This window comes from Panthera pardus, unplaced genomic scaffold (assembly GCF_024362965.1).
Source record: "Panthera pardus isolate Hobbes unplaced genomic scaffold, ASM2436296v1 HiC_scaffold_27, whole genome shotgun sequence".
Lineage (NCBI taxonomy): Eukaryota > Metazoa > Chordata > Mammalia > Carnivora > Felidae > Panthera > Panthera pardus.
Window position 1 is genome coordinate 43,634,788 of NW_026526843.1, and position 72,089 is coordinate 43,706,876.

Sequence of the window (72,089 nt, forward strand, 5' to 3'; positions counted from 1 at the left end):
AACTTCCCTCCCCTTTCACTTACTGACAATGCTTTTCTGACTGATCACAGTCTTATCAGTCCTCAATTTAGCATGAATCCTTACCTACTTCAGGCAGTGAGTATCATTGTTATAAAGATAGCCCTGACCATCAGAAGGGCTAGAATGCTTGGGACTATGGTCACAGCAGCACATTTGCTATATTGACTGTATTTACCACTATTCCCACACAGAGAAACAAACAATTGGCTCTTTTAGAAAACGAATCTCTCATGGGATTTCCCATAAGGCATCTGGGTCAATGGATCACAATGTCTTGGAATTCTAGAACCTGGCACAACAGAGCTGGAAGGGCCTTCCCAGATCATTTAGTCTGGTCTGCTCATTAGACAACATGGGATACTGAGGCCTGATTGGGCAAAGCCCAGGCCCAGGTGTAATTCCCCTTTTTTTCAACTTAGTTGAAGCTATGAAGGGAAAGAATGGAAAAGAAAGTGAAAGACCAAAGGCTGTCATAATATGTTAACTTCAGAGGCTCATTTCTGAGACTGCTGTGACAGACTGAAGAAGATTAAAGGCCAAAGGTAATCTGCAGCTGAGGAAACTGTCTTTGTGATGACCATTCAGTCCCCAATCTCTGCCATGTTAAACATTGGCTGATATCCATATTAGACATCCACAGTCCTCATAAAAAGAGGATAGCACAAATCTTGGCACCAGTTAGAAAATTACAGGTATAAAGTGGTCATGCCAAGGAGCACCTGGCTAGTTCAGTTGGTGAAGCAGGCAACTCTTGATCTTAAGGTTGTAAGTGTGAGCCCCATGTTATGTTGGGTATAGAGATTACTTAAAAATCTTTTTAAAAAATGGTCATGCCAAGCTCCAAATTCTACAAACTCAGGTGTTCTCCAGGTTTCTCTTGTGAATTTATTTGTGAATCCCTTAGGCTTAAGCTTCAAGTTGATCCTTTAAGGATCCTTAAAGGATCCTTTAAGGAAGGATACAATATGGTTTCTCAGTACATTGTTATCCTTCTACGAAATATACTCCACTGGTTTCTTCCTGCTTGTCTCTTAGGATTTCAAATTCCAACTGTATGAACCCTCTGCACTCAAGGCCACCTAACAGAGTAGAGCAATGAATTATGGACATTTATCTAATTAATGTCTATCTGCTAATTATATATATTCTCTCTCCTGATATCCTGGTGGTGGATTTTTGTTCAGGGTGAAGGATTTGAGAGAGAGAGAGGGTCAAAACTAATAAATGTATCTTCAAAATATCACTGATACCATGTTTGATGTTATCCCTCAACCAAGAGATAACCAGTTAGGAAAGACTACAACTGCAAAACAGTATGAATTTCTTCCCCTTAATTTTCCTGGGAGCAGGGCAGAGGCACACTGCCTTTCTGACATCCCCATTTACTATCTTACTAACCACTTGGGGACTGAACCTAAGATGAAAATAAACCATCCCCTGGCATTAACGTCTACCCTAGGGTGAGGGTGAGTACTTTCTGATTATTTTTGGAAGATTTCTTAGAGCCACACTTTTGTTTCAGCTCCCCTCAGGGTACAGGACAACCTTCAATTTTTATTGGAAAATCTAATTCTTTTTCCTGTCTTTCCTTGAGTTCCTCCATTCAAGGGATATACCCTAGAGACCTGTTTGCCTTATTATGCCCAGACTCATATGGTTAAGGAATGGATATTCCCTGAATGCCCTTGCAGACATTCTCCACTGTGCCATTTAGCCTCCTCATGGAAGGATAAAAGTCTAGTGTGGGTTAGCATAAGCATCCATTCTCTGAGTTTGACTCCCCAGTTTTACAGAGGACCTAACCCTGAGATTCAGGCTCTTGGTGCCCTGAAAAGTCCCTAAATGAATCCAGGTAAGGCAAAATCCTTTACTAGAAATTTGGAGCTATCAAGTGAGTGATCACTCAAGTGAGTGATCATCCTGAAGAGTGCACTCAGTTGTGAACTGCATTAAGGTAAGAATATCTTCTTCATCTGTAGCTAAGATCACAAGTGCTTAAAACAGTGGACGTGGGCAATAAATACCAGCTGAATGAACAAATACAAGTGTTAAAGTAAGTGCTTTTGGCTCTAGTGCCAAATCTCTCTGGTTGGAAAAATCAATGAGTAAGTTTTCTTTTGTTTTTGGAGGAGCAAGTGGTGGCAGGAACAGGTATGAGAGAATATGAATCCACAAGATAATTGGAAGGCTAGGGTTTGGGGTAAGCTGAGGTTTGAGCTCTTTGAGTTTAGTTTGTTTCAATAGATTTTTGTTTGTTTGTTTTTTCAATAGTCAGTGTTGTCTAATGATTTCCTCATTCTAGAGCCAAACACTTTTAAAGCTTTCCCTTTGCCCCTAGATGTAAGAACAGTCTCCTCAGGCTGGCTTTCACCTACCAATATTGCCTCATCTCCCTCGGGTTCATTCAAATTTTGGTGGAGCACCTACCACAATATGACAGGCGCTGTACTAAATATATGGGCAATACAGTGAAGAAGAAACATAGTCCCTGCCCTCAGAGGGTTTATATTCTGGTGGGGGAGACAAACTTGTACTAAGTTATTAGAGAATAGTAAAATGGAGAATATGTGGAAGTATCATGGAAATATTTAAGAGGGGGACTTGACCTAGTTGAGGTTAAAATTGGGGGAAGGGATGTCCTGAAGTCTTCCCCAAGACAGAGCCATTTAAGATATAACCTGAAGGAAAAATAAGGGGGAAGGAAGCAGGAAGGACATAAAGGGAAGCAAAAGAGAATGAAGGGGTTGGGGTAGGAGAGTTGTAAAGAAGGAAGTGATGTAACAGATCTGCATTTTGCAAAGAACATTCTGAATGTAGCATGGAGAAAAAATTCTAGGGAGACAAGAGTAGGTTATTAGTTGAAAATAGTCCTAGCTTAAAAAGGGGAAAGTAGTGCATGCTAGGGGAATATAAAGCAAGGGTATTTAACCTGGAGATCAAGGAAGTCTTCTCTGAAGATGTGACATTTCAAGTGAGACCTGAAGTCTGGGTTAGCTATGATGAGGATTTTGGTGGGGGTGAGCAGTTGAAGGAAGTCTCTGACACAATAACCTTCTGCTTTAGCTAAAGCAGTCTTCGTTTTTGTAATGCTTTGGTCCCAACCTGGAATCCCAACTACCTTTTCCTTCTAGCTAAATCATGTCTATCTTTCTAAGGCCTTCTCAAATCCCACCTTCTCTGATCATGCCCAGATATGGCTTCTCTTGCTTCTAAACTCCAATGTTTGTCACTTAGAACTTAAAGATACACTATTTAGTATTGTTACTTAGCTGTACACATACCCCCAAACTCCCTGCAAGCTCTTTGAATTTATGAACTGTCTTCTATTACTTTGGCATCATCCAGGATACCTAGCCCAGTGATGGGCACATTAAATTACTCTCATGAAATAAATGAATGAGTGAATGAGGCACTATATAGTCCCTGCAGGCCTCCTTTAGTAACTCACTATTATCTGTGAAGCTGACAAGAAAAGGGGTCTGCTTTCTCTAAAAGATTTGTTACTTGCATCCAAAGACCTAAGATTTGAAATCGACAGCTCTTTCCCACTAGACACTGCTTCTCACCCCCTTCCAATCCTGCCTCCACCCCTCACCACCACCACCACCTTCTATTGTTTCTTCTGTCTTCTGGTTGTCAGCCAGGATGAGAAAATGGTCTAGCTGTCCTCAGAGACTTACGCCAGCCTGGACAGCTCTGCAGTGCCATGAAGGGCCAGGACTTTTGTTTACAGCTGGGACCATGGTGCGGTGGTGAGCACAGCTGACAGCCCCACTCTGGAGCAAACATCAATCTTCCTCTGTCCTCCTGGCCAAGTTTCACAGACCAGCTCTATTGAAAGCTGGCGGCACCCGCCTGGGTCTCGCTGATGTCCCACACACAACTCTGGCCTAGGAGCAGCTGGGTGAATCTCAGCTTTGTACCTTTTTAATAACTGCCCTTGCTATCTTCTCTGTCCCCAGTTTCTAATCGTGTTACCTCAAACTTCAAGGCCTTGAAAGAACATATCCTCCTATGTCCCCACACTCTAAACAATGCCCTACCTCTCCAACCATATCTCACTTCCAGCAATGTACCAATACCCTTCTTTGCTCCGTGGCACAGTAAAAATACAACAAAAAGAACCAAACCACATAGTTTTTAATGTGTACTTTATGGAGACTACCTTTACAAACTGAGAAGACAGGTTCCAGGTTCTCAGGCATGAGTGCATGTATGTTTGTGTGTGCATATGTTGTCTGTGTGAACTCTTTGCCTTCAGATGGCTTTCCCAACTGTTTTAAAAAGTACAAATCAGATAGGACCTGGAGTCTTCGAAGAATATCCTTTGAGATTCCAAGTGAGGGCCTCTTTGCCACATATTCTGCTCCCTGGTCCCCTCCTTCCTTTTTAAACATTTTTTTATGTTTATTCATTTTTGAAAGAGACAGAGCACAAGCAGGGGTGGGGTGGAGAGAGAGGGGTACACAGAATCTGAAGCAGGTTCCAGGCTCTGAGCTGTCAGCACAGAGCCCGACACGGGGCTCGAACTCACGAACTGTGAGATCATGACCTGAGCCGAAGTAGGATGCTCAACCAACTGAGCCACCCAGGCGCTCCTGGTCCCCTCCTTCCTTAATAGCTTTGCTCTCTCCAGCACTCACCTGGGATGGGAATGAAGCCTTTTTATACTACTAGCAGTCTCTTGTCCCCAGGTTCACTTTGTGATTCTCTTCCTGCTGGCTAACACAGCTTTAATTAATTAGTTGACACCCATTTCTGTGGTTTTCAAACTCCCTCCTCCCAATCCCAAATGTCCAATGGATATGATACACTTCTTTCACTAATAGTGGCTCATTACAGCGGTTTCTTCAGGGGTCTGGTGGAGGGGAACTGCAGGCCAGAGGAGATTCTCCTTATAGAAGACCTTATCAGAATTTCTAATGCAGAGGCCTTATCAATCTAAAATATCCCCTCCCTGGATTTTTACATGGTACATCACTACCAAAGAGGTGTACATTCCACCCCACCCCTAAGTTAATTAGAACTCTTCTAAAGAGAAACTTTATGAGTGTTCTCTTCCTCACGACTAATGAAGCACCTTTTTTGGTCATTTTAAATTGTTTTATTATGGAAGGCTTTTAAAAATACACAAACGTAGAAAGAATAGTATAATGAACTGCCATGTACCCATGGGGTTCATAAAGCTTCAACAATTTAAAGATGTAGCACTTTAAATACTACTGGTTTGTCCTCTTTAATAATATGACAGCTGAAGTTTATGAAAGACATAGCTTTTTTCATTCCCAGTAAAATGGGGACTGTGGGTGCAGCTTATAAGCATCAACAAATTATCTCTGGAAAAATGGCTCAAGGCAACCTCTTTGAGACGATGATCAGATTGTAGGAGTCAGAATACACTGGTGAAAACCAGTCCTTACCTCTGTTGGTTGATGTGTAACATGGATAACTTGACATGGTGATTCCAAGTAAATCCTGTGGTTCACAAAACCACAAACTTCGGTATATTGCATCCTAAACTACTGACTCAGGAAGTGGGAACCAAAGCATTATGTGCAAGTTTGGCATTCCAAGGTCACCAAAGACCACGTTGATTAGATTTATGTTTCAGTCATTTGAAGTAACCTCTTTCTGCTAAATGGATGGGCCAGTTGAAGCAGAGGAGGGTTGATTACAGGACAAAGGAGCTAAAAGAGAACAAACACCATAAAAGGATAAAACTTCCATGACTATTTCCATCCTTTGCCCTGTCATAGGCTAGCAAACTAGACTGATGCAGACTAATTTGCTGAACTGTTTTTGTAAAGTCCCTATGGAATGAGGCAGGTATAAATAGATAGAAAACATTATTTTTTTTTAATTTTATTTTTTATTTTTTAAAATTTACATCCAAATTAGTTAGCATATAGTGAAACAATGATTTCAGGAGTAGATTCCTTAATGCCCCTTACCCATTTAGCCCATCCCTCCTCCCACAACCCCTCCAATAACCCTCAGTTTGTTCTCCATATTTATGAGTCTCTTCTGTTTTGTCCCCCTCCCTGTTTTTATATTATTTTTGTTTCCCTTCCCTTATATTCATCTGTTGTGTTTCTTAAAGTCATCATATGAGTGAAGTCATATGATTTTTGTCTTTCTCTGACTAATTTCACTTAGCATAATACCCTCCAGTTCCATCCATGTAGTTGCAAATGGCAAGATTTCATTCTTTTTGATTGCCGAGTAATACTCCATCCACATTTTCTTCATCCATTCATCCATAGATGGACATTTAGGCTCTTTCCATACTCTGGCTATTGTTGATAGTGCTGCTATAAACACGGGGGTGCATGTGGTCCTTCGAAACAGCACACCTGTATCCTGTGGATAAATGCCCAGTAGTGCAATTGCTGGGTCATAGGGTATTTCTATTTTTTAGTTTTTTGAGGAATATCCATACTGTTTTCCAGAGTGGCTGCACCAATTTGCATTCCCAGAAAACATTATTATTTTTAAAAATGCTATTTTGCTTAGCCTTGAAATATTAAGTTTTTTTTCACTTTTAAATTAACCATTCTTTTAAATATCATCCAATAAGCTGGTCAGAACCAAATGAAAAAAAATCCAAAATAACCTTAGAATGCAACAATTTCACCTACTATCCAGAAGCCATGAGAGGACACTGGTGTCCCTCTCCACTCTCCAGAAAAGACTGACCACTACCTTCCAGACTTAGGAAGGCTCTTAGTCACAAGGCAAGGGCAACCGATACAGTTACTATTAGGCAGAGCAGATTGTGCCTGCACAAGTGTACCCAACTAGAGGGAATTCATTCTTCGACTGCCCTGGTGGAGCTCCAACAGCCGTGAGAAAGAAAAATATTTTTCTCATTGTTTCACTGGAGTGGACACTTCTCTACAATTTGTCTGCTCTCAGGTGGCTCGTGTTCCTAATTAGCACAAAGGCATTTTATGAGGAAATGATGGCCTTGAAAATAACAGAGATCTTGGAGCCACCTGGTGTTCTCTCTGAAGGCCGGTACCATAAACACTGTCTGGACTTGGGTCTTGAAGCCAATCAAAAAGTGACCTAAGCTATCTTTCCCTTCCAGTTGAAACAGATTGTGAAGACAATGACTCAGCTATAAATGTAAGAAGGAAGAAGAGTAACTCACATTTTCTGAGGACCCACTAAGTCAGGAATCTACGGAAGGTTTATCCTACTTAGTAAGTGGAAGGGGCAGGAGGGTATTTACATTGAAGAGGATAGCATGGCATAATGAAGAAAAAAACTTGGGCTTTGGAGTCAGAAAGAAATCTAAATATTTGCTCTGCCATTTGTTAGTTGGCAACTTTAAGTGAGTACTTAGCTTCTCTGGGCTTCAGTGGAAGATTCACTAAGATAACGTATGTAAAGAACTGAGCACAGTGCTGCCTGGCACATAGAAGGCATTCAGTTCCTATGACTTTTTCTGCTACTACCCTGACTTGAAATCTAATTCACATTATTCACATCCTTGGCCTTGAGATCTCACTCAACAGAGTAGAACAGGATGGGTTCTACTAGAAAGAATATTGGAGTGAAAGTCAGGAGATGTAGGTCCCAATGCCAGACATATCCTCCATTATAGTGCATTGGGTAAATTACTCCCCTCTCCTGACTCTGTGAATAAAACAGGAGAACATACCTAGCTCTGATACTGAAAGGAAAGAACAGATGGAATCACTTTGGCACCTGCCATGAATTATATACTATACTGGGTTCTTTTTCATGCTTTATAACTCTAAATCAGCACTGTACATACAGCTTTCTGGGATGGTAGAAATATCATGTATCTGTTGATGTTCAGTTTGATACTAATACTAGCCATAAGTAGCTACTGAGCCCTTGAAATGTGGTTAGTACAACTGAGGATCTGAATTTTTAATTTTACTTAACTTTAATTCAAAGTTAAATACCCGCATGTCTAGTGGCTACTGCTTTAGATACTGCAGCTCTAACATTATGAAGCAGGAATATTTGTTCCCATTTAATGTATGGTAAAACTGAGGCTCAGAAAATTTAAAGAACTTGTTAAAAGTTACATAAACAGTAAGTACCTAAACCGGATTCAAAACTGAGCAGTAGAAAGTTTAGCAGGCTGGTACTGTGAGATATACCAGGAATTACCCACTCCACTACTTACAAGTCATATGAGCAAAGAAAAATAAATATAGTCTCTAGAACCACTTTCACCACCTATAAAATGATAATTACCACCTAATTAACAGACCTATTTTTGGGATTAATGTGTACAGAGCTATATAGTGTGGCCCACAATAGGCTTTCAACAACCATGTTTCCTCACTATCCTGGTTCCTCCCCCACACAGAGAAGAGGTTCAGACATAAACTAAAACAGATTAAGTGTAGGATAGAGAGAACATTTGCGGAATAGAAAAGCAAGAAGGGAAACACTTATGAGCTTTTATGTGATATCTTATTATAGAAAAGAGATGAGGGAGGGTATGAAATCAAAATATTTCCATTTATTTGGTTTGCTTTTCTGCCCTCTACTTGGTGCTCTAGTCAATGTTAGGCAAAGCAGGGAACAAGGTAGGTGTAATGTATTTTGAGGCCCAGAAAGACAAGCTACTATAGCTGAACAACAGAGTACTGTCAAGGGCTTGGGCTCAAGACGCAGGTAGTTTCAATCCTGACTCCTCCACTTGTATGTACTGAGAAAACAATTGAACACCTCTATACATTAGTTTTTAATCTTAAAATGGGACTGCTAATTTACAGGGTGTTGTACACCTGAAACTAATACAATATTGTATGTCAACTATACTTCAATAAAAAAGGACAAGAATTTTTGAAAAAATATACAGGGTGTCTCAATCAACAGGTCATTTACTGTTTTGCTTTACATTCTGTAGCACCCTCTAGTGGAGTGTACAAAAATAAGCATTGCATTTCAGTCTTCCAAAGCACTGGTTTTAACTTCAGTGTACATAGGAATCAGCAGAACACTCTGTTATAACACAGATCACCAAACCCTACCCCTAAGATTTCTGATTCATTAGGTTTGAGGTGGGGCCTGAGCATCTGAATTTCTGACAATTTCCCCAAAGGTGGTAATAATGCAATGCTACTTGGTGTGTCTGGAAAACACACTTGAAGAACCACAGCTCTCAATCTTGCTCTCTCCCCTTTGTGTGTGCGTGTGCACACGTGTGCATGTGCGTGCACACACATGTATGATTGACATTGAAAGATATATTAATTTTTAGGGGCGCCTGGGTGGCTCACTCGGTTAAGCATCTGACTTCAGCCCAGGTCATGATCCCAAGCTTCGTGGGTTCGAGCCCCCCATGGGCTCTGTCCCAGGTCATGATCCCATGCTTCGTGGGTTAGAGCCCCCAGACGGCCTCTGTGCTGATAGCTCAGAGCCTGGAGCCCGCTTCAGATTCTGTGTCTCCCTCTCTCTCTGCCCCTCCCCTGCTTGCACTCTGTCTCTCTGTCTCCCACAAATAAACATTAAAAAAATAATAAAAATAGATATATTAATTTTTATTTTTTTGAGTTTTATTGATTCATACCCATCTAATAAGGATTTTCTGAGAGAAGAATATCCATGTAAAGGATATGACACAGCATCTAAACTACAGAAAGCATGCAAAAAGCTGAGGGTCACAGAACATAAATTATTTGCCCAAGGTCTCAGAGCTAGGAAGTAGGGAATTAAAATTAGGTCTCCAGGCACCTGGGTTGCTCACTTGGTTGAGGGTCCGACTCTTGATTTCAGCTCAGGTCATGATCTCACTGTTTGTGAGATCAAACCCCATGTTGGTTCTGTGGTGACAGCACCCAGCCAGCTCAAGATTCTCTCTCTCCCTTTCTCTCTGCCCCTCTCCTGTCCATGCTTTCTACGTAAACAAACCTTAAAAAATAAAAGTAAAATAAAATTAGGTCTCTAACTCCAAAGACATTAACAAAGTGTAGCAGTACCACTACAAAAAATAGGGTGCAAACACCCATATTTAATAAAAATATCAAGAGAAAAAGATCAGTTTTGAAAAGAAGGTGCACAGAAAGAATTCTATCTTCATCAGCATCAGGGCCTGGGGTCATTCATCAATTCTGATCCCCCAAAAAAGGCAAGGAGGAAATAAGAGAGGGCAGGAGGGGGGAATTTTTTTTTTAAAAGGAAACAAGGAAAAACATCTAGATCTAGGGCCATAGTCTTCTGCCTGGCTGGACTATTTACAGAAGTTAATTTTTTCCCTAGCAATGAAAGATATATATGATCCCTATAGATTGTGGAATTCAACAAATCAGAAAGAGGGGGAACAAAATCCCATAATTCCAGGCACTAAACAGCCAATCCTTTGCTGGGATTTGGTGGCATCTAGTGGCTGGCTCAAGAGGCATAAACCTCACCCAGAGAACTTTCTGGAAAATTAACTGAGTGCATAATTGCCTGAAGGGCACTGTGCTTGGAGATCAGGACAAAAAGGTAAGAGAGCCTCAGCCCCTACAGAAATTCGGAGTCTGTATGGATAGATAGATGGATAGAGCGCGAGAGTGAGAGACTGAAGAAGGCTGTTACATACAGATACTGCTGGCAGAAAATTGTGTTTGTGCCAAGAGAACTGCACCCAACTTTGTAGTTGGGGGATGGGAGAGGATACTAGAGAACGGTAAAGAAGATGCTCCTTGGAATTGCTAATACGGGACTGGGAGGGTTTAGCTCTTAACTGAAGAACTATGGTTTAGAACAGAATTTTGGCAACAAAGAAAAACGTGGGAGGAAAGTGTATTTTTAGGGTCTGAAATTAAATTGATAGGAGAGACCAAAATATTTCTGGTAAAGGCTCCTTATTGGTTATGGTCGCCTTGACTTATTTTCCTTTTCATTAGAACAATTTTCAAACTCATAGAAAAGTAGAGAACATTCCGTACACAACGCGCATCCATGAGCGCGCGCCCCTGCTCTGGACACACACCGGCCCCAACACTAAGTCCCAACGCTAGGGGCGCACCCCTGAGCACACCCACCACCTCCAACACCACGAGGACTGCCGCGCGCGCGCACACCCTAACCCCAGAGCTACGCGAGCTCCCCCGCGCACAAACACAACGGCCCCAATACCACACCCCCACACCCCTCACATACATTAAAAACCCCGCTCTGCTTTTTTTTTTCACTCCGAGAGTTGTGCAAGAGGTTGGGGGCGTGGCCCCAGGATTGACCTCGCGCTTCCCCACTCGCGGGAATCTTAGCTCATTTCCGCCCATCCTGTTTCCGCAGGCCACGTAGACACTTCCTTTCCCAGTGGAAAAAAAAAAAAACCCATAATGCCTCCCTGCAGGAAAAAAAAAAAAAAAGAAAAGAAAAGCAAAAAAAAAAAAAAAAAACTCTGGTCAGGGGAACTCTGGGTCATGAAAATAGGCCACGTGAACACCCTGCCCTATAGACTTATGACCCAACGGCTGTCGCGCTTTTGGTGGGCGGGCTAAGAGCCTAAGAGGGCGAGCGTCATTGGCCAGAGCGCGCACTAAAGGAGAAAGATGATTGGTTTGCTTCCAGCCTTAACCGTGAAGAAGCAGGTTGCTAGCACCCGCCTTTACTGCGGCGAAGAGTCATCGCTGACGTGGTAGGCCTCGTCCAATCATTTGGTTATGGAACATTCTAAAACTTAGACAAGACGATTGTGATTGGCTGGAGGGCATAAGCCCGCCTCCAGGGTGACGTGTCTGCCTATGGATATCAGTTGCCAGAGAAACCTGGCTTTACTATGGCGGTTGGAGGGACGGCAGTGGTCACACGTCGGCTGCTGGAAAGAACTGGATTCTCGTTTCAGGTTTCGGGGTGGGGGTGGGGTGAAAGGGTTGATGATTTCTTTTTATTGCCGCGTATATAGACAAGATTAACATATGGCTTTACAACTGAGCAGAGCCTCATTCAAATTCCTACTCGCCAACGCCCTGCTTGGGCTGGCTCCTGTTCTTTCCGTGTCTTGGTTTCCATGTTTGTAAAATGGTGATAATAATAGTATCTACCTCAGAGACGTTTACCTCAGAGGCTTGTACTGTGTGTTACTGCGTATAAGACAATACCAATGCTGGCTCAGAAAAATATTCGCTATTGTGGAGTGAAAAACCGCGTAACAGAATGAGAAACAATATAAATTATGTAAATTCGTTCATTATATTGCTTTTCCTGCCCATTAACTTCTTCCCTAGGAGAAATTCGAGTTATAAAAGAGACATATCAATTTTTACCGCTGAAATAATTTACTACTAGAGAATTAGCTCAAAATAGCGGGGATTGGAATTTTCCATATTGAAAAGTTTAAAAGGCGGGGGGGGGGGGGCGGTGAGGGGAGATGGAGAACGAGAGCGATCAGGAGATGAACCACATGCGATGAGTAGGCCTTGTTTGGATCCTGATTTGAACATACCAACTGTAAAAAAAAAAAAAAAAAAAAAAAACTGTTTAAGATGCATCGGGAAAATTGGAAGACGGGTTTGATTTTTTTTTTTTAAAGGAATTGATGTCTAGTTTTAGACGTTATAATGGCAGTAATGGTTGTTTTCAAATTGTCTATCTTGTAGAGATATATAGGAAAATATTTGCGGATTAATTAATAAAATGTCTGGGAATGACTTCAAATACGTAGATGACTGGTATTTGCTTCAGAATCTCAGCGGTAGGGGGAAGTGGGGAGGGGTGTATAGATGAAAAAAAATTGGCCCTAAGTTAATTGTTTGAATTAAGTGATAGGGCATATGGGGTTCCTCATATTATTGTCTTCCTTGGTATATGTTTGACATTTTCCATAATAAAATACAGAAAATCAGCAATTCGGTTTGCTTAAAAAAATCGGAGTGGGGGGGAGCAGTGGGTGGGGTTATAGATGAAACAAGATGGCCTTCAGTTGGTAATTGTTGAAGCTGGGTGACTGTTGTAGGTTTATAATACTCTTCCTTCTACATTTTTATTTATTTGAAATTATCCTTAATAAAAAGTATAAAAAAGACAGTTACTTTATTGAAGATCAGGATAAATGTACAGTAAAGTAAATTTGAAAATACAACTACAAGAAGGGAAAAAGAAACATTTGCACATTATTTATCAGCTATGGTATCCTTTGTGTGTGATAAAATGCACTGGTTGATAAAGAAAAAAAGGTTCTCATATCTTTTTATTTTATGTCCTTTTCTGTCCCCTTCTTTGACCTTCCAGGCCATCATCAGAAAAGCTAAGTTTGCTGTATAATAAGGATCAGAAGATCTGATCCTGGTTGCAGAATCATCCCTGATTACAGAATCTGGGTGAGTGCCTCTCTTCTCTTGGCCTCAATTCTCAAACAAGATAGTTCCACATAACCTTCCTAACTGCCCAGGAATATTTTGAAGATTAATAAGCACCTATCTGCAAAAACACTCTAAATTCTAAGAAGGGAAGGATGAGGCTAAGTCCAGTAGTGCTTCCAGTATAGTAAGTGCCTAAACAACAGAAGGCTGTGTAATGTTACATTCTTTGATAAGAGATACTACAATATTATTATTATTTTAATTTTGTTTCCTCCCATGTACAGCATAATTTAGTGGTTAAGGGTAAAGGCTAACTTCTTTAATTTGAATTTTGTCTCTGCCACTTACTGTGTGATCCTGGGCAAGATACTTAACTCACTTTGTCCCTAAATTTATTCATGTGTAACATAAAGATAATTATTCCTATGTCATAGGATTTTTGAAGGGATTACATGTAAAGTACCAGGACAGTGCTTGGCACATAGAAGTGTTTGCTTTAATAATAATTATGGCTTTGTTAGTCCTTCTGGTACATCCTGGTTTACACACACATACACTCTTACACTTCTAAAAGCAGTGAATAATTCTTTTTGGAAATATAAAACAAAATTAATACTGTTGGTTTCTTTCCTGATTTTCCAGAAGCAGCAGTTAACACTAGAACTGAAATCTGAAATTATGACTTCTGGCTTATCCTAACAATGTAGAAAGATATTGAGTATATTGATCATATTTATTTATAAGGGAATTTCCAGGAACTATAATTTTAACTAGGAAATCATAAACATTCAGTCTGCTAACAGCCTTTGTGTCATTCCTCCTTTGTCTCAGACTCAAACAATAATGTTAAACATAAAGGAAGTGTTCCAAGATCCAGAAGAGAATGGATATAAATTAACTGTAATGGTATATGTGCTTTTAAAGGTTTATTTCAACAAACCATAGATGTTTACACTCATTTGTGACACACCCATACCAAAAATGTTAGCCTTTGGAGTCTGCATTCCTAAATGGCCCATTACTTGCATGAGAAGATGAAGGAAGGTTTTTCCAGTCACTTGAAAGCTTCATTTTCCCATGGAGTCACTATATTTTCCTTTTTTTTTTTCCCTTCTGAAATCTAGGCTGCATAGGAGGGCGCTGCCCTGGTGGAAAAGATGCAGTAGATGGGTATGCACACCCACAGAAAAAACACCTATACAGAAGGCCTTTTGGGGAATGATTAAGGGCAAAAGGGAGGGAGGTGGGCTTTTAGGCCAATAGGAGCTCAGAGAAGGCAAGGTCCAGAGTATCCTGAGATGAAAGCCTCAAAGAGGAAAAGGACCTTGACCTATGCCTCCAAGGATGGGTAGAACCTAGAAGTGGGGGAAGGAAACCAGTCTGAATGGTGTGCATACAAAATGTATGATACACAGTGATAATTCACTGAAAAGTTCAGCTATGTGTGAGATCCAAGGATAAGAATAGATCAGAATATGATTATGAATTTTAAATCTATATTTTAATATAAATTTTTAGTCATGTAATTGACATGTGAATATATTATCCTTAAAATGAAAAAGTTTAAATGTTACAGAGTAGGTTCGAGTTTCCATTTCTTCACCACCCCTGATTCTCTTAACTTTCTCCAGAGTTAACCACTATTATCAGTCCTTCTAGATCTCTAAATTATGTATCTGTTTAAAAACATATATGGATATCCATATATAAAATACTGTTTTGTGTTTTCTTTTACATAGACTTGGTATGTTCTAGGTATCGTTTTGCAACTTACCATCTTTATTTAGCTAATTGTTTTGGCTGTCTTCATGTTCATTCTTAGAGTTCTATTTAATTCCTTTCACAGTGGCATTCTTTTAACTAGCATGTTAATCCATCTCATGGGTAAAGCACATTTTATCTTTCTGAATTACTAGTGATAGTCCTCTAGGTTGATTCCAGTGTTTTTGCTACTTCAAATAATACTTCCAATAATCAAACATAATTGGAAACCATTTACAAGTGTTATTCTAGGGTAACATTTATATCTTTATGATAATTAAACCAATGTGATACTGATGTGAGAACAGAGGTCTCTATGACAGACCAGGTGACCTAGAAACAATGATAACCTTTAAAAATTGAATAATCAAAAATCATTGGGAAGAGAGTACCTTAAGAGACCCATGTTCATCTAAAAATTTAGAATGTTCTATAATAGCATTTTAAATCAGCGGGGAAAGGATGGCCTCTTTAATAATTAATATTAAGAAAGGTTATATATTTGGAAGAAACTATAAAAATACCAAGAAATATAGGAAATCATTTTTAGAATATTGATTTGGAAGCATTTTACCTAGACATAACATAAATGCCAAAGTTCACAAAAGAAAAGGTTGACATATTTGTGTATACACACACACGTGCACACAGAGACCCACTTAGAAGGAAAATGAGTTTGGAAAAAATATTTCCAACATACCCAAGAAAACTTAGGATTTAATTATTAGAAATCAATAAAGAAAGCAAACATTCACATAAGAAAAACATCACATGAATGTATGAAAGATGCTCAATATCCCACATATTCAAATAAAATATTACTGTATACTGGATAAGCAAAACAAAGTTTTTTTCCAAAAGATGTTTATCCAGTGTTGCTGAAGGTGTAGATGAATGAACTTTAGGGTTTTTGCTGGGAGTACAAATTAAAGTAGTTCTTTATAAGTTGAATTTGCCTCTATCTCGTCAGAACAGTTCCACTTCTGAGAATAATCCTGAAGTCCCTAATTCTCTAATATATCTGTCCACTTACTTACATCTATTACAGCATTTCTGTAATAATGAAGTATCAGAAACACCCTAAATGTTCATTAATAAGGAACTGGTTAAATTCTGGCACGGAGATTATACAGTAATGTGGATATTAAAAAGAATGACAGATGCCCATGTTAAAGTAGGAAAAAGTATGGGGCAGTAGGTCTCACTTTGCCAAGTCAAATGTAAAATACACATTTAGTTTTAAAGGTATGTTTTGTGTGAATATGTATATAAAATTTGAAGTCCTGCACACTCCTGGGATTGGGGAAGGGAAGTAAAGGGAGAATTCCAACATCATTATGTGTGTTGGTATTTACACACATGTAAAAGAAATATTACCCCAAAATAGTGCCACAAAATTAACTACTTGGAGAAAATAATACAGGCTTTTCAGTTTATAACTTACAAAGTAAATTCTGGGTGGATTAAGGAATTAAAATATAAAACATCCATTAAGATGACCTGTTTTAACAGTGGAAGGAAAAACTAACATGTCATTATATAAAACTTTAAAATCATAATATCAGACACTATAAAAGCACGCTAGGGGAAATATTTGCCCCAGAATGACAACTCTTGATAAAGAGCTCCTATAAATGTTAAAATCACTATAAGAATCAACGGGGCAGAGAACAAGAGCCATATATGTATGGCCAATAGACACCTTAAATGTTGAAGCATCACTAAGCTGAACAGCTAAACATTTTATCAAATTTTATGAATTTTGTAAATGAGACTAGCCACTGCTGACGAGAGTATGGGTGTGATAGTTTTACGTACTACTTGTAAAGTTGGAAATTGGTATAGCATGGGGGAGTAATTTGATAACCTGTTATTCCCACTTGACCTACTACATCTGCATCTGGAAATGTTAATAGGAAATGAGGACAAAAATGTTTTAATAGTTACTACAGGGTAAACTGAGGGGGAATCACTTTTCCCTTAAGGGGGTGCTTTAAGGTATGGCCATTTAATAAAATACACAGCTCTCAAGATCCTTGCGTATTATAACATTGTATGGGAAAAATGAGTTGTAGTTACAAATTTTTTTAAAGGGAAGATCTAGGATTTGATACCAGTATTAGCTTATATCTGTTTAAATATTTACACAGAAATTAAAAATAGAAACCTAGGGCAAACCTACAAATGTGTTTTCTCAAAGGCTGGCCTACCCTAGAGCTGACCTGTAGAGAACAAGTGAAAAAATATTTGATGATTTGTCCCTGATTTGCCTCCATTTTCTTCATGTGTTGAATCACTTGCTTTGATTCACTGTTGTATACCCACCAGGGACCTAAGTGCTACTCCATAATATGTGAGATAAGTATAACACAAGGCCTGTGACAAATAGGGATTAATGGTGTAGTTCTATAAGTAAAATTAGCATCAGCTTCATATCGTACTGGAGATGGGAGAGAAACGGGCTAGAATTGGAGATTTAAGGAAGAGATAGGATTTCTGTGGTATTTAGATGAAGGAGATGAGGGAGCATGATGGGAGCAAAGAGTAGGCATGCTAAGTCAATAAACAATGTTAATAAAGCCTGAAACTCAAGACAAACTGGCGAATCTACAGTGCAAACTTTTTAAATGGGTGTGCACGGCACATCTATCCTTGATCATGGAGAAGTGTTAAGCTGGTAAGAGTGGTACAAAGTGCAAAGCTATCCACAAACTTGTACTACAAGTAGGAGCAGACATCAAAAGGACAGGTATTCCCTTCCTTTGATGTCTGGTTTCTGACTTTCAGGTAGTAGTAATTTGATCTGTAGGATATTCAGATGAAAATAAGGTACTGAGACAATTCCTAGAAAGGCTGTTTCCCTGGCTTTATTCACTCTGGTCACAAACCTTGACTTGTGGTACATGTATTTTTCTGTATAATGGCAGATATTTCATTGAGACTTCATATGAGTAATATAAGAATTTGTGAAGAATGACAACTCACCCAGTTAATCAAACAGGTAGAATTCCTTTTGGTAGTTTTCCTATGAATGAATATATGTGATTAATGCCAAGGATGTATGGTAGGTTCAGCTATCATTTTCAAGTTCCTCAGTAAGGAATTGCTAGTACCAGTGAGACTTCCAAAATACTTCCTGTCCAGCCTGGCCTTACTTCTGTTTTACACAGTCTGGGTGGCTGGCACTGGGCCATCTTGCTTTCTTTAGTTGGTATTTTAACTGTCCCCTTGTTTTGTGAAAGTTCTGCAATATAGCAGTTCTGAGGTGGGTTTTCTGGATTTCACCTATATTAACTAAATTCTCTTAAAACGTCAGATACTGTGTCCCTTCTATCCTGGTCATAATGACTTTTTATTTTTTTAGAAAAATATTTTTGTAAGCGTGACAGCTTGCAATGTATGCCATGACACACTAGCTGCTTTCTGATCCTTCACAGAATGTCTATATATCCCTCTCAACCAGAAGGTTTCTGACTCCCACAGGGTCAGTAACTGTATTTACAGGTTTTGATGCTCTCTGAGGGCCACCTTTGTCCTTTCTGCTCAGAGCTTTGTGCCCTTTTAGTTAGAGGATATCATTTGCTTAATGAAAGCTCTAGCACCCAGGTTTGTCTTCCTAATAACTGGTTTCCTTGATTCAAACCTCTGGTTGTCTGGCATTTCTTACCTCTTCTTTCCCCCCTCAGAGTTTCCCTGATATCTGCTCAACATCGTTTTAAGGTCTAGGGATTGGTTGAGGGGCTTTTTCTGTGGGTGAAAGGCCACAGTTACCAGAGAAATCTGGTTTAAGGCTGATCCACCCTCATCCCTCATTTTTTCCCAGAGATTACCCTGATTTTAATCTGGTATTTATTCATCTAGATACTTTCCTATGCATTTATGCGTATCAGTTTAAAACAGGAATTTGATCACACTCACTGTTCATAAGAACTGTGTGAGACTGATAGTTATTTTTCAGCCTTGTGCTATCTATCAGACTGATAGTTATTTTTCAGCCTGTGCTATCTATCTCTTCAGGATCCTATTGTACATACTATGCATTATGCCTGTTTACCTAATAGTACAGAATTGAACATCAGAACCATGTTGGTACATGGTTCTCTTAATTCATTTGAATGTTCTTCCATAGTGTGCATACGTAATTTATGTTAGAAGAAAATTTAGGTGTTCCAGTTTTTCAGTATTAAAAATGCCACCGCAGTGAATATCTTTGTATCCATACTCACATGTATCCTGTAGCTGTTGTTTAGCCACGTTGTATACAAGAAGTTCTTAACAAGAACCTGTGAAGGCTAGGGGGTAATTTGCTTCATTCCATAGATGAGAAAAAGAGGCCAAGTGAGCTTACATATCTTGCCTAAGTCCTCACAACTGATAAATGGCAGAGCCTAATTGAAGTAGAAGTATGTCTAACAGTGGAGCTCATATATTTTCTCTGATATTACAGTCGTAAACCACAGTCATAAAATAAGATTACTTTTTTCTGTATTCTTTCACAAAAGTTCATCTTGACAGGTATCTGTTTTCCTTTCTAGTTTGTGTCTCCCACCTTCTCCTTCCAGACTATCCCAGGAGATCTAGGAGGTTCCGTCTAGGAAAACATTAGGAGTTCTTGGAAAGGAAAGAAGGAAGAGGATTATGTAAGTCAAAGAAATTACTTCATCTGTCACACTGTAAGAATCATAGAACACTGTTTCTTTCAGCTTTACCTTATTAGCCCTCTCTGCTGCATTTTATCCCAATTCCTTCTTGAAACTCTCAACTTCTTTGGCTTCCAAAAGAACATTCTTTTAATTCTTCTGTTGGCTGCTCTGACCATTTTTGTTTTTGGTCTCTTTGCTCACTCCTTATACGTCAGTCTTTTAGGTTTTTCCAGTATTCCATACTTTGGTTCAGTTTTTTTTCCTCTTCATGAATGATTTTGATGGCTTTCATAGCTTCTAGTAACAGCTATATGATTACTCTCAGATCTCTATTTCTGGCTCTGACCTTTAGCTGCGTTTTAAAGTTAAATATATAACTGTACACCTCACACTTAATAGATCCAGTACTGAACTTCTTTCCTCTCTAATCCATTTCCTCCTCTAGATGCAGTTTCATGTGATAATACTAATGACCTAATCATTCATTATCAAAACCTGGGAGTCATCACTGACTTCTCCCTCACTGATATATCACCTCCTCCAAGTGATTTCAGCTAATACTGAAGGTTGTGTCATGTACCATTTCTTGTTTACTCCTAAATACTATGTGCCTATTACTATCATTGTACTAACCTCATTGTTTTTTAATTGCCACTTTAGATATTTGAATCCTTAACACCTAGCATAGTAGCTGTCCCAAAGCAGATGTGCAATAATGTATGATAGCTAATTCAATGGATGGATTACTTATTTCCTATTATTTTATGGCTGTTTCTAAACTCATCATTAAAATCAGTGTTTTTATTAATTCATTAATTACCCAGGCTTAAAATTACACAGCTACCTTTGACTCCTCCCTCTCCTTCATTTACCAAGTTTTGTATTCAGTTTGTCTGGACTCTGTCATCACTCTAGTTCAGGCCTACCTGGACTCCTGCAGAAACCTTTACTGTTACTCATTTTGCCTTTAGTCAACTAAAGTTCATCTTGTCCTTTTTCCTGTTCAAAGTGTTGAATTTGACCTCCACTGCCTTGTGTAGTTTCTTTTCCATTTTAATTCATTATTTGTTTAAAATTATAATCCTGTCTTTTCAGTGGCACCAAAAAACTAACTTTTGGGCAAGTCTGATGAGTGATTGGATGGGTAAGAGTAGTGGTTAGTAGTGAAGATCAGAGAAAGAGGGTGGAGGTAGTAAGTCACTTATACATGATCCTGAATTAGGATTTGAGATCCAAATTCCAAGAGAATAACTTGTGTTGTACTAAGCACAGTGTGTTAAAGGTCACTATAGAAAACAAACAAGTAAAATGCTTTATGTATTACAGTGGTTGGAATAAAAACAGGGTTGAATGAGTTCCAGAAAGCAGGGTTCTCAAACTCGTGGACAACAATCTGCAGAAGAAGACAACTTCAAAAAACCAAGTAGAAGCAATATGCAGAGAAGTAAGATGAGAGGGGCCTCTTCAGGAAAGAAGACTGCTGGTTCACAGCAGAAGAATGTGGAACCAGCTCTCCCAGGCAGATGGGGGGGTCGCTCTGCAGAGAACCCCCCTTCAGGATCAGTGAGGAAGACAAGAAAGAACAAACAGAAGACTCCTGGAAATGGAGATGGTGGCAGTACCAGCGAAGCACCTCAGCCACCTCGGAAGAAAAGGGCCCGGGCAGACCCCACTGTCGAAAGTGAGGAGGCATTTAAGAATAGAATGGAAGTTAAAGTGAAGATTCCTGAAGAATTAAAACCATGGCTTGTTGAGGACTGGGACTTAGTTACCAGGCAGAAGCAGCTGTTTCAACTCCCTGCTAAGAAAAATGTAGATGCTATTCTGGAGGAGTATGCAAATTGTAAGAAGTCGCAGGGAAATGTTGATAATAAGGAATATGCAGTTAATGAAGTTGTGGCAGGAATAAAAGAATATTTCAATGTGATGTTGGGCACTCAGCTGCTCTACAAATTTGAGAGGCCCCAGTATGCCGAAATCCTCTTGGCTCACCCTGATGCGCCAATGTCCCAGGTTTATGGAGCCCCACATCTACTGAGATTATTTGTAAGAATTGGAGCAATGTTGGCATATACGCCCCTTGATGAGAAGAGCCTTGCATTATTGTTGGGCTATTTGCATGATTTCCTAAAATATCTGGCAAAGAATGCTGCGTCTCTGTTTACTGCCAGTGATTACAAAGTGGCTTCGGCTGAGTACCACCGCAAAGCCCTGTGAGGGTCTAGTGACCACTCACTGTTATGTCTGGTATCTGTAAACACTCTTTGTTCTTAGTCTTTTTCTTGTATAATTGATGTTCTTTAAAATTGTTAATGTATAACAGGGCTTATGTTTCAGTTTTGTTTTCTGTTTTAAACAGAAAATGAAAGGAGTGCAAGCTCCTTTTCTCATTTCAAAGTTGCTACCAGTGTACGCAGTAATTAGACAAAGAAGAAACATTCAATAGAATATTTTATTGCCTAGTTGACAACATTGCTTGAATGCTGGTGGTTTATCCCTTTGACACTACACAATTTTCTAATATGCGTTAATGCTCCATGACAAAATGCCCTGATTCCTAGTGCCAAAGGTTCAACTTAATGTATATACCCGAAAACCCATGCATTTGTGCTCTTTTTTTTTTTTATGGTGCTTGAAGTAAAACAGCCCATCCTCTGCAAGTCCATCTATGTTGTTCCTTAGGCATTCTCTCTCTGCTCAAATTGTTGAAGGATGGTGGTTTGTTTCATGGTTTTTGTATTTGAGTCTAATGCACGTTCTAACATGATAGAGGCAATGCATTATTGTGTAGCCACGGTTTTCTGGAGAAGTTGATATTTTAGGAATTGTATTTCAGATCTTAAATAAAATTTGTTTCTAAATTTCAAAGCAAGTATTTTGCAGTGTGCCTTTAATATTACTGAGAACAACAGGTCAGCAAGCCCAGGAAAGCTCTTGATGATATCAAAGGAGAGTTCTGACTCCTGGTGAAAGAATTCCTTTTTCTTGGGTGTGGCAGCCAGGAATATGCTGTCATGCCAGTTCCCCTCCCCTTCCCTCATTGTGGCTTCTCAGAGTGTGATTGCTTTCAGTGCTGCTTGTAAGAGCCAGTTTTGTTCCTGATGCTGCTTGTCCCTATGAGTTGGGCTGGTATAACAGGATATTTAGTGGGTACTGTAACAGTCCCTTATGCTTAATGCAGAGCTTTTTTTCTTTCCCACAAAAGGAAACATGGGCAGCCACCTTCATATATGATCAGAAATACTTGTAGATTTTGGACCAAGGATGGCAGCTTTCCCTAGTTCCAGCATTGGGGTTATAGTCCCTGTTTTTATAATCCCTTAGACATAACAGTGGGAATCTATAGAATAGGGGATTTACCAAGGAGGATTGATGTTGGATGCCTATGATTATAAATTTATTCTAGGGTCCCCTGGGTGGCTCAGTCGGTTGAGCGTCCAACTTCAGCTGAGAGTCTGACTTCAGCTCAGGTCATGATCTCAGGGCTCTTGGGTTCAAGCCCCGTGTCGGGCTCTGCTGACAGCCTGGAACCTGCTTCAGATTCTGTGTCTCCCTCTTTCTCTGTCCCTCCCCCACTCACTCTGTCTCTCTCAAAAATAAATCTAGCATATATGGAGATTTCCCAAACCAAGTTTTGTTTCATGAATTAGTGTTTTTGTTTTCCTTCAAGTGTTTATTTTGAGAGAGAGAGCACGAGCAGGGGAGGGTCAGAGAGAGGGGGAGACAAAATCCCAAGCAGGCTCCACAGCATCAGTGCAGAGTGCCATGCTGGGCTCAAACTCACAAACCAGGAGATCATGACCTGAGCTGAAATCAAGAGTTGGATGCTTAACCAGCCACCCAAGTGCCCCGACAGTATTTTTTACTTTAGAGAAAAAATGTATTCCGTGGTTACTGCAGAAATTTTAGAAAATACAGTAAGAACAAATCTGGAAGTAAATCCTGTATAATCCAACTGGATCAGTCAGGGTCCCAGCAGGAAATAAATGGGACTCAAATGATTTGAGAAGTTTAATAGAGAATTTTTTCCCAAGTTGTCAGCAAAGGAGTAAACTCGTGGTGCGTGTTAGTTTGCCAGGGCTGCCACATCAAAGTACCACAAACTAGATGTCTTAAACAACACAAATTTATTTTCTTATAGTTTTGGAGTCCAGAAGTCTAAGATCAAGGTTGGTTTCTTCTGAGGCCTCTCCTGGGCTTGTAAAAGGGTACCTTCCTGTGATTTCCTCTGTACCTATGTCCTAATCTCTTCTGGAGAGGCCTAATGACCCCGTTTTAATTTAACTACCTCTATAAAGATTCCATCTCCAAATGCAGTCCCATTCTGAGGTGCTGGGGGGTTAAGAATTCACAATATGAATTTAGAGGTGACAGAATTCAGCCTCCAATATGGTGTTATTTGTAGGCAAAGAGTAGAGTAGGAGGGGAGGGAGTGGGAGGTGGTGGTGTAGAGGAGGGGTGGGAGAGGAACAGGGGGAGGGGAGGAATGGGGTGGGAGTGGTTACTGGGTGGTAAGACAGCTGTGTGGAAAGAGCCACCTGACAGCAGCTGTGATCTTCAGGATGCAGTTAGCTCATAGAGACCTCAAAGAATCCAGGATGGCACAAAAAACAATACCTGAATTCACTCTTCTGGGTATTACCCTTTAACCAAACTGGAAACCAAAGGGCAAGGAAGACTTTTGATGTAATGAATATTGGTAAGCCTGGGGGACACAGAGCAGGGGGGAAATACGGGGACAACTAAGATTTCTAGCACACTCGTACCTGAAACAACTATAGTTCATACTTTGCCACATGGTCTTACAATTATGTCCTTTGAGGGACCTAGAGCCTGGCTAACTAGAAGAGTTCTCAAGGACTCTTACACATTCAGAGGACAATTTGTATCAAAACACTGGAAGAGATTGTTTTCTTTGTTATTGAAACTTCGAATAGGAGGCATAGCAAACAGATGGATCTTAGCTCACACACTTAAAACATATTGGGAATATCACATTTCAAAATTGCCTTTAAATGAACATAAATAAGACCCTGATGTTTAACTGTAGCATGTCAGTGGGATATCCACTTCAGTTATTATTAAGGATTCCCTATCTTCATGAGATGTACAAATATCCTATGGTCTCATCTAGCACCAAAGCTTGAGATTCCCCATCATGTTTGTCCACACTGGTTAGGGATCAGATGTTCATTTACTGAATTGGCACAATTTCTTCAGATCCCTTGTTCCTGCTGCTTCTATCCAACCCTCTGGATAGGGGAATCTTTGGCAAGATTAGGTGCTGAGCTTTCCTGAGCCCACCATAGTCTTCCTTAGGTGCTGATAAAGAGAAATACTCATGTCTCCACTGCTGGAAGGAACCACAAACCCTGACCTCTCACTGCCTTCAAATGCCCTCCATTCCCATCCAAGGACAATTAACTTAATGTCATCAAGTAAATAATCCTTTTCAAGACAAAAGCCACCAGCTTCAAGCAGATTCTACTTATAGCTGTGCCACAAATCTCCTTCTCCTGGATCTCTGTAGGAAATGGGAAAAGAGAAAAATTTAAGAACACAATACACATTTAATATTCCAGTGACTGATAATTCAGTAATTTACAGTTCATATGTGGTTTATTTTTACTTTATCTGATTTAATCTTGTTAATTGCTTTATTTTTTAAAGATATCACATTAGGAATGTTCAGGAGAGACCTAAAGTACTTTATTAGGACCTAAACTAGGCCATCTTATTGACGAAAAAGAGGGCAATTATAATAAGTATATGCAAACTATTACCAGAATCTCTGCTGATTTAGGAAGTGTCTCTATTCTGAAACTACACAGGTGATGTAGTTTCATCTAGCCATCTTGATGACTAAATGGCTTCCCTTCTAAAACTGAAGAGTGGATATGAGAGTTTATTTACCCCATGAGATTAAGTGCCTAGCTAATGTGGTGGTTCCATAATAAATAGTAACTATAATTGCTATTTATTATTTTCATCAGTATCATCAACATAAATAAGACTGTTTTCCATCATGGAGAATGTATGTGGATTGGTACAGAAGCATGTTGTGAAATAACTCTCATGACACCCATAAAACAACTAGAAAGTAAAGAAAGTAACCATTAAATAGAGGCTTGTTTTGCCTAAGACAAGTTTCTGGCACAGAATAAATGTTCAAAAATAATTCTCTCCTCTCTCCCTTCCCAAAAGGAAAGGGTGAAGACTATATTCCTAATATCTGTGGTTCTCAACCTGAGGTCCCCAGAATTTTAAGGTACTTTAAAGATTACCATGAAGAATTGAAGAGCTCTTTGCTCAATTTTCTCTTCTTTTTTGCCGCATTCATTAATTCATTATGGAAGTAACACTTAGCTGAGCTTTTTCTAGAATCAAATGAGATGATATATTTAAACATGCATTGTGAACTGTGAACTGTAATAATGGTTAACAGTTTGTGTACAGAAATTCTAGTTATCAGAAATTGTGCATTTTTTTAAATTTCAAAATATAAAAGTCTGTGTAAGGAAGAGAAGTTAGAGATAGTCTGTATTTTGTTTAAAAATACAGTTTGATAAACAATTTAGAAAAAATCTTAATATAAGCACTAAAAGATTAAAAATAGAATGTGTTTATCAAATTTAAAAAATTAAATAAAAATAGAATGTGTAAACTCCCAATTCCCTTCGTCCAACAGAACGCAAGAAAGGAGAGGAAGGGAAGGATGCAAAGAAAACACATGATAAAAAACAAAATAGAAAGGAAGAAATATATCCATGTCAATAATGATGAATGTACATAGATTAAACTCATAGTAAAAGAAAACCTCAGACTGGATTTTTTTTCAAGGCACAGAATTCAGTTTCATGCTTTTTCTCAAAGGTGCTCTTAAAATTATCCAGAAAAGTCCAAAATAAAAGGATGGAAAAATATGTATCAGGTAAATACTAAGCAAAAGAAAGCTGGTGTAGCAAAATTAATGCAAAAACACAGCATGGCACATCACAAACATCATACCAAGCAGAGGCAGTCAATCTACTGAGCAAGAACAACAGTTGCAAAATGCAAGTTTATTTTTGTCTAATACTATTCCTTTAAAATTAAGCTTTGAGGAACCTCCACACTGTTTTCCAGAGTGGCTGCACCAGTTTGAATTCCCACCAACAGTGCAAGAGGGTTCCCATTTCTCCACATCCTTGCCAGCATCTATAGTCTCCTGGTTTGTTCATTTTAGCCACTCTGACTGGCGTGAGGTGGTATCTCAGTGTGGTTTTGATTTGTATTTCCCTGATGAGGAGTGACATTGAGCATCTTTTCATGGGCCTGTTGGCCATCTGGATGTCTTCTTTAGTGAAGTGTCTATTCATGTCTTTTGCCCATTTCTTCACTGGATTATTTGTTTTTTGAGTGTGGAGTTTGGTGAGTTCTTTATAGATTTTGGATACTAACTAGCCCTTTGTCCGATTTGTCATTTGCAAATATCTTTTCCTATTCCGTCAGTTGCCTTTTAGTTTTGTTGATTGTTTCCTTTGCAGTGCAGAAGCTTTTTATCTTGATGAGGTCCCAATAGTTCATTTTTGCTTTTAATTCCCTTGCCTTTGGAGATGTGTCAAGTAAGAAATTGCTGTGGCTGAGGTCAGAGAGGTTTTTTCCTGCAGCCTCTCTGGAAAACAGTGTGGAGTTTCCTCAAAAAATTAAAAATAGATCTACCCTATTACCCAGCAATAGCACTGCTAGGAATTTACCCAAGGGATACAGGAGTGCTGATGCATAGGGGCACTTGTACCCCAATGTTTATAGCAGCACTTTCAACAATAGCCAAACTATGGAAGGAGCCTAAATGTCCATCAACTGATGAATGGATAAAGAAATTGTGGTTTATATATACAATGGAATACTACTTGGCAATGAGAAAGAATGAAATATGGCCTTTTGTAGCAACGTGGATGGAACTGGAGAGTGTGATGCTAAGTGAAATAAGTCATACAGAGAAAGACAGATACCATATGTTTTCACTCTTATGTGGATCCTGAGAAACTTAACAGAAGACCATGGGGGAGGGGAAGGGGAAAAAAAGTTAGGGAGGGAGGCAAACCATAAGAGACTCTTAAAAACTGAGAATAAACTCAGAGTTTATGGGGGGTTGGAGAGAAGGGAAAGTGGGTGATGGGCATTGAGGAGGGCACCTGTTGGGATGAGCACTGGGTGTTACATGGAAACCAATTTGGCAATAAATTTCATATTAAAAATAAATAAAATAAAGAATACCAAAAATAAATAAATTAATTAATTAAGCTTTGCCCAGGCCCTGTGGCTTTGTTGCTCACCCCAAAGAGCCCTACAGTCACTTTAAATCCTTCATATGTGGAATTTAAGATACAGAAGAGATGAACATAGGGGAGGGAAGCAAAAATCATATAAAAACAGGGAGGGGGACAAAACAGAGACTCTTAAAAATGGAGAACAAACTGTTGGAGGAGTGGGAGTGGGGGATGGGCTAAATGGGTGAGGGGCATTAAGGAGAACACTTTTGAGGATGAGCACTGGGTTTTATACATTGGGGATGAATCACTAGTATCTACTTTTGAAATCATTATTGCACTACATGCTAATTAACTTGGATGCAAATTTAAAAATAAAAAAAATAATTAAAAATGAAAAAATGGTTAAATGTATATTTTATACACAATATATTTCATTTTATTGTAATAAAAAACTTGTAAATAAAAAATAAAGATAATGGCTTTTTAAAAAAAATCCTAAATCAACCCTCATTTCAGTGACCAGAACCCCCAGTTCCTAATAATAAAGAACCCTCTGAACTCAATTTAGAGTTAAACCCCTCCTCCCTCAGCTAGCACCAAATTCAGGTGGACTTCCCACTTTGGGGGTAAGTGATGTGCTGGGTTTCTTTTCTTTCTCCATCCTCCTTAGCTTGCTAATTTTGACTTGAGGACTGTCTGGGGTTGAAGGGAGGGAGTAAACAGAATGCTCTTTATGTTTGTGTAGTAAGTTGGCTTCATGCTTTCTAGATCTAGCCAACATTTAAAAGCAGATTCTCATCTGAGGTTCTCCCACTTCAACTCTTGTGTCAGAAGCAAAACATTCTATTGCTGTTTCCTCTTAAGCTCTCAGTTTTTCAGCTGTCCATTCTACAGTTTCTCTGATGGAATCCATAGCAACCCCAAACAGTTCTCTTCATCAGGCCCCTCAATACCAGATTGTTCTCCTGCACAGCCCACTTTTGGTACATGAGAAACACCTATATATCTTTTGCCCCCAACACAATGGGAGTGTAGATACCCCAATACAGTTATCTCTCCTTTGCTCACACCATCGTCACAGCCACATTCTCTAGCCCATAAGATTTCTCATGGTGGATTCAGATCCCATTTCACTATGCTTCCAAACTCTAGAAGAACCTGTCAAGCTTCATGGGGTCCAGTTGAAGCCTTAGGATGAAGGAGAAAGCACCCCAACTCTTCCCCCTTGGAAGCCCACTCCAAAGAAATCCTCCTCACAAAAATTCCTTCTCTGTATCTCCTCTCTCTTAACCCTTTTAACCCTCATAAGTTTTAGAGTTGCTTGGTCATTTTCTTTGAAAACCTGGCTTTGGAATTTAATTTCTATTTTCATCTTCATGCAAAAGAGGAAACTTCCAGTTTAACAGCCCTCATGGAAATTTAAACCAACCAGATCTCCAGTCCTGGAAGGTCACCATCTAAAGTTCAAAAAAATGTAAAAGGTAGGAGTATGGGTTTTGGAGTGTGATGAACCAAGGTCAAAATACTGGCTCCACAACGTACTACGCCTTGGAAAATACACTCACACTGAGTTGTTTCTTCTTCATGTAAGGAAATACCTGCCTTACAGTGTTCTTACAGTGTTTTAAGAGAATCAAACCAAAACACCAAACACTGCATCTGGCCCTTAGTGGGCACTCAAGCAAATGTTAGGTCCCTTCCTACCTTGACTTTTTCCTTCCTTGAAAAACTTGCCTTTGACACTCTCTACCATAAAGAGCATTTGTAAACATAATAAGGGGAGACACAGGTATGCACTTCAGTGCCTTTTCTATATTCCAGAATAAGTTGTCTAATGAATAAACTATAGGAAAAGGGATGATATCATACCATTCTCCATCCAATGGAGTTGAAGGTAGGAGACGCAATCGTCATGCCATGGAACTGTTTCATGTGTTTTCCTGAACCTGAATTTTAACTTCTAGGTTAAAAATCAATAAAGCATACATACTTAAGAGCTCCAGAACTTTAGAGTGAGAGTTCCAGCACCAAACTCCTCAATAGCTACAGGACCTGGTAATATCCTTCCCCTCTTTTTTTTTTATCCTTCCCCTATTCTGACTTCATCTATCAAAGATGGTAAAACAGCTGATGCTATTTAATATGTGTGAGAAACTAAGTGGTCTGTATAATAATTCACATAAACCTCAACAACAACCCTAAGAAGAAGTAATGTGATTATCCTCTTTTAAGAAAAGGGGCACAGAAGCCAAGAACAGAGAGCTAAAAGTGGTAGATCTAGGACTTGAACACGGTCAGTTAAGCTCTTTATTATACTAGCCCACCTCTTGGAAAAATAGTACAACTATTGAGAAATATGAAACTTGAGATCTCATCTGTGAAAGTACCCTGACCCTGTTACCAGTTCAGACCCTCCTAGAAGCAAATGCTAAGACAAGAGTAGACATACAAGAGATTTATTAGGGAAACACCTATGAAAGATAAAAGGGGAAGAAGCAGAAGATGGGGAGGGCCTTCAGACTGTGATGCATGTGTCACACCTGTGAAAGGAGAGGTTTGGCAGGGAGAATCCCAGACTGCAGTACAATAATGAGAAAGTCTGCACCAGGCCAACAGGGAGTACAAACAAAAGATTACAAAAGGTCCTCCAATGAGCAGAAATGGCCCGGTTCTAGCTGTACAACTATGCTCAGTTATAGTGTGGGAGCAGTCTAGGGAAAGTGTAGTTTTAGCATAAACATCAGGCAAGATCCAAACGTTCTTTTGAGGAAATAGCTGTGTGACTCCATGGCTACCACAGGCCTGATGACTTTTTCTCGCAGTCATCCACATACCTTCTCTGATTAGAGACTGAATTTTTGCAAGGAACCAGAAGCTGATTCATTCTATACTAAGTCACCAGAGAAGCTCCCACTTTCAAGCACTGTCACCTAAAAGCCTGAGTATCCTGGTTAGCAGAGGGTTCTATCCAGGGTCTGAGACCCTCAATGCTTTCTGCTCTGGAGTTGGCTAGGCAAGTCACTTCTTGTACATGTAATGGGGATACCAGCCTTCTGTGTGAGCGGGAAAGTGGTGAGAACCCCAGAGAACCAGGCTCTGGATGTTGCTGACCATCTACCATTAATGCCTTCAAAAGCTTCTTCACACCAATTTACAACTTGATGGCCCTGGCCCCTCAAGTCATGGGGATGTTCACACAGGTGAAACCTGTTTTCTCCTACGTCATTCAACCTCATGCCTTTGCAAGTTCCCTTTACTTGGGCTCACCTCTGCCTATGGGCCTAGGATAACACAGACATCAGAAGCACTACACCAGGCACACATAGCAAAAGTCACCACAAGACTACCAAAACAGGTTGGGGCACATCTGAGGCCCTTTGGGGAGTATACACAAGGCAGGTACAAGAGGGGTGGGTGAGGTTTTGTCTAATGCCTAACTCCATTTGTGGGGGCTACTTCGCTGGACTCTGAGGGCCAGCTCCTTCTGCTTCAGCCCCAAGTTACCTGGTCAGACCCAGGTCAGACATCTGCCTACTCAAAGACTATCCCAACCAATGTTTCCAGTTATGAATCCTTGGGACTTTATCTCTTCCCCTAAAAACAGTTCCCCAAAAGAGAAAGGGAAAAGGAAGGAAAGGCAAAGTGTTCTGACTTGGCAATGGGGACAGTTGTTGCCCCCCAGGTAAGTATGTCCAGGACAATCTGGCCATCAGCCTCAGAGGGTCTGGTGCCTTCTGCAGCCTGGAGCAGAGAAACCAAAATCAGACGCACCCTGCAGAGGAGTGTGACTTGGGTGAACCCTTCCACATTCTGCCTGAATGCCACCCCTCTGAGAGCCAGAGAGTTGGATTCTCCCTGTCTTGTCAAACTGGCACAATGAGCCCCTGGAAACTTACCCCAACTGGAATCTAGCCCAACTAGCATCCATCAGGCTTCCACGACCTTGAAGAATGGTCTAGAAATGTGAAGATCTCCCAAAATGGCATCATAGTGAAAACCAAAAGCCAAAGGCACATTCATTCTTGCTCTGCTTCACAGAAAATTTTCATATATTACACATGTCAATTTTTCTTTACAATTTGTAATTTTTCGTTTCAGTGCTTTAGAAAAGCATTCCCCCATGAATTCTTATGAATATTTTCTTTTGTTTCTTTTTTTCACTTTATAGTTTACATTCCCTTTGGGAACAGAGAAAATCATACTTCCTGTTCCCATAGCACCCCCAGCCTCTTGCTGTTGAGTAAGACCACACGACTAGTTTGGGCCAGTTAGCTCTGCACAGCAGTGATTTCTATTACTTCTAGATTATTACTTTAGAAGAGTGAGTGAGAGATCTCCATGACACTCTTCACTTGCCAGTGACCAGCAATGTTCCAGGTGGTGGAGACTTTGTCACCTGGGGTCTCTGACAGACTATAGGAAGCAGAGCCCTCTCACTCATGACCTTCACCAATATATGTTGGGCATTTATTGTGTGCTAGGAATAAGCATTTGCCCATTAAGCCACAGAGCTTAACGCAGCATAAGCTTAGCTTAACCTGACAAACACAGCAATGACTCTCAAAATTTAGAGTCCAACAATCACCTGTGAAACTTGTTAAAATGCCTATTGTGTCACAAAAATATACTGAGGGCAGATCTATGGATTAGTGTGATTACTCTCTTAGCTGATTTAATACATCCTTCAAAATTGCATACATTTTCATTTTGAACCTTATAATAGTATATGGTACCCAGGTAATAGATACACTCTTTGGAAAAACAAAATACACAAGAAAAAAGCAAAAATTAACATAAAAGTCCAGAATTCTGCCATACAGATTTATTGCTAATCTTCGGGTGTTACCGTGTCAGGAAATTTCTTGTGAAAAAAAGACCAGGATAGGAATGGAAAAAAAGAATCCATTGTACTTCTTTCGAGAGAGCTCTGTCAAGTCTAAATGCCGCGCGCGCGTGCATGCGCGCGCGCACACACACACACACACACACACACACACACACACTTACCCCGTCGTACACATACACGCGCACGTGTGGGAGTGTACACCTCAAGGTGGGAGTATAGAGAATGCAATCCCAGAATGGATTGTCCGCCTGCCCCACCACTGGGGGCTACCGGTACCAGCCACGCTCGTGCCCATCTGCTGGTATCCAGGGTGCTTACCTCGCTTTCTCCATTTTTCGCTCGACACGCCCACATCTCCCGCAATAGGAAGCTGGCACCAACTCATGGTTCCCGCCCACCTCCCCAGCATTCCCCATTGCCCACCATTTTCTGAATCTAAATGAATGGAGGGTGGCCCTGTGGTGTGAGAAGTGCTTTACAAGACCTGCTGGGAGTCCTCTTATCCTCTTTTCTCTTCCAGTGATTGGCAGATGGCTCCCACATTCACACTGTCTTGCAGGGAACCTGGGCATTTTCTTCTTCCTCTTTACCTGGGCCGGTGACCAGCCTGTTTTCAATGCAATAGGGAGCTGATACCCAAATCTGACCGCCCGTCTCCTCCCCAGATCCCTCACCCTAGCCCACAATTTTTGCTCCCAAACGGACCCGATCAAGGGCAGGAAAAGGGTATAGGCAGTGCAGTCCTAGACTCGCTTTGGTGTTCTCCCTCGCCTTCGGATACCCTTAGCCTCCGGATACCGTCTGCTCTTTCAAACTTCCTGAGATCCGGAGCAGGCAGTAGTCTCCTCCTCTAATGTTTGAGATCCAGAAGCTCACCCGCCTGCCTGCAAGGTAATAGGGAGATGGTGCTGGGGTAGGAAAGAGGGCTCAGAGTACAGTGACTTAAACTCACGCCTGCGTTTTAACCAGTGAAGCCCGCGTTATCAGTGAGCACAGATAACCCTTCCTACAGCACAGCAGCAGGAATTAGGTTGTCCCTCCCTACCCCGTCTCCTCCCCCCAGCCAACGTGACTCTGTTAGTCTTTTCAGTCTTTCCTAGAAACATGAAAAGTGTGTCATCTTCCTGGAATTTCTACTTGCCTTTCTCAGATTATCAGGGAGGATCAACCTGTGTCTCCTTTTTTTTCTCTCCTGCTCCCTGGACTGTCCACCTCCCCCCTCCCTCAAGACCCAGATCTCTACCATATCCTTTGCAATCCTGTCCAGGCACTGAAATGGGGTTGAGGATATGAGGCCCCAAATGAGAGAGATTTTTATGAGTTTTTTTAAAAAATATTTGTCAGTTCTGTTCCATACGGTTATTATTACTGATACTAATATCCACCTACATCCAGTTTTTCATTAGACAAGAGAAAAGAGCTGCTTATTGTCATTTGGGAAGCAGGCGGTAAATTCAAGTGTGTGTGGGTAAACAAATAATTCAGCCACCTGTTTTTTTTTTTTTTTTTTTTTTTTTTTTTTTTTTGCTCAGTAACAACACAAATATAGATCCTTTAGGCAGCCACTTTTTTGAAAGTTTGAAATGTACACAGCAGCTGGGGGCTGCCCTTGTGAGGGGGGTAGGGTGGTTTTCCACAAAGTCAGTCTCCGAGGTCATATAATCTCATAGTACTAAGGACAACTTGGAATTTCAGATTTTGAAAGCTGGTCACATTGGGATACCAGGTGGCTCAGTCAGATAAGCATCCGACTTTGGCTCAGGTCATGATCTCATGGCTGGTGAGTATGAGCCCCGGGTCAGGTTCTGTGGTGAAAGCTCAGGACCTGGAGCCTGCTTCAGCTTCTGTGTCTCCTTCTCTCTCTGTCCCTCCACGCTCACGCTCTGCCTCTCCCTGAAAAATAAATAAACATTAAAAAAAAAAAAAAAAAACTGGTCACAATGTTCTGGTCTTCAAAATTATTATTAATTCCACTTCTACAGTTGATCTATTTCCCACTTCCATACCACGTCCATATTCTTATTAACGCTTTCCAACTGCAAACAAAATTTTCATACTACTTACCACTCCAGAGATAAGAGCTAGGTTGCAGGGCCTAAAACTTAAACTTTGGGGACTGTCTTTAAAAAAAGAAGCATTTATTAAAGTTCATTTATTTATTTTGAGAGAGAGAGACAGCCCAAACAGTGGCAGGCAGAGAGAGAGAGGGAGAGAGAGAATCTCAATCAGGCTCCACACTGTGAGGAGTGCAATGCAGCGCTCAAACTCACAAAACCTGAGATCATGACAAGAAATGAAATCAAGACTCAGACACTGAACTGATTGAGGCACCCAGGCACCCCAAGAAATGAAGCATTTGCTAAGCATATTAAGTCAATCAGAGAAAGACAAATACCATATTATTTCACTCATATGTGGAATTTAACAACAACAACAACAACAAAAACGGATGAACATAGGGGAAATGGGGGTGTGGGTAGAGAGAAGAGAGAAACAAACAACAAAAGACTCTTAACAAGGGGCTCCTGGGTGGCTGAGTCGGTTAAGATTTTGACTCTTGGTTTCATGCTCAGATCATCATCTTGTGGTTCGTAGGTTCAAGCCCTTCGACGGGCTCTGTGCTGACAGTTGTGGAGCCGGCTTGGATTCTCTGTCTCCCTCTCTCTCTGCCTCTCTCCCTGCTCGCTCTCTATCTCTCTCTCTCTCAAAATAAGTAAACATTTTTTTAAAAAAGCAAAATAAACCCAAAGCTGAAGAAATTCAATGAAATATCAGAGCTCAGCTCAGCATGAATTTACTTCCCAGATATGGGCAGATTGGTATCTCAAACAAGTAGACACAAGAAGTCTAAGCTATCTATGGTCACTATTACTAAGTGGAAGAGCTGGGTCCAAGGAAGTGAGTGTTTCAACTGAATCTCAGTGAACCTCCATTTCTGTCAATGTCCTCCAGCCAAAGACCACAAGGAGCACACCTGGGGTTGAACAAGTTGAGCTTATTGCTTGTTGCCAGGAAGGCCAACACAAGGTGGAAAGTGGGGATGTTGAGGTGTCTCTCTTTGTTGCAATGAACAATAACCCCAGCTTGAATCAACCGCAGGCATGTCCTGGTGGTGTTTGGCTGAAGGGCATTGACAGTGTGTGATGTCCGAGAGTCTACATTTTTGCTTCTGCTATTTAGTAACTGTGTGACCTCAGTCAAGTCACTTAAGTTCTCTGATATTCAATTTGCTTATCTGTAAATTGTACATAGTAACAGTATTCACTTCTTTCAGCTGCTACAAGACCTACAAGGAAAATTTGTTTAAAAAAACATAAGTGTCCAGGTTGTGTCTCAACTGGCACCTAGACTAAACAGCTCAGGAATCCAGTGGCCTAATGAATCTGGGTGCCTGCATTTTTTCTGCAGATAGTGGGCACTGCTCTACTGGCCCTGGAGTTGGCCTCAAGGAGAGGCTTGTAGCCTGCAGTATACCCTTCTCCCCCAGTTAGGGAACCCTTCACCTGAGAGCAATTTCTGCAACCCTCATCCTGGACATACTTGTTCTCTAATTGTAGTGTACTGGGTAGTGGGAAGAAGACTAGACTCAGACTGAGAAAAACTGGGTTTCAATCCTAACTCTTTCAGTGCTAGCTGTGGGTTTCAGAAGCCTCAGTTTACTTGTGTGTAAAAATGGGTATAACAAACCCTACTTCATGTCTTGTGCAACTAACAAAGATTATGTTTTTGCATGAGGAGTGGGGTGATAAAATGATTCTTTCCTTAGTTGACACCAAGGTTTCTGTTCAGAAAAAGACAGTCTCTTTTAAGGAGAATACTCTGATATGGCAATTGCAGGGAAGAAGGAGAAGTTCTGATGGAAAGGACTGGAAGATAACACATATGTAGCTAAACTGCCCTTCATAAGAAACAAACATGAATTTGGGGTGGGACAAAGAAGGAAAAAAAGGAAATGGGAGAAGGGAGAAAGAAGCAAGAGTGGATCTATGACAGGAGAATGGTTTGCACAGAACTCCCAAATAGTAATGCAGCCAAGAACTTCTAAATGCAGGAGTGTTTAGTAATCAATTTTTGATTGTTTATACTGCTATAACATATGACCCTTCATCTACTCAAACTTTGATAAATTATGTTATTTGCATAAATGCTTCATGTGAGAGGTCTTCATAGAAAGCCAGGAAGAAAAGCAAGGATTCTCTCTCTCTCTCTCCGTCTCTCTCTGCCCCTTTCCCTGCTCATGCTCTCTCTCAAAATAAATCAGTAAACTTAAAAAAAGATACTCTTAACAATAGAGAACAAACTAAGGATTGATAGAGGGAGGTGCGTGGGAGATGGGCTAGAGGAGTGATGGATATTAAGGAGGACACTTCTGATGAGCTCTGGGTATTGTATGTAAGTGAAGAATCGCTGAATTCTACTTCTGAAATTGATATTGCACTGTATGTCAACTAACTAGAATTTGGGGCACCTGGGTGGCTCAGTTGGTTAATCGCCCGACTATTGATTTTGCCTCAGGTCTTGATTTCACAGTTTGTGAGTTCGAGCCACATGTGGGGCTCCACACTACCTGTGCAGAGCCTGCTTGGGATTCTCTCTCTCTCTCTCTCTCTCTCTCCCTCCCTTCTGTCTCTCTCTCTGCCCCTTCTCCACTCAATCTCTCTCCCCATCAAAATAAATACACTTTTAAAAACCAGACTAATAGAATTAAAAAAAAAAAGAAGCATTAAAAAGGTATGTGTGTACATGATGCAGGCACTTAGGTACCAAAGCTAATATTTATATATAATGAGAAAAATATTACAAAATTTGGACAGCTGACATATGTGAAACATCCCCATTTCCGTAGAAATCTTGACACAACATGAACAAACCTTTTAGAATCTCTGAAACTACGAAAGAGTTTTATTTGAGCCCAAGTTAGGATAGCTGCCTGGGAAAGAAATCCTTCACTGGAAAAGAAAGTGTTCTGGAGAACACTTCACAGGAAAGAAAAGTGTTCTGGAGAATGAATAGTCTTTACAGGGCTATATAGTTTTTACACCTTGTAAAAGCTCAAAAGACTATAGGTTAGCATATAGGCAGGAATCAGGAGTTTTACTGTAAAGGAATGCAGGCAGTAAGAGCAATTATCCATATCTCAAGGTCAAGATGGTTTTTCTTTAGGCTACTCATTCACAAAGCAGGTGTACAATGTATGTATGACATGCGTGGTGGGCCATAAATCAGGATTTTGGTTTGAACAAAGTTTATACACAGTCATGGTGACTTAGAAAGAAATCTAAAATGACTTCCCTTGTTAATCAGGCCTTTAGAGAGTTTTTCTCTCATCCTAAATAACATTTTTATTAATTAACTGCCTGGCACACCTCTAATTTTTTCCTCTACAAACTCTTTGTAATATCATTTTTTTCCTAGAGAAAATGTTAAGATAATTCAATCTTTCCTTTGCATGGTTAATCAATTTATTATGATTATTGATAAAACTTTCAGCTTTACTACTCATTATTGATGATGGGCAAATTTTTAGTACTGTCCAATTTGAGTAAACAGCTGTCAAACTCTATCAAATTTCTTCCTTATGTGGGTTTAAGATTTTATTTTAAATTTCCTTGTGCAAATTCTTATCTTAAATATTCTTTTGGGGTGCCTGGGTGTCTCAGTTGGTTAAGCACCTGACTTCAGCTCAGTTCATGATCTAGCAGTCCCTGGGTTCAAGCCCCACATCTGGCTCTGTCCTGACAGCTCAGAGTCTGGAACCTGCTTCAGATTCTGTCTCTCTTTCTCCCTCTTTCTCTCTGCCCCTCCCCTGTTCGCACTTTGACTCTCTCTCTCTCTCTCAAAAACAAATAAACATTAAATTTTTTTAAATATTCTTTTTTTCTATGTCTATTTATTTATTTTGAGAGAGACAGATAGAGAGTGAGCAGGAGAGGGGCAGAGAGAGAGGGAGACAGAGAATCCCAAGCAGGATCTGCACTGCCAGTGCAGATCCCAACTTGGGGCTTAAACCCACGAACCATGGGATCATGACCTGAGCCCATCAAGAGTCAGGTGCTTAACCCACTGAGCCACTCAGGCGCCTCTTATCTTAAATATTCTTAATGATTACAGTCACAGTGTCATGTCAGTGTCCTGAAGGGGAGCAGAATTTGCCACCCCCAAATGTGTCTCTTTGGCATATTTGGCACAAGGATTATTTTAGGTTTTCTTTAAAAAACAAAAACAAAAACAAAAACCCACCAGCATCCACAGGAAAAGCTCTGAAAACTAAGTAGAAGTTATCCTTTTGAAAGAGGCATTTACATTTATAAAGGGAAATATTCATTTGTAAGGGTGTCTCTCTCTGTGTACCAAGAAAAAAAAGGGTGACTAAATCTCTAGAAATTCTTGCTTTGCCTGGCTGGCTCAGTCAGTGGAGCATGAGTTTTGATCTTGGGGTCCTGAGTTCAAGTCCCCTGTAGGATGTAGAGATTACTAAAGAAAAAATCTCTAGAAACTCCTATCAATGGGAAAGGCAAAGACCTAAATCTACATAACAACCTTACCCTTGTTTACTACGCTTTGCCTAGTAACCTCCCTTAACTGACTCCCCTACTCCCAACATTTTTTGTCTTTAGCTAGAGTTGGTATTTAAAGTGGTGACTTGGGCTATTTTGGGGAGTTACTCAGTTTTCCTGGGTTTTTCCCACATATATAGGAGATAAATATGTTATTAAACTTGTTTTTCTCCTGTTAATCTTTTATTACAGTGGGTGGCCTCAGCCAAGAATCTGGTCTCAGATTCTGGTCTCAGCCAAGAATCTAGAAAGATAAAGGGAAAATTATTTTTCTTCCCGTACCCTTCAAGATTATCCAGCTGGACTAAGAATTAGATTTACATGAGAGAGATTAACAGGGAAAAAAACCCTTTATTATGTGCACACAGAGGCCCTGTAATGAAATTGAGACCTAAAGAAATGACCAAAGCAACTAGTTTTTATACTTTTTAGACAGAGACTAAATAAATCTGACAGGACAAAGAAAACTTAACTTTGGGAGCTTCAATTAGTAATGAATTCTTTTTTTAATTTTTTAACGTTTATTTATTATTGAGAGACAGAGCATGAGCATGGGTGGGGTAGAGAGAGGGGAGACACAGAATCTGAAGCAGGCTCCAGGCTCTGAGCTGTCTGCACAGAGCCCAACGCAGGGCCCGAAGTCACAAACCGCGAGATGATGGCCTGAGCCGAAGTTGACGCCTAACCAACTGAGCCACCCAGGTGGCCCAGTTAGTAATGAATTCTAAACAGAATTCGGGCTGAGGTAGTAAATTAATAAGTAACAAGGATTGTTAATACAGTTTTCTCAGCCCTGAATTCCCTATCTCTGGTGATAAGACAGGATACAGGGAGGGTGCTTTTCACATGGGAGATTTATTTCCTTTTGTCAGGATAGAGGAGGGTCTGAGTGTCCTTCTTACAAATAAAATAACTTTTAAAAATAATAATATTCCAGGGGCTCCTGGCTGGCTCAGTTGGTACAGTATGTGACTCTTGATCTCAGGGTCTTGAGTTTGAGCTTTATGTTGGGAGTAGAGTTTATTTTTTTAAGGAAACACATACATACATACATAAAATAATCATATGCCAAAGTGCCACATTTTGGGCATTTTGCCCTTGGCCTCTACAATGGTATCTTAGTCAATGTCAATATTTCATGCCAAATCACCAAGAAATTAATATGAACCTGTGTAGATGTGATCGGGCAAAGCCACAAGCATGGTTTGTGTAGCAAAGGCAAGAATCCATTTTTGATAACTCATACTGTACATATAGGACAGCAATGGAAGTCAAGATGAAAAAAATACCTTGGGATCAGGGAATGAAGTAGGAAATAATGTCAAATGCTGTCAAGTTGCTGGAGTTAAACAAAGCATATGAAAGTTATTAAGAATGCAGCATTAGGCTCATTAGCCTTAGACTCACACAACCCTAGTTTGAATCCTAGAGCTTCTACTCACCACCTTATGAAGACTTTCTAGTAATTACTTAATTATACACAGAAGGCACTGATAAACACATGAATAAATTATCTAATTAAACCCAAGCTAAAAATTATCCCAAATCAACTTCCTGTTAGCCTGATCCAAAACATGCCCACATCCATCTCACCACCAGAAATATGATAGGAAGTAGGAGTGGCAGAAGACAGTAGCCTTAAATTGCAGTCAATATTCTTGCTTTAATGAACTTTACAAAAATATAAGAGACATAGCATGGCCTTTATATTACTTTTCTATTGCCATGTAACAAGATATGAAACTTAGCTATTTAAATTAACACCTATTTATTTGGATCACAGTTTGGTAAGCCAGAAGTTCAGATGTGTTATGACGGTTCTCTGCTCAGGATCTCTTAAGGTGTCAGACAGCCTGCATTCTCATCGGGAGCTTAGAACCCTTTTTCAAGCCTACATGACTGTGGCAGAATTCAGTTCCATGTGGTTGTAGGACTGAGATCATACTTTACTCCTAGCCAGTAGCTGGAACCATTCTCAGCTTAGAGATCATCCACATTCCTTGCCACATGGCTCCTCTATCTTCAAAGCCAAAAGTGGAAAATCTCAGTCCTGTTGAATCTCTTTCCTTTCATGCTTCAAATCTCTCTGACACAAGGAAGAGCTATCTCTTTAAGGACTCCATCCAATTAGGTTGGGCCCACTTAGTGATTGTCCTTTGATTCACTCAATGATTTGAGACTCTGCATCTGAAAAATCTCTTTTGCCATGTAATGCAACATAATCATAGGTTATCTTATATTCACAGGTTCCATCTATAATCAAAAGGAGGGAATCAGGAAAGTGTGAAGGTCATTGAGGGGATCATCTTAGAATTTTTCCAACTATTACCCTTCCCAGAGGCCTAATATGGTGCCCATACAAGTCCAGGGACCATGAAATGTAAGCTTCATTAGTTTCAAGGTGAATTAACCTCTGCATTACCTCCACTCATTCTGAGTTTTTCACTTTACCTATACAACTGCATTCTGCTAAAGGGACCCCTAAACCTCAACCATACATAATCATGAAATAGTTCCTGCTTACAGTTCTAACAGAAGTTACAAGCTGAATGACCAACACTGGTTTTGCATTTACCTATATTGGGGATGATAGAACCTTACATCTTGGGCATGCAATGAAAGGTAGTCATGATTTCTTGTATATCCACTAGAGTATTTTGGATTGAGGCTGGATAGGTTGGGGGAGACACAAAGGCAAACCACAAGGAAATGGTCCTTGTCCTTTAGAGACATTTGGGAACCTTATCATTACTTAGCCTGCTATGTGGCCCACATGGGGATGGTTGCTTGCATAGGGGAGTGGGCTATTGCACACATGCTCTCTCAGCAGTCTGTGAGGTAGGGATTATTATTCAGTCCATAGGAATTTGGAGAGAATAATGTCCAGTGCAGATTGGAGTTACTAAAGAAAAATTCAAAGGAGAAGCAAATGACCAAATTAATCTACTTTATTTCCTGATTTCACCTTGTCGTTCTCTTCAAACACTGGATGGTAACCCCACAATCCATTGAATAATCTTAGATTCTCTATCTTGACATTTAAGACAACCTGAGTCACATATTCTCCGCTTTGTCAACCATTTTTCCTCTGCTTCAGCCAAAAGAGACCCCTAATTAGTGTGACCCAAACATGCTTTATACTTACCCACTCTGTGCACTTGCTGTGGCATTCTCCTAGAATGAGTAATTCCTGAAAAGAAAGGAATAGGAATAGGTAATGTAAAAGAAAGTACATCTTGTAAAATAATTGTTCCTTGGGATGTTTCAGGAGAGCCATGAGAAGCCAGCCCTATGACAGCAAAGTCTTCATGGCACCATTGCTTCTGGAGAGAACGAGATAGTTTATCTCAACCTAGAGAAAAAGGGATTCTTTCAGAGCAAAACTAAGCACTATTTTGCTTAGTTTGTAGTCTATGTCTGATTTCATTACTTATCATGGTATGTACATGATCTCTTCACTTTGAACACTTTTGATCCTTTCTTCCATCCTTTCTCATGTCTCCACTTTTGCTACAAGTTCCTCAATTTATTCCATGCACTCTTTGAATAAACATTCTAGAACTCTTCTTCAGCCAAATGGAGCATCGGTGGAAATATTCTCCTCCCAAATGAAGTAGATCTTAATCAATCTTGCTCACACACAAAAAAAAGCCCTTAAGCTGACTGCATTGAAAACTCCTTCTCCGAAGAGCAAACACAGAAGACAGGAATTCCCAGTGTGATCATAGAAAGAATGTCAACACTTACAGCCTGGACATTAGGCCTTGGTGAAGTGGCTCACTGTGTAACAGACAATGTTTTGTAGGTTAGTCCAAACTTCTTTCTGAGAGCTGACTAGACTGGGAGTTTAAAAAGTAGTGCACCCGCAGGTCTGTGCTCCTCTGACTTGGTGAGCATTTCAGGTTATAGGGTCTGCCAAGACCACCAAGCTGCCACGACCACCACAAGGCACAGAATGGGTTGCTACAGGGGTGCCTGAGTGGCTCAGTAGCGTAAGTGTCAACTCTTGAATTCAACTCAAGTTATGATCTCATGGTTCCTGAGTTTGAGCCCCACGAGTTTGAGCCCGTGTCAGGCTCTGTGCTGACAGTGGGGAGTCTGTTTGGGATTCTCTCTCCCTCTATCTCTGCCCCTCCCTGGCACTCTCACAAGCTCTCTCTCTCTCAACATAAATAAACAGTTAAAAAAAATGGGTTGCTGCATTCATTCACATGCACTGTCATTTCTTTTATATACTTTGCATTGTCTATTTGCTACTTTAGTAGTAACCAGTGTCACACCACTTGGCACCAAATCCAAATCATCATTCTTGCACATCTCTGAATTCAGACTAGACTAAAAATTTAGAAATATAAATTTGTAAATGCTATAAGGATACAATTTAATAAATCGGCTTTTGACCTCATTTATATATGAGAAAATAGAGACAGAAAAAGATTAAATATGTTTCTAAATTCATCTAGCAAGCCAGGAAAAAGATTGGCCCTGGAATGCATGTCTGTGGAATCCCAGCTATTGTTACTAGATTCCTTGACTAGCCTATAGAATTCAGGACGAACTTTTCCCCACATCTCACCTTCCAGAGTTTTTCAGAATATGTTACAGGGGTATTCCCTTGGTGAAAGCTGCTCACAAAAAGTGGACAGTACAGGCCTTTTCAGGTAGCAGGAGCTGAAGGTATCAGAAGGCAAGCAGGGCAGCCATGCAAGCAAGGGGGAAGGCAGTCAGCCCCTGGCAGCTGCTGCCATGACAACCGTCTCCAGGGGCGTGGCCTTTCTCTGGGGATCTGAGGAAGTCCAGAGTGAGTTTCTGGTTTAGGGATTCCTGTTCCCTGGTGAGGCTGCACTTCTGTGGCAGAAACAGAGCCCCTCCCTCTGAGCCTGTCTACAACACAGACTCCATGGAGGTCTGGTTTTACTTTGCAGGGCCTGTCTGCCTGGAGTTGAGGAGAAATGCCCTCTCCAGCTCAGAGGTTCCCCCTTCTTCTGCCACCTCTGAATTCTTTCCTAATGACACCCATGGCAGTACTTTAGTCTCAAGATTAGCTGCTGTCGATTGCAGCAGGCCCTATTCAGCCTATAGCTCTCAGGCTCTCCCAAATAGCCAAGTGGAAATGGAATGACAAGAGTCTTCTCTTTTCTGCTTCTGGCCATTCTAACTGGGACTACCTCCTCTCCTCTCCTCTCCTCCCCTCCCCTCTCCTCTCCTCCCCTCTTCTGTCCTCACTCCTCTAGTCTCCTCTCCTCTCCTCTCCCTTACTCTCTTCTCCCTCTCTCCTCCCCTCCTGTCCCTTCCTCACCCCTCCCCTCCCCTCCCCTTCTCTGTCTCTCTCTGTCTCACTCTCTGCTTATGCCCAGAGAAACAAGGAAGGGACTCTGAGGAAAGGTGGGGTAGCAACTCAGGATTCTGGGGAATACTTAGGGACTGGGAAGACAGGCCCAATCGGGGCCAAAGGGAGGCAGTACTGTTGCAGGATTTTTTACTTCAATGCCCAGGGTTTGTCATCTTGTTGCTTTTTATAGTTTTTTTTAAATTTTTTTAAATGTTTATTTATTTTTGAGACAGAGAGAGACTGAGCATGAATGGGGGAGGGTCAGAGAGAGAGAGGGAGACACAGAATCTGAAGCAGGCTCCAGGCTCTGGGCTGTCAGCACAGAACCCGACGTGGGGCTCGAACTCACGGACGGTGAGATCATGACCTGAGCCAAAGTCGGACGTTTAACCGACTGAGCCACCCAGGCGCCCCATCTTGTTGCTTTTTAGAATGAAGAGGTGGACACAAAATGAGCAGCAGCCAAAGTTTATTAGAGTATAAGATCAGACAGGAGGAAGAGTATGAAAGCTCTCTTTATGGAGAGGGGGCATTTGAAAGTGAATGCCGGCAACAATAAGCAAGGGCCTTTGTTTTATAAGGTTCTGGTCCCAGCCCCCCCTCCCCATTCCCTTCCCCCCTTGTTCCTTCTCAGGTTCTACCCTTATTGGCTTGATAGTTCTGGGTGTTGGGTTGTCCATTCCTGATTGGCTCAACTCCATTGTATGAAGGGTGGTCTATGGCCATATCATTCCTTCTGGGTCATATGTCTTATGGTCTACTAGTTATTTTTAGTTAGGTCTTTTGTCAAATTCCTGAGGGGTAGTAGGTGGTGTCTGTCACATTCTTAAGAGGAACCTTAGGCCCAAGGGGGTTTTCTGTGGTCAGATGCTCCAAGTATTGTTCCAAAATATGTTTTTCCCCACTCAGGAACCTCAGGTCCTAACCTTTCCCTCTCTGCCTACAGAATCCTATCTTTTCCTATCATAGTACCAGGCTCTGGGCTGGGCAGGACCCAGACTGTCACTTACTCACTGGAAGGTTCTGGAGGCCTGGGAACTTTACTCCTCTTCATGCCTTTGTTTGTTTGCTCCTTGTCCCTAAAAGTTGGAGGAAGGGGTTGTGGTAGAACAATCAGGGGAGGCTGGGTGGCTCAGTCAGTTAAGCATCCAACTTCAGTTCAGGTCATGATCTCACCATCAGTGATTTCGAGCCCAATGTCAGGCTCTGTGCTGGCAGCTCAGAGCTTTGGATTCTGTTTCCTTCTCTCTCTGCCCCTCTCCCATTTGCTCGCTCTCTCTCTCTCTCTCAAAACTAAATAAACATTAAACAAAATTAAAAAAAAAAAACAATCAATGAGGTTCCTTCCAGCTCTAAGATGCTAGGACTTCACCCTACCTATCATGGTGAGGGGCTTCTCTTAGGAACACCATTTGGCCTGAGTGGGGACCTCTCCAGATTGTGGCTGCTGCTGCTGTTTTCCTCAGAATCCAGACAAGCTCAGGGCACAGAACTTGTCCTATGTTGTCCTTCCCTGCTAGACTCCAACATATATACTACAGCCTTCCCCTTAGCCTCAGGGACTCTCAGATGGACCCAGAACAATTGCAGTCTGAGATCTGAATGACAGAGGTTGGAATAGAGAAGACAAATTCACAATCTTGGATATTTGCTTCAAAAAACTTACATTTAATGAGTGCTTTGCTGTCTTCTGTCCTGTACATGCTGATGAATAAGACACAAATGTCCCTGAAGAATTCACTGACTTATAGGGGAGATAGATGTCTAAACACAGTTTTAACACAGGATAATAATAATGTCTGAGTCTCCTGGTGATTTAGGAGCACCAGGAAAAGAACACCTAACTCAGCTTGCTCTGGTGACTGCCAGGGAAGTCCTCTGGGAGTAAGTGATAGTGTAGTGGAATTTTAATGATTGAATAAGATTTTGTTTAACAGAGAAGGGAAGGGCAGTCTAGACAGAAGAAGCAGCAGGAAAGAGTTTGAGGCAAAGTCTTGGAGGCTTGGCCTCAGGGGTCTGACTGGACCAAACCAGTCCAAGCCTGACAAGAATTCAGATGCCAAATGTCCATCACAGACGCCAGTTTGGCAGTATAGCCTAAGTGTACCCTAAAGCCCCACAATCCTCCTGGTCACTAATCTCTGAGAAATACTTACGTATATGCACAGAGAAGCACACAGAAAAAAGGCCGTTGCAGCATGGTTGTATTAGCAAAGCACTGGAAACCATCTCAATCTCTGTCATTGAATAAACTACAGTATGTTCATTCATACTATGCAATGTATGCAGCAGCTACATATGAATTTGATCTATAGGTCTAACGTGGGATTTTTTTTTTTTTTTTTTTGAGCACAGCAAACTCAATTCTGAGACTGAGGGAGTGTCAGATCCCACAGATTAAGGGCTGGGTCCCACAAGATTTCACCCCACCCCCTTCAAATGCCAACCTTAAGAGGTACAGGGGTGAGGTCCAAAAGGGTCCCAAATGCAGGAGCTTCTGTCCTCAAAGAACTTGGGTGTGCCATCCTCCCAGGAAGTGGATGTATTCACCAACCTGGAAACTCATCAACTCTTGTTGTTCAAAAGTTTTCATATAGCTTAGTCTGTAGCTTTCCTCACCTTCCTCTTCCCAGAAGCTGGTGAGAGGGGCTGGAAGTTCAACTTGGTCTTTCTGGTAACCAGTGTAACCTTGAGGCTGTCAAAGGGTTCCACCCTAGATCACTTTATTATCATAAGCTCAAAAGGGGCTCCTTATGAATGACAAAAGACATTCCTATCACTCAGGAAATTCCAAGGGTTTGAGGAGTTTTAGGCTAAGAACTGGGGACAAAGACCAAAAATATATTTATTATATATCACAATAGGTAACAACATAGATAGATTTGCAAGACACATAGTTGAGTAAAAAAAGAAAAGAACATTTTGTCGAATGAAATGTAGGGTATAATGCCATTTATATAATGTCATTTGGATTCTGTGAATATGTGTGTATGTGCATGCATGTGTATGTAAGTGTGTGTGCATGTGATTTGTGTTTCTTCTTATGTGAATTACTTCTCCATGTACTTTGCTCATTTTCTATTGGGTGAGTAGAGATTTATATTTTTCAAAGATATCTCTAAATCTGTAATATGTTTTAAATATTTCATCTCAATTTCTCTTGTGCCATTTAATATTCCTTGAGATTTTTAAAAAAAGGTTTTGAGGGATGCCTGGGTGGCTCAGCCTGTTAAATGTCCAACTCTTAGTTCCTGCTCAGGTCATGATCTCACAGCTTGTGATTTCGAGCCCCTCATCGGGCTCTGTGCTGACAGTGTAGAGCCTGCTTGGGATTTTCTCTTTCTCTGTCTCTCTCTGTCCCTCCCCTGCTCACACACACACACACACACACACACACACACTTTCTCTCTCTCTCTCTCAAAATAAATAAATAAACTTAAAAAAGAAAGATTTTGAAAGACATAATTCCTTATTAATTGTTGTGGTTACAAAAGCATGTTTGTAGGGGTGCCTGGGTAGCTCAGTTGGAAGAGCATGCGATTCTTGATCTCAGGATCATGAGTTTGAGCCCAACATAGTGTAGAGATTACTAAAACAAATATTTTTTTAAAAAAAACTTATGCTTGTAGCAAAAAATTCAAGCTCAACAAGGGTGGGCCATGAGACTATAGGAGTGTTCCCAACTTTTCTGACATCCAAAGATGAATACCATTAGACTCAGCAATAAGAAAGAAGGTGTGAAATTTAAGGAGTCAGTAAGACATAATGATTAAGAGTTCTGACTTAGGAGTCAGACACATTTGAGTTCAAATCTGGATTCTTCCACTTATTGGCTGTGTGATCCAGATTTTTTGAGCTTCAGTTTCTTCATATATAATAAGGTAATAATGTTTTCCTCAATGAGTTGTAATGACTAAAGAAGATCCCAAATATAAATTACCTGGCCCAAAGTAGTTTCTTGATCATTTTGAATTTCTTTCCCCAACTCCAAACAAAGCTCGTGTTCTTTCCTCTACCTTATGCTCTTTGGGGGACCTGTCCATTCATGTGGCCTTCAGACATAGGCCTCTGAGATCAAAGAGAACAATTTTATCTTCCCTATAGACATCACCATCAAAGGGTGTGGTTAATAGAATACCCATATAGATGAATGTCATGGCATATGTGCAAAGAAAAATAAAGGAATAAATAAAATATATGCTATAAGATATAACTACAAATATATAAATAACAGATAAAAGTATTTGAATGTATAATATATAAACAGGTAAAATAATACACATTATATTTAAAAAGTAAATTGATAGAGTACATAAAAGGAGATATACACACAATAAGTAAATATACAACAATATTAACAATTATTTCTCCTAGATAGGGGAATTATAGGTAATTTATCTTTCCTTTTCTACTTTTCTACATATGCATATATTTTCTACTAGGAACATATAACTTCCACAATCAGAAAAAAAGTGAAAATAGTATAAGTCTTTTTAGTTTAAACACATGGACACATGCACACATATACTTATCTTGACTTGAGACAGGGAAAAACCATCTAAGCATACATTGCTTCTTGTGCCACCTCAGCCCCCAGGAAGAGGCTGATACTGTGTCATTCCAGTGTGAATCAGGGTTGAGGTATTCCCCTCCCTCATATCAAGCCAATAGTTTCTCTCCTTCCCTCTCTCCTTTGTTAGTGGTGTTGAACTCATAGTTCTGGCTCTGGTCACCAGATGGCGAGCTTATTTCTAGTTTCTAATATGATTTAAGGGGCGCCTAGGTGCTCAGTCAGTTAAGCCTCTGACTTCGGCTCCCGTCATGATCTCACCACTCATGGGTTTGAGACTGGCATGGGGCTCTGTGCTGACAGCTCAGAGCCTGGAGCTTGCTTTTGGATTCTGTCTCCATCTCTCTCTTCCCCTCTTCCACTCACACTGTGTTTCTCTTTCTCTCAAATATAAATAAATATTGACAATTAAAAAAAAATAAAACCATACTATTTAAAATCAATATTGTCTTGGTACAGAGATTTAAAGAAAACGTTCATGGCACAAAAACAGACACATAGACCAATGGAATAGAATAGAAACCCCAGAACTAGATCCACAAACGTATGGCCAACTCATCTTTGACAAAGCAGGAAAGAACATCCAATGGAAAAAAGACAGTCTCTTTAACAAATGGTGCTGGGAGAACTGGACAGCAACATGCAGAAGGTTGAAACTAGACCACTTTCTCACACCATTCACAAAAATAAACTCAAAATGGATAAAGGACCTGAATGTGAGACAGGAAACCATCAAAACCCTAGAGGAGAAAGCAGGAAAAGACCTCTCTGACCTCAGCCGTAGCAATCTCTTACTCGACACATCCCCAAAGGCAAGGGAATTAAAAGCAAAAATGAATTACTGGGACCTTATGAAGATAAAAAGCTTCTGCACAGCAAAGGAAACAACCAACAAAACTAAAAGGCAACCAATGGAATGGGAAAAGATATTTGCAAATGACATATCAGACAAAGGGCTAGTATCCAAAATCTATAAAGAGCTCACCAAACTCCACACCCGAAAAACAAATAACCCAGTGAAGAAATGGGCAGAAAACATGAATAGACACTTCTCTAAAGAACACATTCGGATGGCCAACAGGCACATGAAAAGGTGCTCAACGTCGCTCCTCATCAGGGAAATACAAATCAAAACCACACTCAGATATCACCTCACGCCAGTCAGAGTGGCCAAAATGAACAAATCAGGAGACTATAGATGCTGGCGAGGATGTGGAGAAACGGGAACCCTCTTGCACTGTTGATGGGAATGCAAATTGGTGCAGCCACTCTGGAAAACAGTGTGGATGTTCCTCAGAAAATTAAAAATAGACCTACCCTATGACCCAGCAATAGCACTGCTAGGAATTTACCCAAGGGATACAGGAGTACTGATGCATAGGGGCACCTATACCCCAGTGTTTATAGCAGCACTCTCAACAATAGCCAAATTATGGAAAGAGCCTAAATGTCCATCAACTGATGAATGGATAAAGAAATTGTGGTTTATATACACAATGGAGTACTACATGGCAATGAGAAAGAACAAAATATGGCCCTTGGTAGCAACGTGGATGGAACTGGAGAGTGTGATGCTAAGCGAAATAAGCCATACAGAGAAAGACAGATACCATATGTTTTCACTCTTATGTGGATCCTGAGAAACTTAACAGAAACCCATGGGGGAGGGGAAGGAAAAAAAAAGAGGTTAGAGTGGGAGAGAGCCAAAGCATAAGAGACTCTTAAAAACTGAGAATAAACTGAGGGTTGATGGGGGGTGGGAGGGAGAGGAGGGTGGGTGATGGGTATTGAGGAGGGCACCTGTTGGGATGAGCACTGGGTGTTGTATGGAAACCAATTTGACAATAAATTTCATATATTGAAAAAAAAAAGAAAACGTTCATTTTTTTACATATAAGTTATGAATCAGTACATTCAGTACAATCCCACTTCTGTTTGAAAAATACATATTCATAGAAAAAGTTAGAAGGATATATAATTGAGTTCCTCATTCAATAATCGGGCTCTTCATTCATTCAATTCAATAAATATTCAAGTGGTCCTTACTACATATCAGGTACCACCAGCCACAATCCATATTTCCATGCCAATTTCTTTTCCAAACTCTAGACACTTACATCTAACTTCCTAGTGTACATTTCCAACTGGAGAAAGATAATAATGTAAAAACTCACCCAAATGCACAAGCTTACAATACTTATTAACTCTAAATCAATTATTCCCTAAGGCCTGAAAAACTACAATCTAAATTGGAGGTAGTGTGGGATGCCTAGCTGGCTCAGTTGGTGGAACATGAGACTCTTGACCTCAGGGTTGTGAGTTTTAAGCCCTACATTGGGGTAGAGCTTATTTTAAATTAATTAATTAAAAAATAAATTGGAGTGTATAGAGTGGGGAGAATGCAGAATTTGATTCTGACAAATATGAATTAGAACAAAGGATCTGTCTCTTATTTATCTGTATAATTTTCTTTCTTTTTTTTGTATAATTTTATTTCTTATTTGTAAAAATAATTGAGTTTGGGTTAGTATTTCTGAATGGGAGAGGAAGGGATCTCTGGTGTTTTACAAGGAGTCCGAATCTGATCTCTCTATGCTACCTCACCAGAGGGGCTCCCACTCTCAAGCACTGCGTCCTAAAAGCCAGATCATTCTGGTTAAAAGAGGGCTTTCTCTAGGGGCCAGAGTCCTCAATGCTTTTTGCTGTGGGGTTGCCCAGGCAAGTTGCTTCTTGGATATGTGATCGAAATACTAGCCTTCTGTTTGGGCATGGAGGTGGTTAAGAGACTCAGAGAACCAGGCTGTAGATGCTGCTGAACCTCTACCACCAATGCCCCTGGCCCCCAAGTCATGGGCAGGTCCTAAAATGCATAGGGGTACTCACACAGGAGGTGAACCCCCTTTTCTCCTAAGTGGTTAGACCACATGCCTTTGCAAATTCTCTTTACCTGGAGTCTCCTCTGCCTCTGGGCCTAGGATGACACAGACATCAGAGGCACTGCATGTACAGAGCAATGTTCACTGCAGAATCACCAAAACAGGCTGGGGCATGTCTGAGGCCCCTTGGGGAGTCTACACAAGGTGAGTAGAAGAAGGATGCTTGAGGTCTTGTCTGAGGTCTAATCCCATTTATGGAAAGGCTAACTTATTAAACTCAGAGAAGAGCCAGCTCCTTCTGCTTCAGCCTCAAGTTACTTGGTCAGACCCAGGTCGGACATCTGCCTACTTAAAGACTATCCCAACCAATGTTTCCAGTTATGAATCCTTGGGACTTTATCTCTTCCCCTAAAAAAAGTTCCCCAAAAGAGAAAGGGAAAATGAAGGAAAGGCAAAGTGTTCTGACTTGGCAATGGGGACAGTTGTTGCCCCCCAGGAGGTATGTCCAGGACAATCTGGCCATCAGCCTCAGAGGGTCTGGTGCCTGCTGCAGCCTGGAGCAGAGAAACCAAAATCAGACGCACCCTGCAGAGGAGTGTGACTTGGGTGAACCCTTCCACATCCTGCCTGAATGCCACCCCTCTGAGAGCCAGAGAGTTGGATTCTTCCTGTCTTGTCAAACTGGTACAGTGAGCCTCTGGAAACTTATTTCACTCCAATGGAATCCAGCCCAACCAGCATCCATCAAGCTGCCATGACCTTGAAGAAATGGTCTGGAGACATGAAGATCCCCCCCCAAATGGCAACATACAGTGAAAAATAAAAACAAAAGAAAAGTCAAGGGCACAGGGCTGGCTTACCATTTTGTGAGCTGATTACCAAACAACTTTAAATTTACTTTTGATGCATTTTTCTCATATTGGAAGAAAGGATTGCAAGGCATTCCATAATGTTAGTCGTGGAAAATCTATCTTGTTATTTTATTGTCCTCTTAGCTTTTCATTCTGTGTATAGTCTTGCTTTGCTGCAAGAATTCTATATCTTTTTTTTTTTAAATTAATGTTTTCATTTGCTTTTGAGACAGAGAGAGACAGAGCATGAGCAGGGGAGCAGCAGAGAGAGAGGGAGACACAGAATCTGAAGCAGGCTCCAGGCTCTGAGCTGTCAGCACAGAGCCCGACGTGGGGCTCAAACTCACAGACTGTGAGATCATGACCTGAGCTGAAGTTGGACACATAACTGACTGAGCCACCCAGGCGCCCCAAATTCTATATCTTATGTAGCAAAATTGATAAGGTTGTTTTTAGTTTCTTAAAAATATGCTTGGACAAGGCTTTCACTTTTTTAGAAAAGTGTATTTTGAGAGAGAGAGACACAGCATGAGCAGGGGAGGGGCAGAGAGAGAGGGAGAGAGAGAGAATCCTAAGTAGGTTCCACACTGCCAGCTGCAGGGCTAGAACTCATGAACTGTGAGACCTACCAAGAGTAGGTCACTTAACCAGACTGAGGCAGCCAGGAGCCCCAAGCCTTTCACCCTTTTAAATTCTGATACAATAATCTGCATTTTCTTTTATATTATAATTTATTCTTACTAAAACCAGGAGTATACTGCATATAGCAGTGGTTCTCTAACTTGTGTGGTAATTGACAGAAAAGGAAATGCAGTGGGTCTGGGGTAGAGCCCAGTCTTTGCATTTTTTATAAGAGAAATGCTGATATATAAAATATGTAAATAATTTTAATGTTGAATTTGGTGAAGGAATTCCTCCCCACAGTGATCCTTTTGGGACTGCAAATCATACTTTCTAGAGAAGTGAACATACTGAAGCTACATAGTCAATCAGACAAACTCAGGGTTCATGACTGGGTCATAATTTAAAAAAATTAACCACTATCCATGTTTCTAGAATCAACAGGAACAATAAAACAAAATCTTAGGTGTTATGAGGGTAGTTTGAGAAATCATAATATCTGATACACACAGGCATATATATGTATATGCATACACATAGATAATACTTTAATGACTTACAAAGTACTTTTGAATGTTTCTTGGTGATGAGGGGTGGAGTAGAGGGGAAATGTCCTAACTTGAGGCTAAGTCTTACCTTCCTCTCTAATTTATACAAGTTGAGCAAGTCAGCTGACTTGGTTAAGGCAAGCTTGCCAGAAACCCTTGGGAGGGAACTCACCCTAAGGCAAATATTAGGTACCTAAAACCTTAGTCATTTTTGGAGATTATTGGGAGAGATTCCAATTCTGAATACATAGCATTGTGTCTGGCTTGCAAGTTTGTCTCCTAGCCCAGGTCTCAGTGAACTCATGTTTGAATCCAGTGGAGAAAAGAGAAGCTTTCAGAAAAAAAGGGACAATTTTGCTAAGAATTCTTTAAAACATTGAGGTTTAAGCAGCACTGGGACGATATGCACCTGTATAATATTAAAACCAAAGGAGGGGCATTCTCCATTTACCTGTAGGAGACTGAGTTCAGCTTTGGCTCAGAGGGACTCCAGAGAAATCAGTGAAGCTTTGCAACTGGAGGACCCAGGCACCTTGGCTGTCGTGGGGGTCATGGAAGGACCAAGACCCAGGAAAAAGGGCAGCTATTCCCAGTAGATGTGGCAGTGTCCAAGGGAAGGGAATAGCAGGACAGAAATAGAATGTGGCATTCACCTGGAATCTCACAGGAATTATTTGTGAGTGTAAGTGAAACCTCCTTTGGGTTCTATCCACTGTATTTGAAGGGTACCTTATAGGGGTTGGGGGCCCTGCATATGCAGGTGGAGGAAAACCATAGAGCTCTAGGATCTTCGTTTGGCTCCACAGCAGCCTTGTAAATCCAGCATTATTCCTATTTAAATAGGAAAAGAATGACCCTTAAGTAGAAGTACCTGGTTTATTTTTCTGCCTAAGAGATTTAAAGGAAACATGGGATTTACTTTTCTTTAAAGTTCTGACAAGTATTTATTAAGTGCCACATTGTCTTTATAAGTTGATTGATAGTTTTTAAATTTTTCCCCCATATTGTTTTTTTTCAACAAAAGCAAAATATGTTTGTCTTGAAAAATGAGAAGCTCCTATTAAGCAAAATGAAAAACCAAAACACCTGTTATCTTACCACATGGATAGCCACTGTTAAGACATTTAAGTATATACTTTCAGTTTTTTCTTTGCATATTAATATACAAATATACATTTTTTACAAAAATGGGATGCTACATATACTTTTTGAAAATTGTTGTTTTCACTTCACAATATATAATGTACACCTTTTCATGCAAATGGGTGAGAGGGAGACTTGCAGCTTGTGGGTGGGGAAAACCCAATTTTATGCCAGTTACAAGCAAAACACCTAAAATAAAGCCACGCAAAAAGTTAAAATTGAGATGGGGAAAGTGCATGAGATGAGAAAATGCAAACAAAGTTCAGGTGGCAACCTTCTATCAGGGGAAACAATTAAAGGCCGAACACATTAAATAGGATAAGGACGGTTCCGTCTCGCCTTCCAATGCATGACCATTAATTTGTTTCGTACTCTTTTCATTTCTTCCATCTCCTCTGCCACCTTTATCATCTCCTCGTTGCTCAAATTTCGGCCGTGTATGTCCCCTCTAAATTGCGGGCGAGAGCGAGCCAGCCTCTCTTTGAAGCTTCCTTCTTCCAGCTTATGTTTTCCCACTCCACAAGGAGGCTGTTCCATGGGAGGGCGCTCTTCAAAAAGGTCTCTTCTAGAAAGGCGCTCCGGAGGAGGGCGCTCCTCGGACACGAGCATCTCGGGAAGGAGCTCAGGAAGGAGCTCCTCAGGAAAGAACTCCTCCTCCTCCGACTGCTCTTCGGAAGACGGTTCTTCCGGAGACTGCTTTACGGGAGAGTGTTCCACAGGAGGCCGTTCGTCATCCGTCTTGGGCGCGCTCTCTGGCTGTTCTTCATTTTCTTTGCAGGATTTTTCCATGTTGAGGATCCTCTTTAAGTACAGTTATTCATAGGAGACAAGGCAGAGTCGAGTAAACACACTTGGTGGCTGGATCAAAACCCCGGCCACGGGTTCCCATAACTGCCTTTTCCTGAGTTGGGGGCCCAGGTCCCCCACCTATGCTTGTCGAGGGGCTCTCTGGCTCTAGGGACCGCGCCGCACCCAGTTAGCCCCGCTCGCCCCCTCCCTCCCGAAAGCCCACCATTTTCCCAGCAGGCCTTGCCAGAGGCCTCTCCCATTGTGACAGGGGCGGGGCGGGGCGGTGGTACTGCGGACTCCGTTCCAGTCAGCGTCCTCCCACGCACCCCATCCCGGGCCATTGCCCACCCCTTCCCTGACCTGGACCTCTCCTGGCGGTTTGCTCTAGGCCTCCTCTCCTCGAGGCACACCGCTGTGACCCGCAGACCTGCAGACAGACGCAAGACAGGGTAGGGGGCGGGGAGTGGGGAGGAGGGAAGGACTAACTGACAACATACGTCCCTTTCCTGGGCATTAGCCGCCGCCCCCGCGCCAGCCCCCACTGCCTCCCCTCCCCCATGCCCCACCATCCTATACCTCGCAGTGTTCGTCATTTCTTTTCAGGGGGCAAGTGGAAGCGAAGGATTATTTAGAAACTATTTCTAAGTCTGTGACTCCCAGGGGGCCCCATTCACCTCCCCACCTCGCCCCAAGGCCACCATTTTCTACACCGAAATGTGGGAGCGGGGGGGCGGGGCTGGAGATAGGGAAAGGCCTGATACTCTCTGCCATCCCGATCCCGGGGGTTATTGGGCAGCATCGACACTCAAACCGATTTAAGGGGACCAAGGGGACTTACTTCCTCCTGCTTTTTCCCCTTGACCAAAGGGCAGTAGGCAGACGGTGTCTGGACAAGCAAAAAGGACCTGGACGAGAGGGACTTGGGCAGACATAGGCTCCTGGTCACGTGAGGGCCGCGCGTCACCGCCTAGCTCAGATCCCCAGTTAACCACTTTGACCGGCGGCCTTGCTGTAGCACCCTTCCTGTATTTCGCAACTCTCAACACACCAGGCTTCGTCGCTCACCTCTTTGTTTATATTTGCCTTTTCTGGTTACCAGAGACTGTCAGCATCCAGTCTTGGGAGTTATTGCCTCTTCCTCTTTGCTGCTTACCCTGATACCACCTCTTATTCTCCTGTTGTCAAACACCAAGGCCCATTATTTCACCTACAGTCCAGATCCTGCACTGAAATTTGACTATTTTTACTTAATGAATCAGTATCATATGTCTCCTTTCCCAGTCTTAATCCACATCCATACCCATGACTCCATCATGTCCGTTTATGCTCTATCAACATGGTTTTCACTTCTTGTCACTTTTATGGAAGATAAACTTTCACTTTTCCATGACCTGAGGATTTTTTGAGCCCCCAAACCTGTATCACAAATAGAGGCTGCAGTCTCAATAGTAATCATTCAGTTCTAGAACTCTAGAAAGAGTTGTTTGTAAAGTATGCAAATCTAAAAACATAAATACTTTGATGATTTTCATAAATCAAAATACACATTTGTCCATCTAAGTACAAAAAATCTAAAGATTTATTTTCTGAAATGGGAGCATTTGGGGTGGAGAGTGTGGCATTATATATATAATTAAAAAAAATTTAGGTAAACTCCACGCCACACATGGGGTTCCAACTCGACCCAGAGATCAAGAGTTGCATGTTCCACCAAGTGAGCCAGCCAGGCACCCCTATATATACTATTATGTGTGTGTGTGATACATACACACACGCAAACACACACTCTTCAGTAATTATTCATAATAGAAGAAATATTTTTCTGGGATTCTAAATCCTTAAGCGGCCACCTCTTGGTGTTGCTGGTTGATAAAGTGTATATATATTAATTCATTAAATCAGCAAATATCTGGCTCCTGGACTGCTGTATCCAAAAGATTCAGCACAGAAGACATTCATATTCAACTATGCAATAATTCTGTTCATCACACATGGAGTAACAGGATTAAAACCATATTAACATACTCAATTGTCTTTACAAGTATGTATGTTTGAATCTAATGGTGTTTTTTTTTTAAGTTTATTTTGAGAGGGCGAGCGTGAGTTGGGGGGGGGCAGAGAAAGAGAGAGGGCGAGAGGGAGAATTCCAAGCAGACTCCATGCCATCAGCACGGAGCCCGAAGCGGAGCTCGAGCTCACAAACCATGCCATCATGACCTGAGCCAAAGTGGGACTTTTAACAGACTGAGCCACCCAGGTGCCCCTGAATCTAATGGTGTTATGATCTTCAGTCTCTCATCCCTGCATCTTACCTACTCACATCAGCCTGGATGCTACTTCTCATGCAGGTGCCCTTTCTTCTGGAAAGTAGACTATACCTCTCCTCTCTGTATTTTATACTTTAGGGTTGATGGCTGTCAGATCTGTTAGGACCCTGGGATTTTTTTTTCAAGTCCAGGCCATCTAGTAAGTTTCCAAACAGAAATTCATTCAGGAAATTTCCCAGTTTAAGAGCTTTTTTTTTCCAACATCTAATTTATTTTGTGTTAAGGTAGAAGCAAGACAGATATTAGTTCACTTTTATATCTTTTCTCTAACTTTTACTTTTCCATTTTTCAGTGATGTGTGTCTTTTAAAAGCCAAGTTTCACTATACCTTCTTTATTCTTTTCACCAAAGTTTGGCCTCATCTCTTTCCAAGAGGACCCCCATTTTATTTGCATTTCATCATTTCTGACCTTTTCCCCCTTACATCCTGTGATGGAGAACTCACTACCTTAAAAGACACCCATTGAAATTTCAGACAGTTTTATTCAGAGTAGTTTTACTTTTGTTGAGCTGAGGTCTGCTTCCCAGTAGTTGACATACATTGGTGTTGATTCTACTTTCTGGAGTGGTACAAAACAAGTATTAGAGTTAATATTCTAGTTCTTTCCCTTTCCCAGCTGTGAGACATACCAGGCAATCCACTTAAATTTTCTGTGACTCAACTTCTTCATCTGCAAAATTGGAGACATTATAGTACCTATCTCAATGGATTGATAAAATCAGTAAATGAGTCAGTATATGTAAAGGACTTGGAAAGGTGCCTAGCACATAGAAAGCACCCTGTAAGCATTAACTATAATAATAGAAATAGTAATAATAATAGTATGACCTAACGCTAATAATATTACTAATTATTGTTTTTTAATTAACATTAATTGAACACTTATGCCAGGCATCGTGCTAAGCATTTTCAATATGCTATCTCATTTAATCCTTAAACAATCACACCAAGACTTTTTTTAGTCTTAACCTTCCCAGTTATTTTCAGTTCTTTCTAATGTGATATACTTTTTCTAAGTCACTCACCATCTTACATGCTCCTGAATTCATAAATGTCTCTGAAAAAATACTGAATGTTCTGCCTTGTGTTGAATGGAGTGATCTTATCACACCCTTCACTATAGAATAGCCACTACACACCTGTAGATGAATCCTAAGATCATAGTTATATTTTGTGGATGCCATATTACACAGTTGAATCCACTTTAAATTGCAATCACCTGACACTCCCAAATCTGTTTCACACATCCCTGTTAATAGCCTTATATGAATCACTTTAATTTTAAAAATTTTCATTCCAGTACAGTTAACATATAGTGTTAAATTACTTTCAGGTGTACAATATAGTATTCAATAATTCTATATATATATATTACTTAGTGCTCATGAAGATAAGTGTACCCTTAATCTCTTTTACCTATTTCACCCATTCCCCACCCCCTACTTCCTCTCTGGTAACCATTTGTTCTCTATAGTTAAGAGTGTGGTTTTTTTTTTTTTTTTTTTTTTGGTGTATCTCTTTTTTCCCCTCTGTTTATTCATTTCTTAGATTCTACATATGAGTGGGACGCCTGGGTGGCTCAGTTGGTTAAGTGTTAAGTGTCCAACTTTAGCTCAGTTCATGATCTTGCGTTCGTGAGTTCAAGCTCTGCATCGGGCTCTGTGCTGACAGCTCAGAGCCTGGAGCCTGCTTCTGATTCTTTGTCTCCCTCTCTCTGCCCCTCCCCTGCTCATGCTCTGTCTCTGACTCTCTCTCTCTCTCTCAAAAATAAACATTAAAAATTCTACATATGAGTGAATCATACGGTATTTGTCTTTCTCTGACTGGCTTATTTCACTTAGCCTTATACTCTAGCTCCATCCATGTTTCAAATGGCAAGATTTCATTCTTTTTTATGGCTGAATAATATTCCACTGTGTATATATACAACATCTTCTTTATCCATTCATCTATCAATGGACACTTGGGCTGCTTTCATAGTTTGGCTATTGTAAATACTGCAAAAAACAGGGGTGCATATATGTGAATAATTTTAATTTTAACCCAAGTATAGAAGCTTCTGTTTTTCTGGGTTAAATGTTGTCTTGTTAGATTTACTCCCTTATTCTTGGACAGAATCCAAATTCTGTCATTCAGCACATTACTACAAAATATTAATTTAAAGCATGCCATTAGTACTAAATAGGATGATAAATTCAGCAAGCTCAGGAAAGATCTGGAGGAGATCTCAGCAAAGAACTCTAACTTCAAATGAAAAAATTATTTTCCCCTGTTGGGTTTGGCAGCCAAGAGTGTGTCCTGCCAGGCCAGTTCCCCTCCTTTCCTCTCTCAATGTGACTTTGTAGGGTGGGATTCCTTTCTAGCGCTGCTGATAGAGGACACAGTTGCCTCTGAAAGCTCCCAAACCACTATAAATTAACCCTTGATGAGAATTTAGTAAACATGGGGGTCAGAAAAGGGAGATATAAAGAATTAGAACTGGGAATGGAAGAATGAAAACAATGTCTTTGTGTTGGCTCTAAGTCTCTGCCTGACAGTAACTGATTTGGGGTTCCCTTGAGAGAAAGCGCTCTCAAGAGGAAATAAGATGATGGTGCTTCTGCCGTGGTGACACCATTTGTTACAAGGGAATGTGGTCTGCTACTTGTTTGTGTGTAGTTGGGGTGAGGGCTATGAAATAACCCTTCTCTTGGATTTGATTTGATACTGCTGACTTAGGGCCCTGTGAGGACATGTTGCTTAGGTCAAAATTTCTAGGGAGGGTTTAAGTCTAAGAAATGCCATTTTAAAGGTGAAACTAAGGTTCTTGGAGGTTACAAATTGTTCCGATGGAAACACACGTGATACTAGCCGAGATAGGATTGAAACCCTAGCAGTATGATGTAAGAGAGGGAACCTTTAACCACCTTGTAAAACAGTTCCTGGGCAGTGGGCTCCAGGTACATTTACATGCAGCCAGGGTGGACAGTACAGGCCTTTTCAGGTAGCAGGAGCTGAAGGTATCAGAAGGCAAGCAGGGCAGCCATGCAAGCAAGGGGGAAGGCAGTCAGCCCCAGGCAGCTGCTGCCATGACAACCGTCTCCAGGGGCGTGGCCTTTCTCTGGGGATCTGAGGAAGTCCAGAGTGAGTTTCTGGTTTAGGGATTCCTGTTCCCTGGTGAGGCTGCACTTCTGTGGCAGAAACAGAGCCCCTCCCTCTGAGCCTGTCTACAACACAGACTCCATGGAGGTCTGGTTTTACTTTGCAGGGCCTGTCTGCCTGGAGTTGAGGAGAAATGCCCTCTCCAGCTCAGAGGTTCCCCCTTCTTCTGCCACCTCTGCATTCTTTCCTAATGACACCCATGGCAGTACTTTAGTCTCAAGATTAGCTGCTGTCGATTGCAGCAGGCCCTATTCAGCCTATAGCTCTCAGGCTCTCCCAAATAGCCAAGTGGAAATGGAATGACAAGAGTCTTCTCTTTTCTGCTTCTGGCCTCATCCTAACTGGGTACATTCTCATTCTCATTCTCTCTCTCTCTCTGTCTCTCTCTCTCTCTCTCTCCCTCCCTTTCCCTCTCTCCCTCCCTACCCTCTGTCACTCTGCTTATGTCCAGAGAAACAAGGAAGGGACTCTGAGTAGCAACTCAGGCTGCTGGGAAATTACTCAGGGACTGGGAAGGCAGGTCCAACCTGGGCCAAAGGGAGGCAGTACCAGGCTCTGGGCTGGGCAGGATCCAGGCTGTCACTTACTCACTGGAAGACTCTGGAGGCCTGGGAGCCTTCTACCCATCTTCATGCCTCTGTCTGTGTCCTCCTTCTCTCTAAAAGGTGGAGGAAAGAGTTGTGGTAGAACAATAAATGAGGTCCCTTTCTGCTCTAGGATGCTAGGACTTCATGCTGCCTACCATGGTGGGGAGGGGCTTCCCTTAGGAACACCGTTTGGCCTGAGTGGGGACCTCTCCAGACTGTGGCTGCTTCTGCTGCTTTTCCCAGAATCCAAACAAGCTCAGAGCATAGAACTTGTCCTATGTTGACCTTCCCTGCTAGACTCCAACATATATACTCACAGCCTTCCCCTTGGCCTCAGGGACTCTCAGAAGGGCCCAGGACAACCCCAGTCTCAGGGCTGGATGACAGAGGTTGGGACAGAGGCAGCGTAAGCTACATAATTTGTGATGCCCTGTGTAAAATGATAATGCAAGGCCCCTTGTTCAAAGAGCACGAAAAATGTGCCTTTAAAGGGACTGAAATATAAAGCTTTTCTTTCTCCTGTGGTCTCTCTTTCGACTTTCCATGTTCTTTTTTTAAATAGACTTCATTTTTTAGAACAGTTTTAGATTCAAAGAAAAATTAAGAAGATATAGAGGATTCTCATATATTCCACATCCAGTAGCACCTTACATTAATATGGTACATTTGTTAGAACTAAGGAAACAATATTGACATATTATCATTAGCTGAAGTCTATATTTTATTAAAATTTCCTTTGTTTTTTCCTAGTCCTTTGTTTTACCTTTTCTACTCCTGAGCCCCATCCAGAATACCACATTACTTTTAGTTGTCATATCTCCTTAGGTTCCCCTTGGCTATTACAATTTCTTGGACTTTCTCTGATTTTGATGACATTTACAATTTTGAGTACTAGTCAGGTGTTTGTAGAATGGTCATCTAATAGGATTTGGCTGGTTTTTTTCTCTTGGTTAGACTGGGATAATGGGTTTTTGGGAGGAATATCACAGAGATAAAGTACCATTTTATCACATCATATCAAAGCTACATGCTATCAGAGGATTTATAAACATTGCTGTTGACCTTGACATGGTGCTTTTTATTTATTAGGTAATATTGTTCTACTTTTTCACTGCTGGTGGGTGGGAATACAAACTGGTATAGCTACTCTGGAAAACAGTATGGAGGTTTCTCAAAAAATTAAAAATAGAATTACCCAGGGCGCCTGGGTGGCACAGTCAGTTAAGCGTCTGACTTCACCTCAGGTCATGATCTCATGGTTTGTGAGTTTGAGCCCTGCATCAGGCCCTGTGCTGACAGCTCAGAGCCTGGAGCCTGCTTCAGGTTCTGTGTCTCCCTCTCTCTCTGCCCCTACCCTGCTCACGCTCTGTCTGTCTCTCTCTCTCTCTCAAAAACTGAATAAATGGTAAATAAATAAATAAATAAATAACCTGGGCATTAAAAAAAAAAAAAAAAAAAGAATTACCCTATGACCCAGCAATTGCACTACTAGGTATTTATCCAAAGGATACAAAAATGCTGATTCAAAGGGGCACACGCACCCAATGTTTATAGCACAACTATCAACAATAGCCAAATTATGGAAGGAACCCAAATGTCCATCGACTGACGAATGAATGGATAAAGAAGAAATGGCATATATAGACAATGGAATATTACACAATGATCAAAAAGAATGAAATCTCATCATTTGCAACAAAATGGATGGAACTAGAGTGTATTATTATGCTAAGCAAAATAAGTCAGTCAGGGAAGATAAATATCTTATGATTTCATTCATATGTGGAATTTAAGAAACAAAACAGATGAACAAAGGGGAATGGAAGGAAAATTAAGACAAAAACAGAGAGGGAGGCAGAGCCTAAGAGATTCTTAAATATAGAAACAAGCTGAGGTTTGCTGGAGGGGTGTTGAGTGGAGGGGATTGGTAATGGGCATTAAGGAGGACACTTGCTGGGATGAGCACTGGGTGTTACATGTAAGTGATAAATCACTAAATTCTATTCCTGAAACCATTATTACACTATATGTTAACTAACTTGGGTTTAAAGAAAATTTTAAAAATAAAAAGCAAAATATGGAAAAATAATATTGTTCTAAGAAAGGGAAAAGTAAAATTTTAAATGATTATTGGCATGAATTATATAGTTCAGCATTGTATTCTTTGATGCTAGTTTTATTTTTTTATCAAAAATTTTTTAATGTTTATTTTTGAAGAAGACAGAGACAGAGTGTGAGTGGGGGAGGGGTAGAGATCGAGGGAGATGCAGAATCTGAAGCAGGCTCCAGGCTCTGAGCTGTCAGCACAGAGCCTGCTTATCCAGGGCTTGAACTCATGAACTGTGAGATCATGAAAGCTGAAGTTGGATGCTTATCCCACAGAGCCACCCAGGTGCCCCTTGATGCTAGTTTTAAATGCAAACACAAGAGCATTGGACTCCTTTTTATATTTGTTATTACTTTTTTTAACGATTATTTATTTCGAGAAAGAGAGAGAGAGCAAGCAAGCAGGGGAAGGGCAGAGAGAGAGGGAGGGAGAGAATCCCATGCAGGCTCCATGCCACCAGCACAGAGCCCAATGTGGGACTTGAGCTCATGAACTGTGAGACCATGACCCGAGCTGAAACCAAGAGTTGGATGCTTAACTGACTGAACTACCCAGGCACCCCAAGAGCATTTGACTCCTATGTAGAATCACTAAAATTGCACAGTTCATCTTTTGTAGCTTATACATGCATATGTATTTATTTCTTACCAGAATGAAGGAAATGTTGCACAAAACTAAACTATTTTTATTTCTCTTCTTGATACCTGCACATATGGACATTCTACAAAAGGACTGAAAAGAGAATGAACTGTGGGTTGCTCTCGCTTTCCCTTTCATTCTTTATTTTAAGTTTTTTTTTTTTAATTTATGTAATCTTCTACCCAATGTGGGGCTCAAACTCACAACCCCAAGATCAAGGGTCACATGCTTTTCTGAGCTAGGCAGGTGCCTCTCCCTTTCCTTCTTTGTCATATTTTCAATATAAGTGGTTGACAAATATAAGGAAATAACACATGTAAGAAAGGGTATGATTGGGTTTCTTGGTCATTTGTGTTTTTTAGAATGTGATTTTGTGTTGGAAGTAAGTTCTGAATAGAACCAAAAGGGTGGCCTCTGCTGACTGTTAGGAGTCATAGAAGTAACATGCTTACCATTTACTTGCTTTGAGTCTTGTTCAAATGCATCATGTGATATCTTTGTATGGTTTTGGTAACAGGATAATACTGGCCTCATAGAATGAGTGAGGAAGTATTCTGTTCTATTTTTTTGGAAAAATTTTTGAAGAAGTGATACTCATTGATTTTTATATGTTTGGTAGAATTCACTGGTGAAGCCATCTAGACCTAGACTTTTCCATCTCAGTAGCTTTTTGTTTACTAATTAATTTCGTTATTATAGGTGTGTTCATATTTGCTATTTTATCTGGAGTCAGTTTTGGTAGTTTGTGTCTTTCTAGGAATTTGCCCATTTTGTCTATGTTATCTAATGTATTGGCATACACTTATTCATAGTATTCCTTCACAGTCCTTTTATTTCTGTAAAGTCAGTAGTAATATCCTCTTTCATTTCCGACTCTAGTAATTTGAATTTTCTTTCTTTCTTTCCCCTGGGTAATCAATCTAAATGTTTGTCAATTTTGTTGATATTTATAGAGAACCAGCTTTTTTAAATGTTTTTTTTTAATTTATTTTTGAGAGAGAGACAGAGTGCAAGCAGGGGAGGGGCAGAGAGAGGGAGACACAGAATCTGAAGCAAGTTCTAGGCTCTGAGTTGTCAGCACAGAGCCCGACATCGGGCTCAAACTCATGAACCATGAGATCATGACCTGAGCTGAAGTCATAGGCTCAACCAACTGAGCCACCCAGATGCCCTGAGAATCAGCTTTTGGTTCTATTGATTTTCTCTGTTTTTTCTATTATCTGTTTCATTAGTTTCTGTCTAGTCTTTTTTAATGCCTTCCTTCTATTTGCTTTAGGTTTAGTTTGCTCTTTTTTAGGGTCTTACAGTAGAAAGTTAGGTTATTGATTTGAGATCTTCCTTTTTTAATAGGCATTTACAGCAATAGGCATTGCTTTAGCTGCATCCCATAAGTTTTGGTATGTAATATCTTCAGTTTTATTCATCTCAATATACCTTATAATTTACCATTTGATTTCTTTTTGATCCATTTGTTATTTAGGAGTGGTTGTTTAATCTCCACATATTTGTGATTTTCCCAAATTTCTTTCTGTTTTTTTTTTCTACTTTTATTCTGTAGTAGAAGAAAACAACTTAGTGGTATTTCTAATCTTTCAAATTTATTGTGGTTTGTTTTATTGCCTAGCATATGGTCTATTCTGGAGTATGTTCCATGTGCACTTGAGAAGAATGTATACCCACTTGCTGGTCAGTGAGATATCCTATAGACTTCTATTAGGTCTAGTTGGTTTGTAATTTTGTTCAAGTCTTCTATTTTTTAAAAATAATCTCTACTCCCAATGTGGGGCTTGAATTCATGACCCCAAAATCAAGAGTCTTATGCTCTACTGACTGGCCCAGCCAGGTGCCCCAAGCTTCTATTTTCTTGTTGATCTTCTGCCTAAGTGTTCTATTATATATTTTTAAAGTTTTTATTTATTTATTTTGAGAGAGAGAGAGAGAGAGAATGGGGAAGGTGCAGAGAGAGAGAGAGGGAGAGAGAGAGAGAGAGAGAGAGAGAGAATCCCAAGCAGGCTCTACACCATCAGCACAAAGCCCAGTGCTTGAAATCACCAAGCACAAGTTTGTGACTCAGGCTGAATTCGGACTCTTAACCCAGGAGTCACCCAGGGCCCCTGTTCTATCTATTATTAAAAGTTGAAAGTCTTCAACTGTTATAATTGAATTGTTTCTTTCTCCCTTCATTTTTGTTAGTTTTTCCTCATGTATTTTGATGCTGTTAGGTGCATATATAACTGTTATATCTTTCTGATGGATTGGCCCTTTTTAAAAAATTTTTATTTTGCTATAGAGCATGAGCAGGGGTAGGGACTGAGAGAGCAGAGAATCCCAAGTACCCTCTACACTGTCAGTGCATAGCCAACATGGGACTCAATTCCACATACCATGAGACCGTGACCTGAACCAAAATCAAGAGTCAGATGCTCAACCAATTAAGCCACCTGGGTGCCCCTGACCCTTTTATTGGTATAAAATACCTCTATCTCTATGAAAATTTTTTGTTCTAAAGTCTGTTTTGTCCGATATTACTATAGCTATTCCAACTTTCTTGTGGTTACCATTTGTATAATATATTGTTTTATCCTTTAACTTTAAATCTATTTGTATTTAAAAATTTTTAACTATTTATTTTCGAGAGAGAGAGAGAGAGAAAGAGAGACATAGTGCAAGTGGGGGAGGGGCAGAGAGAGAGAAATAGACACAGAATCTAAAGCAGGCTCCAGATTCTGAGCTGTCAGCACAGAGCCTGACGCAGGGCTCGAACCCATGAACCATAAGATCATGACCTGAGCCAAAGTTGGACACTTAATCAGCTGAGCCACCGAGTCGACCCTTTTTGTGTTTTTGAATTTAAAATGCATCTCCTAACCAAGAATCATGAAATACCTAGGAATAAACCTAACCAAAGATGTAAAAGATCTGTATGCTGAAAACCATAGACAGCTTTTGAAGGGAATTGAAGAAGATACAAAGAAATGGAAAAACATTCCATGCTCATAGATTGGAAGAATAAATATTGTCAAAATGTCAACACTACCTGAAGCAATATACACATTCAATGCAGTCCCAATCAAAATTGCACCAGCATTCTTCTTGAAGCTAGAACAAGCAATCCTAAAATTTGTATGGAACCACAAAAGACCCTGAGTAGCCAATGTAATACTGAAGAAGAAAACCAAAGCGGGATGCATCACAATCCCAGATTTTAGCATCTACTACAAAGCTGTAATCATCAAGACAGTATGGTACTGTCACAAAAACAGACACTCAGATCAATGGAACAGAATAGAGAACCCAGAAATGGACCCACAAACATATGGCCAACTAATCTATGACAAAGCAGGAAAGAATATCCAATGGAATAAAGACAGTCTCTTCAGCAAGTGGTGCTGGGAAAACTGGACAGCGACATGCAGAAGAATGAACCTGGACCACTTCTTACACCATACACAAAAACAAACTCAAAATGGATGAAAGAACTCAATGTAAGACAGGAAGCCATCAAAATCCTCAAGGAGAAAGCAGGCAAAAACCTCTTTGACGGTGGCCACAGCAACTTCTTACTCAACACGTCTCCAGAGGCAAGGCAAACAAAAGCAAAAATGAACTACTGGGACCTCAACAAAATAAAAAGCTTCTGCACAGCGAAGGAAACAATCAGCACAACTAAAAGGCAACTGAGAGAATGGGAGAAGATATTTACAAATGACAGATAAAGGGTTAGATCCAAAATCTATGAAGAACTTATCAAACTCAACACCCAAAAAACGAATAATCCAGTGAAGAAATGGGCAAAAGACATGAATAGACAATTCTCCAAAGAAGACATCCAGATGGCCAACCGACACATCAAAAAATGCTCAACATCACTCATCATCAGGGAAATACAAATCAAAACCACAATGAGATACCACCTCACACCTATCAGAATGGCTAACATTAACAACTCAGGCAACAACAGACGTTGACGAGGATGCGAAGACAGAGAATCTCTTTTGCACCTGGTGGGCATGCAAACTGGTGCAGCCAGTCTGGAAAACTGTGGAGATTCCTCAAAAAATTAAAAATAGAACTACCTTATGACCCAGCAATTTCACTACTAGGTATTTATCCAAGGGATACAGGTGTGCTGTTTTGAAGGGACACATGCACCCCAATGTTTATAGCAGCACTATCAACAATAGCCAAAGTATGGAAAGAACCCAAATGTCCATCGATGGATGAATGGATAACGATGTGCTATAAGTATCACTCAACAATCAAAAAGAGTGAAATCTTGCCATTTGCAACTAGGCGGATGGAACTAGAGGGTATTATGCTAAGTGAAATTAGTCAGAGAAAGACAAAAATCATATGACTTCACTCATAGGAGGACTTTAAGACACAGAACAGATGAACACAAGGGAAGGGAAGCAAAAATGATATAAAAACAGGGAGGGGGACAAAACATAAGAGACTCTTCATATGGAGAACAGCAGGTTACTGGAGGGGTTGTGGGAGGGGGGATGGGCTAGATGGGTAAGGGGTATTAAGGAATCTACTCCTGAAATCATTGTTGCACTATATGCTAACTAATTTGGATGTAAATAAAAAAAATAAAATAAGATAATTTTATCAAAAAAATACTTATGACCCAGGTTGAATTAATTTTGGTATATTTATGATGGTAGTGGTGTAAATCCAATCTGTGGCATGTGGATATTCAGTTGTTCCACCACTTTAGTTTCAAAGCTGTTCTTTCCCTGTTTATTCTCTTGGCATGTATGTCAAAAATCAATTGACCTTAAGCATGAGGATTTGCGTTTGGGCTCTCAATTATTTTCCACTGATCTATGTATTTATCTTCATGGCAGTACCACACTGTCTTGATTCCTGTTATTTTGTAGTAACTTTTGAAATTAGGAAGTATGAGATAGCTAATGTGGTTCTTTCTAAGATTATTGTGTCTGTTCTGGATCCCATAAATTTGGAATTATTTTATCATTTTCTACATAGAAGCCAGATAGGATTTTGATAGGGATTGCATTGAATCTGTAGATCAATTAGGAAATATTGTCATTTGAACAATACTGTCGTTCAATCCATGAACATGAGTATTCCCTTTATTTAGGTCTTCTTTATTTTATTTCAACAACGTTTTGTGGGGGCGCCTGGGTGGCTCAGTCGGTTAAGCATCTGACTTCAGCTCAGGTCACGATCTCATGGTCAGTGAGTTCGAGCCCCGCGTCGGGCTCTGGGCTGATGGCTCAGAGCCTGGAGCCTGCTTCCGATTCTGTGTCTCCCTCTCTCTCTGCCCCTCCCCCGTTCATGCTCTGTCTCTCTCTGTCTCAAAAATAAATAAACGTTAAAAAAAAAACAAACAACGTTTTGTGTTTTCAAAGTCTGACATTTCCTTTTTTAGATATATTTCTAGCAATGTTTTTGTTTTTGGTGTTACTGTAAATGGAATGATTTTCTTTTTTTTAAATGTTTATTTTTTATTTTTATTTTTGAGAGAGAGAGAGAGAGGGAGAGAGAGAACAAGTGGGGGAGGGTCAGAGAGAGAGGAGACACAGAATCTGAAGCAGGCTCCAGGCTCTGAGCTGTCCGCACAGATCTTGACATGGGGCTCGAACTCACAAACCCGTGAGATCATGACCTGAGCCAAAGTTGGCCCCTTAACTGACTGAGCCACCCAGGCGCCCCAATGGAATTATTTTCTTAAGTCTATTCTCAGATTGTTAATTTCTAGTGTAAAGAAATAAAATTGATTTTTATATATTGATATTGTATCCTTTCACAATGTTCCACTAATGTATTAGTTCTCATAATGTTTAATGGATTCCTTAGGATTTGCTATATACAAAAATATGTTATCTTCAAATAGAGATCCTTTTACTTATTTATTTCCTAACTGGATGCCTTTTTATTTATTTTTCTTGACTAATTGCCCTGGATAGAACTTGTAGTACAATCTGTAGAAATGGTGAGAGAGGACATTGCCATCTTGTTTCTGTTCTTAGAGGGGAAAATTTTTATCTTTCTCACTTAAGTGTAATGTAATTTGCATGTTTTTGGTAGATGTCCTTTATCAAGTTCAAGACGTTATTTTGTATTCCTAGTTTGTTGAATATTTTTATCATGACAGGGTGCTGGATATTGTCAATTTTTTTTCCTGCATTTATTGAGATGATCTTGTGGTTTTTGGCTTCCATTCTGTTAATATGGTGGCTTATACTGACTTATATTGACCATGCTGTTAATATAATCATGATCATTTTGAAAACTTTCCTATGAGGAAGAATACACTTCTAGAAACTTTGAAATATATTTATAAATTTGTCAATCCATGGTTTTAGTGTAATAGGCAGTCTACATTGCTTATTGCTTAGTTTTTACTAGAAATGACAGTTTCTGGGGCACCTGGGTGGCTCAGTTGCTTAAGCATCTGACTTCTGCTTAGGTCATGATCTCATGGTTCATAGTTTAAGCCCCGCATTGGGTGAACTCAAGCCCGACTTTGGGCTCTTCGCTGCCAATGTGGGATTCTCTCTCTCTCTCCCTCTCTCTCTGTCCCTTGCTGACTTGTGCCCGCTCTTAAATAAATAAATAAATAAATAAATAAATAAATAAATAAGAAATTACAGTTTCTAACAGTTAAGAATGCTAATCAATTTGTGTAAATCAAAACTACTAGAAATAATCAGGGTGAAAGGAAACAACTATGCATGAAAAGTAGGTAAAGAAAATAGGGTGTGTTTTTTGGATAAGGAAAGATATGAAGGACTCATTTTTGGTAAGGGAAAAAGAAAGTAGTTTTGTCCTAAAGTAGAATGACTGGTTGTTACAGAATGAGAATGAGGAAAATAATACAGGACAAAAACTGAATGGATAGAAAGTTTGTACAAAAAGAATCTTAGGAAAGGAATTATATGTGTGATCAAGCTGGCTAAGATTAGAATAGATTTATTTATAGGTTTTTAAATAATGAAACTTAAATACAGGACAAAAACTGAATGGATAGAAAGTTTGTACAAAAAGAATCTTAGGAAAGGAATTCTATGTGTGATCAAGCTGGCTAAGATTAGAATAGATTTATTTATAGGTTTTTAAATAATGAAACTTAATATCAAAAGTACATGGTACAAAATTATAATTTGTTTTTCTTTCTGTTAAAAAAAAGTTTTCTTGGACTATTGGTTGGCTCTTGATAAG

At 40.4% G+C, this 72,089-nt stretch overlaps 2 protein-coding genes and 1 long non-coding RNA gene across 10 annotated transcripts; 1 reads left to right on the plus strand and 2 right to left on the minus strand.

Annotated features, from left to right (window-relative positions):
- The first annotated feature begins 10,384 nt into the window (after positions 1-10,384).
- On the plus strand, positions 10,385-22,577 carry MORF4L2 (mortality factor 4 like 2). Of its 6 annotated transcripts, none has more exons than XM_019431783.2 (4): positions 10,386-10,497; positions 13,231-13,319; positions 19,598-19,702; positions 21,032-22,577. In XM_019431783.2, exon 4 carries the CDS (start codon positions 21,056-21,058, stop codon positions 21,920-21,922), a length of 867 nt encoding a protein of 288 aa, XP_019287328.1. In that variant the 5' UTR covers positions 10,386-10,497; positions 13,231-13,319; positions 19,598-19,702; positions 21,032-21,055; the 3' UTR covers positions 21,923-22,577. The 6 variants fall into 6 exon arrangements, with proteins under 6 accessions (XP_019287332.1, XP_019287328.1, XP_019287330.1 ...); XM_019431785.2 differs by having other exon boundaries at positions 19,625-19,702; XM_019431782.2 differs by lacking the exon at positions 10,386-10,497 and adding an exon at positions 11,717-11,845.
- An 11,779-nt stretch (positions 22,578-34,356) lies between these two features.
- LOC109256479 (uncharacterized) lies at positions 34,357-43,091 on the minus strand. The gene is made up of 2 exons (XR_002075676.2): positions 42,509-43,091; positions 34,357-34,699 (listed from the first exon to the last, which is right to left on the minus strand). It is a non-coding gene; the product is annotated as an uncharacterized LOC109256479 (long non-coding RNA).
- An 11,927-nt stretch (positions 43,092-55,018) lies between these two features.
- Positions 55,019-57,413, minus strand: TCEAL1 (transcription elongation factor A like 1). Of its 3 annotated transcripts, none has more exons than XM_019431776.2 (3): positions 56,932-57,413; positions 56,454-56,520; positions 55,019-56,105 (listed from the first exon to the last, which is right to left on the minus strand). In XM_019431776.2, the coding sequence occupies exon 3, from the start codon at positions 56,091-56,093 to the stop codon at positions 55,614-55,616; it is 480 nt and encodes a 159-aa protein (XP_019287321.1). In that variant the 5' UTR covers positions 56,094-56,105; positions 56,454-56,520; positions 56,932-57,413; the 3' UTR covers positions 55,019-55,613. The 3 variants fall into 3 exon arrangements, with proteins under 3 accessions (XP_019287321.1, XP_019287323.1, XP_019287322.1); XM_019431778.2 differs by lacking the exon at positions 56,932-57,413 and adding an exon at positions 56,768-56,786; XM_019431777.2 differs by lacking the exon at positions 56,932-57,413 and adding an exon at positions 56,670-56,775.
- Between the last annotated feature and the right edge of the window lie 14,676 nt (positions 57,414-72,089).

Coding starts and splice junctions, on each gene's coding strand:
- MORF4L2 (XM_019431787.2), top strand. CDS start 21,056: ATGAGTTCCAGAAAGCAGGGTTCTCAAACTCGTGGACAACAATCTGCA.
- TCEAL1 (XM_019431776.2), bottom strand. CDS start 56,093: ATGGAAAAATCCTGCAAAGAAAATGAAGAACAGCCAGAGAGCGCGCCC.